General features: G+C 33.8%; 2 protein-coding genes and 1 pseudogene across 3 annotated transcripts; all 3 read left to right on the forward strand.

Annotated features, from left to right (window-relative positions):
• The first annotated feature begins 19,910 nt into the window (after window positions 1-19,910).
• Window positions 19,911-27,430, forward strand: LOC107611637 (putative terpene synthase 2). The gene is made up of 7 exons (XM_088497055.1): window positions 19,911-20,045; window positions 20,173-20,455; window positions 22,485-22,857; window positions 23,925-24,143; window positions 24,669-24,807; window positions 26,266-26,514; window positions 27,029-27,430. Exons 1-7 carry the CDS (start codon window positions 19,911-19,913, stop codon window positions 27,428-27,430), a joined length of 1,800 nt encoding a protein of 599 aa, XP_088353181.1.
• A 52-nt stretch (window positions 27,431-27,482) lies between these two features.
• LOC110267413 (uncharacterized) lies at window positions 27,483-32,745 on the forward strand. Its single transcript, XM_088495866.1, has 18 exons — window positions 27,483-27,669; window positions 28,394-28,669; window positions 28,783-29,285; window positions 29,358-29,581; window positions 29,689-29,766; window positions 29,854-29,919; window positions 29,998-30,066; window positions 30,142-30,216; window positions 30,290-30,343; window positions 30,500-30,586; window positions 30,817-30,882; window positions 30,965-31,060; window positions 31,184-31,249; window positions 31,334-31,817; window positions 31,905-31,991; window positions 32,106-32,171; window positions 32,326-32,460; window positions 32,596-32,745. Exons 1-18 carry the CDS (start codon window positions 27,483-27,485, stop codon window positions 32,743-32,745), a joined length of 2,769 nt encoding a protein of 922 aa, XP_088351992.1.
• Window positions 32,746-54,810: 22,065 nt separating this feature from the next.
• On the forward strand, window positions 54,811-60,688 carry LOC107613212 (putative terpene synthase 2; annotated as a pseudogene). The gene is made up of 6 exons (XR_015896988.1): window positions 54,811-54,963; window positions 55,051-55,333; window positions 55,418-55,790; window positions 58,358-58,575; window positions 59,130-59,268; window positions 60,140-60,688. The product of XR_015896988.1 is annotated as a putative terpene synthase 2 (transcript).
• Window positions 60,689-60,948: the final 260 nt, after the last annotated feature.

A 60,948-nucleotide genomic window follows, 5' to 3' on the forward strand; every position in this document is an offset into this window, starting at 1 on the left:
TCTAAAGTAGATGAAAAATGGCAGGACAGTAGGACCTGATAATATCTCGATTGAGGTTTGGAAGGGCCTTGGAGTAAAAGGCATCAATTAGTTAACCAAGCTTTTTAATGAGATTTTAAGGTCAAAGAAGATGCCTGATGAGTGGAGAAAGAGCACCTTGGTACCTATCTACAAGAATAAGCGGGATATACAAAGTTGCGAAAACTATAGAGGGATCAAGCTCATGAGTCATACCATGAAGTTATGGGAAAGGGTGATAGAACAGAGGTTGAGAAAAGAGACACAAGTAACAGAGAACCAATTTGGATTTATGCCAGGCAGATATACCACTGAAGCGATATACCTATTAAGAAGGATGATGGAGAGGTATTGTAGTAATGGTATTGTAGTAATAAAAGGGATCTACATATGGTGTTTATTGATTTGGAAAAAGTGTATGATAGGGTGCCAAGGGAGGTCTTATGGAAGTTTTTAGAAAAGAGGAGAGTAAGGATCGCATATATTCATGCAATTAAAGACATGTATGATGGGGCCACAACTAGTGTGAAGACTCAAGGTGGTGTGACAGAGGAATTTTCTATTGGTATAGGATTACACTAGGGATCATCCTTAAGTCCATACCTTTTCACATTAGTCTTGGAAGTACTCACAGAGCACATCCAAGAGCCTGTGCCATGGTGCATGCTTTTTGCCGATGATATCGTCCTTATGGGAGAGTTAAGGGAAGACCTAAATAAGAAGTTGGACTTATGGAGAAAAGCTCTAGAAGTATATGGTCTGCGCATAAGCCGTAGCAGAACGGAATATATGGAATGTAAGTTCAGTCTGAGAAGGGAAAACCCTAATATAGAGGTGAAGATTGGAGAAAACATCCTACAAAAAGTTAAAAGTTTTAAGTATCTTGGGTGCATCATACAGGATAATGGAGAGATTGAACGAGATGTAAATCATAGGATCCAAGCAAGTTGGTCAAAATGGCGGAGTGCATCTGGTTTTATATGCGACAAAAAAGTGCCTTTAAAACTTATAGGTAAATTTTATCGCACCGTTATAAGATCGGCTATGCTTTATGGTACGGAGTGTTGGGCGGCCAAAGGGGAGCACGAACATAAGCTGAGTGTGGCAGAGATGAAGATGTTGAGATGGATGAGTGGTCATACGCGATTGGATAAAATAAGGAACGAAGATATAAGGGAGAGAGTTGGAGTAACACCCATTGTGGAAAAGATGGTTGAGTCGTGTCTCAGGTTGTTTGGACATGTGGGAAGAAGACCGATAGAACACCCAGTCAGCAGGGTGGATGAGATGGAAGATGGACAAGGGGCGAAAGGCAGAGGAAGACCTAAGAAGACCATCCATGAGGTGGTCAAATGAGATCTACATGTAAACGATCTCTCTGTAGACATAATATATGACAGAATACAATGGCGTCGTTTGATTCATGTAGCCGACCTCACCTAATGGGACAAGGCTTTGTTGTTGTTGTTGTATTTTAACAATAATTAAGAAATGTAAAATAATAAAAAAAATTTGGACTATTTTAAATTGATTTTTATTGTCTTTCAAATATTTTGGTTTTACAGAAATATATAGTGCTGACTTTTATGTGCACAATGTATTTTTGAAAGTTCAATTTATATTATAATTGAATTTTACTGAATAATTTTTTTGAATTTTTTCCTTATTCCTTAATCATGTCAAAATTATTTTAAAAACTAAATCTCATTATATTAAACAGTTTGAACAAGAAAGAGAACATGTTGTTCCACTCTTAGAATGCTATAGGAGAGAATATGGTATATCCAAAGAAGAAGCCATTCAAAAATTGCAAAAGGGAGTTATAGATGCTTGGAAGGATATAAATGAGGAATGCCTCAAGCCAACCAAAGTTCCAATATTATTTCTAACGCATGTTGTCAACATGGCATGATTTATAGATGTGATGTACAAAGATAAAGATTGCTACACTCATGCTGAAGGAAAAAATGAAGAAATGCATTGAAGCTTTGCTTGTTGATCCGGTGCCAATCAATAATATGAGGAAGGATATGAAACCTTTTATATATGCCTAAACAAAATATAACAAAATTGTAAGATAATTTTCTTTTTTAATATAGAGTATTTATTTATTTTGGTTCTTAAAAATTAAAATTTCGGACTAGACACTTTAGTCTTTAACTAAAATTAATTAACTCGTTAGTCTTCAATATTTAATTCTGTAGGTCATATTAGTTTTTGGTCCACTTTGTTCCGTCAACTCCTAACAGAACTATCTTGCGTAGTTGTCGCATCAAATATTAAGTGTCACATGTACGAAAAAGACAAATTAGTCTCTGAAAAAGTTACAGTCAATTTGATCCTTCAAAATATTATTGTCAGATAAATTAGTCTCCAAAATTATTTATTATTAGATAAATCAATCTCAAAAAATATTCATTATTAGAATATCTACTTTTTGCTGATTAGAGATAAAATTTGACCCTTCAATAGCACAGTCACCTAAGTCATTTTTTACAATAGCTCCGAGAACTTTTTTCAGCTTTTCTTAGTCTCACTATTTACTACAGCATACACAATCACGTAGAAGTGATTAAGACAAAGTACAAGATTAAGAGGGAGAGTGAGGCTAATGCTGAAGAGGTTGGATAATATAATATTAATGGAGTTTCACCAAAAAGTGATGAAGGAACATAGGGAGCCGCCACTCAAATTGGGGCACAGGGAGTAGTAGTTGAGACCGAAACACAGGAAGAACTCATGACAGTTAGCTACTAGTAACATGGAGTATGTTGGGGCTAGAACTGGAGGACCTCAACCTCAAATTCCTATAACAATCAACAAAGCAGGAAATTCACAAAATGAATGGCTATGACTTATTTATTGCATCTGGAATAGTGTAAGAGACTGCTTCCAAATCAAAACTTATAATCCAAATCATACTTGTACAAGAGAGTTCTAATCTAGTCTAGTTTATTAGAATTGGGTAACAGTCCAGTGGGAGAAGAGGCTTGATATGAGCCCAAGTACCAATCATGACCCAATAGAGAAAACTATGGATGATGAATGGGTGATTGGACCGAGTGTCAAGTCTGCAACAGAAGAACAAAAGGGAAAGGAGGCAGCCAGTTTGGATGAAGGACTACGAAACGTGAAAGAATGCGTAGCAGGAAAATAATGCTTGAGACAATAGCAAAAGATAGTTATGTAACCACCTAGTGGATAGAGTCATATATAGTAGGAAATGAAGTCACAAAAAGCATGCAGAAATATCATATATCCTTGAGGAGTCTCCCTTACTCAAAAAGGGAATTATTATCTAATCTTCACCGTCCATATAATTCACACACATTTCTGTTAATTCTTTTTATTTGATGTTATTGCTTATTATTGTGATTCTCTGTGTTAATTGTTGATTCTAGAATTATTTTATTGGTTCATTGCCAAGGAGTACCAAGTGGAGCAACTAGTGCTTTCATTGAAAGGCCAACAACGGCGGAAGGAACTCGCCTAAATTGGTTGGAGGAACTCACTTTCTCTAATAAGAACAAAGTTGAGATGTTGAGTCAGAGGCTTGTTGAGGCTAATGAGCGCATTATGGAGACATAATACCAGCTTACCACCATCGAAAAAATTCTTCGCGACAATATGAAGTTAAAGACCAAGAGGTGATCAGATTCAGCCAAGGGAGGATTCAATGATTGGTTCTGGTTCAGGCTCACCAAGCCCTCGTGGGGACCGCACTGGCCACGCAAGTTGAAGGTGGCCAACTTACCTATGTTTGATGGACAGGGGGTAGAAGACTGGGTCTTTAGAGCTTATCAGTATCTTGAAACTTTTGACATTCCCATTGAGCAGAGAATCTGTGTACTTTCCTTCCATCTTGTCGGAGCCGCGTATGGATGGTACTGTTGGAGAGTCAACAATAACATCGCTTACACCTGGAGACCTTTCTTGACGCCCTAAATTCTTGTTTTGCTAAAAACGTCTTCTATGATCACCGCATCACCCTCAAGGAGCTGAAGAAAGAAGGATTTATGGAAGAATACCAATGTCAGTTTGAGGAGCTCAGCAACCAGCCAACCATTTGACTGCACTGAGTGAGGAGTGGATCATAGACCTCTTCATTACTAGACTTCAAGAGCATTTGAAGTATGAATTGTGATTGTCCCAACCCAGTTCATACATCCAAGTTGTATCCGTTGCTAAAATGAATGAACAGAAACATGCAGTGGCCCTGGGCCTATCCAAGAGCAATGCAACCCGGTACAACCCGTCAGCCGCTGCTTCAACTAGATTTACCCCCCAACAGGACCCTAAACTCAGTTAGCCCCAACCCAAGAACTGCAACACAAAATTCCACTCATGCCGCTTCTGCATCAATCATATCGTAAGCTTCTTCCCCTTCACCCAAGATGACCCCCACTCCATTCAAGAAACTTACCGCTGCTGATATCCGTGAGAGAAGAGAAAATGGGTTGTGCTACTATTGTGACAAAAAATATGCGCCAGGCCACCGTTGTAAAGCTACTTACTAACTCTTGCTGGGTGAAGGTGAACTTCGCGAGTCGTTACAAGAGAAGGCGGAGGGAAAGGTCGGTGATGCTGGTTCTGATTCCGAAGATGAAGGGAATAATGATGAGCGTTCAACTCCGAAACCCTCCGCGTTTGAGCTACTCATGGAAATAATTCTCTATTGATTTTGATTGATGGGGGCAGCACTCATAACTTTGTAAAGGGTTTGGTGGCTCGAAAGTTGAATGTTCCACTCACACCAACTTTGACCTTGCAAGTGATGGTGAGCAATGGGGATTCTATCTATTGCGGGGTGAAATGCACGAGGTTAGCTTTCTCAGTGCAGGGGTATGACTTTGCAGTGGATGCGTATGTCTTGGATTTGAAAGGAGCAGATGTGGTTCTAGGTGTATACTGGATGATGAGGCTTGGCACCATTCAGATAAATTACATGGAATTATTTATGAAGTTTAAGGTCTCTGGCAATTGGGTGATTTTCAAAGGTGAAATATTGTTAAAGGAAGCTAGCCTCAACTGTAGAGAACTAAGAAAATTACCAGAAAGCAAAGCTATTGCATCATTGTTCCACTTAGAGGTTGTAAAAGGTGCTTACGACTGATGATGATGAAGTTCAGCAGATACTCGAGAACTTCTCAGGGGTCTTTGACAAGCCAATACAGTTGCCACCACCAAGGATGGTGGATCACTATTTATTTATTGCCTGGGAATGTGCCGGTGAGTGTTAGACCGTATAGATATCCCCACTTTCAGAAAGTAGAGATGAAAAGACTTGTTGATGAGATGCCATAGGTGGGGGTCATCAGGGATAGCCAGAGTGCTATCTCAAGTCCGGTCTTGCTAGTGAAAAGAAGGACAGAGGCTGGAGATTCTGCGTTGACTACTTGGCTTTGAATGTTGTAACGCTAAAAGATAAATTTCCAATACCAACCATAGATGAAATATTGGATGAATTGCATGAGGCTATTTATATTTCTAAAATAGATATGAGGAGTGGCTAATATCAAATTAGAATGCAGGAGGAAGACATAGAGAAGACAACTTTACGAACACATATTGGTTACTATGAATTAGTCTTGATGTCATTTGGGCTCACAAATGCTCCCTCCATCTTCCAAACGATGGTGAATTGAATTTTTCAGCCTTACTTGATGGCTTTATTGCCATATTTTTTAATGATATCCTGGTATACAGCAGATCGAAGGAGGAGCACATGGCGCACTTGAGTCAAGCATTGCAATTTTTGCGTGATAATCAATTTTTTGCAAAAAGGTCAAGTGCTCATTCTTCCAACAACAAGTTGAGTACTTGGGGCATGTTATAATTAGGGCTGGAGTTCAGGTTTATCCCACAAAGATAGAATCAATTCTTGCGTTGCCGGTTCCCAAAACAATAAACAACTTCAGGGATTCTTCGGGTTAATCGGTTACTACCAAAAATTTGTGGCGAATTATGCTCAGTTGGCTTTTTCCTTGACCGAGTTGTTGAAGAAGAATGCTTTTAACTGGACATTGGAAGCACACCAAGCCCTTTTCCAATTAAAGAAACTTATGACCCACACATCGGTTCTTGCACTGCCAGATTTTCAAAGCCATTTGTGGTTGAGATGGACGTGTCCAGCACGGGTGTCGGAGCTGTTTTTTGTAAGAGAGTCATCCTGTGACTTATTTTAGTAAGAAGCTTGGGTTTCGGTTAGCACATGTCTTAGCTTATGTAAGGGAATTATATGCAGCCATGCAGGGACTCATGCAGTAGCCAAGTGGTGGCACTACCTTTTGGGATGAAAATTTTCTATTAAGATTGACTACCAAGGACTTCGGGAGCTCTTGACACAAGTGATCCTAACCTTAGAGCAGCAGCACTACCTTTCTAAGTTGCTTGGGTATAATTTTGACATTGAATTTTGACCAGGAAAATTCAACAAGGTGGCTGATGCCTTATCAAGACAAGATGAAGAGGGTGAGAAATTTCACTTCCAAGATTTCTTTGTTGTTCAGTCATCCATTATTTCAGCGATTCTCCAGGCTAATCAAGAAGTCGAAGAGTTGTTAACAATGTAAGAAAGGTTACGGAAAGGGGAGTTGATGCGTGAGCCTTTTATACCCTTTTTCTAGTTATTTTTCTATTGTTTTTAGTTAGATTTTATTTACTTTTACTCAATTTTAGTACAAAAATCACCTTTGGATGCTACTTTGAGTTTTTTTTTTTTGTGTTTTTTATAGTTTTAGGTGAAATTCGGAGCAGTTTAGAGGAGCCTGGAGCAAGAAAGGAAAATGCTAGCAGCACCCTCCCTGGGCGCTGAACGCCCACCTAGCCTTTGACGCCAGTAGGGGGCACAGGCCAGCAACGTTGTACTCCTCCCCTAGCGTCTCACGCCCATTCCTGAAGTTGAACGCCAGCAGCAGCCCGTTTCACATCTCTTTGGGCCTCCAAGTGGATTTAGCACTTAGTAGTTTTATTTTATTTCCTTTTTGTAATTTTTACTAAACAATATCTTTCTAGGTCTAGCATTTATTATTTTTAGATTAGTATTTAAAGGAAAAGATTAGCCCTAGTAAAGGGTTCGAACATTATCTTCTTCCTTTCGCACTTTTCAGAACCCGATTTTCTCTATAAGTTATGAGCAACTAAACCTCCTGGTTAAAGTTAGGAGCTCTATTTATTTCTATGGATTAGAACTATTATTCTTCTATTTTAATTAATATTTTGATTCAATTCTAAGGATTGTTTTTGTTCTTAATCTTATGAATTGGGTGGAACGAGAGTATGACCCTTTTCTACTTGAGTTCTTGTGATTCTCGAGAGAGTTATCTCGTTTGAACTACAGTTTGAAAATAAGTTCCTCCTAAATTGCTAATTACATGAACTAATTGGGATATGTGACATAAAATCCTGTTAGCTTTGGGTAATTAGGATTTTTGTGGCGTTAAACTAGTTTTCTGAACTTAACCCTCTAATCGGAATTGAGTGACCACGAGAGTGGCGTTGATTGATAAGGATTAGAGAAGATTAATTCATTAAGAGATTAGGGTTTAATCACATATGGTTTGCCATGGAATGAATCATACATTATTAAAATAGTTGTTAAGAATTTTTAATCCGGAAAGATAAACATCTCCGAAGACTTAACTATTTTCTCGTACTGTTTTACACTGTAAGAACCGCGAATTAATTAACCGATTAATTAACGTAAAATAATAATAACTTAATTGCCCGGAATAGGTTCAAAATTTTAGAATATTAATTAGAAAATATAAATATAATATTTGGATTCGGTAGATTTTTCTGAGTTGGAAAATGTAATTTTTTCATAAAAATTGCATAAAACCCCGTACCGGTAAATTAGCCAACAATACTAGCTTAAATCTATCTGGTATTGTGCGAGAATGATAAAAACAGTAGAAAACTTAGAAAACAAATTAAAGTTAAAAATCGGACACTAATTTAAAAGGTTTGGCCCTAAGTTGAGCCAAACGGACCAAAAACGCTAACGGGTTGGATCGGACCTAAGTTGGGCCCAAGCCCAACATATACATAGCCTTAAGTGAGGTCATTTCAGCCTCACCACACTTCATAATAACACAACACAGCAGCTGCAACCTAAGTGAGAAGAGAGGTGAGGGTTACAAGAAGCACTATTCACATTCATCTTCTTTCTCTTGTAACTTGAGCTACGGTGCTCCGATTCGCGTGCCGTCAGTGACTATGCGAAGCTCTTGCCGAGCCCATCACTTCTAGCTAGGTATTGTGGTAAGTTTCTTGCAAATCTCTGCCCAGTTTTCAGCCCTTAAGAATTTTGAAATTTAGGTTTTGTTTTGAGTGGATTTTTGTGATTTGGTTGTTTAGGTGCCAACCAATAGTGAGGAATTATTGGGTTTCACCCAAATTTGTGGTAGGTAAGGTAAGATTGCCTTAAACTCTCATGAAATTATGATTATTTATGAACCCTAGAATTTATGTTGTGTATATTAATTGTGCATAGCTTGGAATTTGTGATTATTGGAGCGTTGGTTCTTGAATTGGAGACTTTTGGTGATTGGAGGCTTGAGTTGGATTCAATTTGGTGATTTAGTTCATATTGAGAATTGGTCAAGGTATGGTTTCGGTTTTCTCTATGTAATATATAATATTTCTGGACACTTAGGCTAGTAAACTATAGGATAGGATTGAAATGGATTGATGATAATTGTGATGCATGATGATTTTAATGATTGTAATATTGTTGTTGATTATTAAGAAGGAAGTTGAATGATGATAATGTTGGGAAGTGATATTGGGTTTGTATGCTTGTGGATGTTAATGAATGATGAGGTTTGGTGATGTGGATGTAGGATGGTGGAATGATATTTTTGTGATGTATATTGTTGATGTTTAAATTTTACAAGTAGAATGTGGGTATGGAATGGATGATTTATGTGTTGCTAGGTTTTGGAATGATGAAAAGGTATATGAATATGAATTAAGTACATTAGGACTACTTTGAATGTGGAATAAGTGATGTTGGATTGAAAATTTGGTAAAATTGAGGTTTAGAGATTTTTGGTAAAAATAGATTTTTAGTGAACTTCGACAGATCATATCTTGAGCTACAATTTTTAAAATTGAATGTGTTTTATATCAAATTAAAGATACTTTAAAGAGATTTAAAACGGTATAGATTTTGTAGAAATCTAAATTTTGTAGAGAAAGATATGATCGTTAGAAGTTTGGGTCAGAAATCTGAATTCTGTGAAGTTGCAGAATTTGTGATTTCTGGTTTGTGTGCGCACGCACACTACTGTGCGCGTGCTCTGATAAGTGGCTATTTTTTTACTTGTGCATACGCACACCCTGTGTATTTTTTGAAAACGTGCGCACGCACACACAGTGAGATGCCTACTGTTGGGAGCGCTAACACGCTCTGTGTGCACACACAACCTCGTGCGCACACACACCCTGGGATTTGTAATCTGTTCAGGGCACTCGCACGTACTTGTGCGCGCGTTTATTATGAAAACTTTTACCTTTCGTGCGTACGCACAATTTCTGAAAATCCTTCTGGGCGTGCGTACGCACAACCCTATGCATATGCACACTACCTTATTTTTCAATAAAAACCTTGTTTTCAACTGTTTTACCTCCCCAGCAAGCTTGTAAACTTCCTTGACACTTATCTATGACTGTTTAGCTTGTTTTTAGGTGTCAAGACATAGAGAAGGCTCTAGGTGAAATTAATTAGGTATTTTCTTGTAAAAATGTTTAGAAAACGGAGGCTTAGGTTTCTGGAGTACTGAGGATGGATTAGTGGAGAGAGATGACGGAGTACTGTAATAACGATTGACATAGTGAGTTGTGGAAATTACAAATTGATTGTGGTTGGACTCGAAGTGGAATTATGGATTACTTATGTACTGAAATATATGATTTCTAAAACCACTTATGTAATATTTTTTTAAATTGAAATTGTTAAGACGCTATGTGCCTGGCAGGGACGGTTTGGTTGGATCCCGCCTGTCGAGGTTGCGGCGGCGGTATAAGGGCGGATGTTAGTCTCGCTTACGTTGAGATGTGAGGTCTATGGCAGAGTATTCCGCTCGCATCCTTTCGGAATCACAAGAGTGTGTGCGGGCACTATGTCCCTAGACCGTGGACCGGGGCACGATATCCCTAGGGGGTACCCATTTTATTCGTGACCGAAAGGCGACATCTCCATGGAGATGTGTCCGGTTGGCAGTTGAACCAACAATGTGATATCACAGCCAATAGGACAGGCATTCATCATGTGCATCTTCTATTTGTTTGCTTGCTTTGCCGACTTGAATTGCTTGCCTAATTGTATAACATGATTAATTGCTTTTTGAATTTCTTGATATACATGCTATACTTGTGTTTTACTTGCATTGTTACTACTTGTGTTTTCTACTGGGATTGAGGAGGTTCGGAAGGCAGTGGCAATGGGATCACATGGCGAATAGGCTGGTGAAGGCTGTGGGACAGCGATGAACTGATAGTTAGAAATCCCTTAAGTTAGTTTACCCCCTTTTTATAAAAGGTTTTAAAGTTATGGTTTTAATTTTAGTTATGTTTTAAGTTGAATCTTATGACTGATATGAAGCTCTAGGATTGCCTCTGGCGTCCCGGAGTCTTATATCTTACATTACTGGGCACTGTTACCATACTGAGAATCTCCGATTCTCATACCATATTTTGTTGTTGTTTTTCAGATGTAGGTCACAACCCACCTCGGTGAGTTGCTTGATGGTGACAGAGCGGAGGACCTTTATCGTGTTTTGGAGTCTTTTAATTTATTTTTATTGGTACTCTCACTTTTGTATTTTATTTGCCTTAGAGGCTTACTTTCTGAGAGACAATATGTATACGCTGTTTTAACTTTCAAAACTCTGTATGTCTGTATCTACTAGTCGGCTTAAACTCCACGGACTGCGGCTAGTTCTTTATGATTATTATACTCTTATATCTATATATGTTCTATTCTATTATACCTATGCCTTGTATCTTATGCTTTTAGCTTTGTGTGAACGTTTTGCGCTTTTGTAACTCTGTCTTTGAGCTTATTTCTTCATCGGGCTTCTAGAATTAGCATAAGCCTTAGATTTGTCGTAACCTTTGATTAACCTTTGCTTTACGGCATGAGGTGTGTGTGTGTGTGTGTGTGTGTGTGCATAAGCCTTAGATTTTTCGTAACCTTTGATTAACCTTTGCTTTACGGCATGAGGTAAGGCTTAGGATAATTAGGGTGTTACATACACTAAACCCTTATTTGCTTTCTTTATTTTCTTGTTCACTTGTTTATGCATTTACAACAATACAACTCTTTTTACTATTTGCCTGACTAAGTCCAACAGGACGACCATTGCTTGCTCAGTCCAAGAATCCTTGTGAGATCGATCCTCACTCACCTGAGGTATTACTTGGATGACCCGTGCACTTGCCGGTTAAGTTGTGCGAGTTCAAATTTCGTGCACCAGGAGTTGGCTACAGATTACAACTTTCATGATGGGTTACCCTTGTATTAAGGGAAAATCTGGGTACCCGAGTTTGCCAATTTGAGGGATCTTCTCCGCCAACACTTTTATTGTGCTGTAATTGCGGGTCACAGAGGTATCTTAAAGACTTTTTAAGGGTTGGGAGAGTTGTTTTTCTGGCCAGGTATGCGTCAAGACATTATATGCTTCATTGATCATTGTGTGGAATGCCAGAGCACCAAATATGTCACTGCTAACCCTCAAGGATTGCTCCAACCACTTCCCATACCTGCACGACCTTGGGATGATTTGAGTATGGACTTCATAACCAAATTGCCGAACTCATCCGGCTTCACTGCACTGCTCGTAGTGGTTGATTATTTTACAAAGATAGTTCGCATAGCTCCCTTGAAAACCAGTTTCATAGCGAAAGTGATAGCTCAGAAGTTCATCAACACAGTGGTCTGATTTCATGGCTTTTTCCACTACCATAGTTTCTGATTGCGACCCACTCTTTTTGAGCCGTTTTTGGAAAAATCTATTTCATAATTGTGGTACTAAGCTATTGTACAGTACAACATACCATCCACAAACGGATGGACAGACGGAGGTTGTTAATAGGACTCTGGAACAATATTTGCCACTATTCACACATTCCTATCCAAATAAGTGGTTTGCATACCTCACTTGGGTTGAATATTGTTATAATAATTCTTTCCACTCCACTATTGAAATATCTCCACATGAGGCTTTGTATGGGGTTGTTGCCCCCACCATTTTGGAATATATAGGCCGCACATCTCCTATTCAAGATGTTGATGATTTGATGTGTGCGTGGAAAGCTTTGGATATGGAGCTTGGGTATAAGCTACAGAGGATTCAGGAATGCATGAAAAGAAGGGCTGACTCTCACTGTCGTGAAAAGGTTTTTGAGGTGGGAGATTGCCAGATTGGGTTCTTCTGAAACTTCAGCTATATAGGCAGGGTTCTACACTTGCTCATGGTAATTTGAAGCTAAGCAAGAGGTATTATGGTCCTTTTAAGGTGCTATAGAAGGTTGGAGCAATCGCATATAAGATCGAATTGCCGGAAGAAAGTGCCATTCACCCAGTTTTTCATGTGTCCCTGCTGAAAGAGTTTAAGGGTGCACCTATCCCTGGTATTACCATTCATGACCTTCCGCTGACACTCCCATTCAAACCACTGCTTGCTGCGATTATTGATAGTTACATCCTACAGCTAGATGATAATACCAAAGAAGTGCAGGTCTTAGTGAAGTGGCAGGGTACTCCCCGAGAAGAGGCAACTTGGGTTAGCTGGGATGAGCTTTGAAGGCTGTATTCTAATGAAGACCTTGAGGACAAGCTCATTGTTATGGGGGAGTGATTGATACAAGACCAAGTACCAATCCTAGCCCAATGGAGAAAACTATGGATGATGAAGAGGTGATTGGGTCGAGTAATTCAAGTCCGCAGCAGAAGAACAAAACAGAAAGGAGGCATCTAGTTTGGATGAAGGACTACGAAGCATGAAGGAATGCGTAGCGATGGAATAATGCTTAAGACAACAGCAAAAGTTAGTTATGTAACCACCTAGTAGAGAGAGTCATATATAGCAGGAAATGGAGCCACAAAAGGCATGTAGAAAATATCATGTATCATTGAGGAGTCTCCCTTACTCAAAAAGAAAATTATTGTCTTATCTAGTTATCTCCACCGTCCATATAATTCACACATATTTCTGTTAATTCTTCTTATTTGATGTTATTGCTTATTACTGTGATTCTCTGTGTTAATTGTTAATTCTAGAATTATTTTATTGGTTCATTGCCAAGGAGTACCAAGTGGAGTACCAATGCTACTTATTCAGCCCCACTTGACACATGGAGAGGTATTTGATTACATAAAGATTGAATTTAATCTAATCTATAATGACGAAATGATTTACAAAACTCTTAAACTAGCAAGGGAAAGATATATTCGTAATGAGAAGGCCTATAATTTTTTTGATAATATTTTTGGGATTGATTTGTTCTATAATGAATAATTTTGGAGACTAATTTATCTGATAATTAGTATTTTAAGAACCAAATTGACTGTAATTTGTCGAAGGATCAATTTGCCTCTTTTGTACACGTGACACTTAACATTTGATGCAGTAACTTAACGTGACGCGTAGGACAACTTCGTTAAAAATTGATAGGACAAAGTGGGTCAGAGACCAATACGAATTATGAAATTAAATATTGAGAACTAACAAGCTAATTAATTTTAGTTAGAAACTAAAGAATTTGATTTGAAATTTTTTAGAGACCAAAATAGATATATACTCTTTAATATATTACCCTTTGAATTATTTAGTTTTTACACTTAGATATTGTAATAATAAAATGTGCAAACCTTTGCTACTTATGAAATGCTAAAATATTTTTTTTTATAGACAACGGGCATAAAGCCCAGAAAAAAGAAAAATTAGACAGAAATTATTCTAGAAAATGCAATAATTCCAATGAAGTCTTCATGAAAATTTAAAGAAATACAAGAGAATAGAAAAGAAAAATGACATTATTCTAGCTAAAGTTCATTTTCTTGTCATGCCAATCTATCTGAACAAGCATTGGCTTCTTGGAACTCATAATGAATGTTCCAATTACTTAGCCTACTGTAACATTCTTTAATAGCCAAAACTAACGCTCTTGTAGAGTGTAAGTTGACAGTTTCTTGTAGGCATAGACTTACTGTTAGTTTAGATTTCACTTGCATACAAACATTCATGTACCCAAGATTTAGAGCCAAGTCCAAACCCAATAGAATATCCCAGAACTCTGCTAAAGTCACTGTATAACTACCTAGATTCGCACTATAACAAGCCAAAAACTTACCTTCATGGTCTCTTAAAAGACCTCGCAATCCGCATGACCTTTCTTTATAACAGAGTCATCAGAATTCAGCTTAATGAAGGGAAGGTTTGGAGGGATCCAACGGATTTGTTTTTTTTAGAAAAGCAACCGACCCTTTTCTTTACTCAAGCTATTTCTTCATGTGCTGAGTTATACTCTTTGGTTATGTGCACATCCAAATCATGGATCTTATCTTTGTCTACTGCATTGTTCCTCTTAAAAATATGCTTGTTACGACGAAAGAGAGTATAGGGTACAAATAAACAACAATGGCCAAGAAAAACCTTGGTAATAGGATTGAGTTGATAAGTTCTTTAACAACCAGAGAAAGAGAAGTTGACTAAAGAATGTACTAGAACTCAATGAAACGTCAATGTTCTTCCACGTATTTTTGTGGCTATGCAGTCGCGAAGTACATGGAGCAAAGACTTTGAAGAGGAACTACAAACCGGGCAAGTATCCTCTTAGGTCATGTGCCTGCAAGCTCGAACCTCATTTGTCAAAAGGGCTTCATTAGCAACTAGCCAAAGAAAGGTGCGCAGTCTTTGGGGAGGTTCAGCTTTCTAAATTCTCAAAAATAAATTAACCTTAGAGTCCTCTTGGGCATTTAAATAGAAGGAGCACACTGACTTAATACTAAATTTACCATTAGAATTAAGAAGCCACGTTACCTGATCGTCTCCTAAGTTTGCTTCTTCAAGGATGAGAAAACAGGGACTCAATCCTCTCCTAAAACTGCCTCAATTTGACCCAAATCCCAATTGTCGTTCATCGCAGAATCACTAACAATGTCGTTCATCATATCCTCCAATATATCTGGTTGAGCAAAGTCTTTAAATTTATTCACGCTCGGGATCTAATGATCTTTCCAAATCCGAGGACTATCACTATCATCGGTCCGTCATACCAAATTCCTTTCAAATTTGGGCCATACTTGAACGATATCCTTCCAAGCATTTGAACAAGATTGAAACTTCTTGATGATAGAGACGGTTTTTCTCAGCAAAAAGTACTTCTTTCTGAAAAAAAACATTATTTACTACTCTAGCCGGTCTGAACATTAAGCCGCCAAACTTTTTTGGCAAACATAGTTTTTCCCAACTAACCAAATGGACTTTGCTACCAGCTCTGCTACCGCCCCACACGAAATTATGCAGACTTGATCAATCTTGTCACACACACTAAGTGGCAGCCTCATTGTTTGCATGAGATAGGGATAGTTGCCAAGGCTGATTAAGCCAAAGTGACCTTGTCCGCAAGAGAGAGGTTTTAGGCTTTCCAAGTGCTAAGTCGAGATGCCATTCTATCAAGAATGAACTGAAAATCTTTTTTTTTTTTTTGTACGATCATGCAGTAAGGGGACTCCCAAATATTTGTCCAAATTGAACATCAGCCTTATCCCCAAAGCTCTATTCAATTCCAACTTCTTCGCTAAACATACATTGTCAGAGAAGAAGATACTTGATTTCTCATAACATACCTTCTGACCTAAACTTTGGCAAAATAAATTTAAAATACCTTTCACTATCTCAACTTGATCCAGGAATATTTTTTCAAACAATAATTTATCATATGCAAAGTAAATGTGAGATAATTCTAGACTACCTCTATTAAGAATAATTGATTTCTAAAATTTATAATTTACTGACATCGAGATAGTTTGAGATAATCTCTCCATACATAATACAAATAGGTAGGAAACATAAAATTGTTATGTCTGGTACCTCAAGAGGCAAAAACCGATGAGTTAGACGCCTTAAGATTTTAATTTTAGCATATACAAAACGTGAAGCTAAGAATAAACACATACAGATTTCAAGGGCGAGTGAGTGGGAGCCATGGGCCCCAAAAAATTTGAAACTTAGTATATATTATACGTGTCCCGAATTTAATAATTGACTTATTGGTAAATTTTTATGGAGCATTTATTTTGTTCAATGAACCTTATCTTCATTATTTCTTCTATTTTTTAACTTTTCTTCTAACCATTTTATTCAACGATTTTTTTATTGTTTCTTTTATTTTTTATTTTTTCCCCTTAATTCTTTCATGCATCTATTATCATATGAAAAAGGCTTTAATTTTTATAATAAATCCTAATTGAATAATAAAAAAATATATACATAAAAGTTAAATGATTTTAATATTTATTTATTTTTACATGATATATTAAAATAATAACATATTAAATAAATATATTTTTAGACAAAAATAAAAAATATATGGTTTAATTAATTATTAATTAAAATAAAATATTTATATATTATAAAATTTTTTAATATTAAATTATTGTAAGTCATAAATTAAACCAGCTGAACTGAAATTTACAATTTTCTATTCATTACATAAGATACTTTAATTAAATTACACATAATTTTCGATTCTTTTAGTAGTCTCCTAAATATTATTTTTATTGTAGATCATAATATAACTTCATTGTTTTTGTTAAATCTAACCGTAAGCTATTAAAATAATATTTAAAAATTTAGACTGCTAATAAAAATAATCTTTAAAGATATAAACAATAAATTAATTTAAAAATGTGATAAAAATAACTAATAAATACTATATTTTTATAAACAACAAAATTTTTTGTATTTAACAAACAACTTATCCATTTATTTAAATTTTTATAACAATATTTGAATAATTATTTAAAAGTATACGCAAAATTGGGACAAAATTTGATCTCTATTTTTTCCAATAAAAATTTAGTCATTTACAATACAATAATTTTTCAAAAAAATTCACTTGATATAAAACTACTAATTTTAAGGATAAAAAAATTTATTTTTCTAATAATACTTAAAAAAAATTACATCAAAATCTAATATCTAAATTTTATATATATATATATATATATATATATATATATATATGAATATATAGTTATTTTTATCGCGTTTTTAAAAGTTTATTTATCGTTTGTATTCTTTTAGGTTATTTTTTTCAGCCATGCAAATTTTGGATACTATTTTAAAAGTTAATCCTAAATCTAAAGTTGGCAACATTAACTACTAAAAATGCACCTAAATACTTTTGTCGCTGACAAAATGTACTCGAATTTTTTTATCGACAAAAATGTTCTCAAATAATTTAAAAACTCGACAAAAATGCTCAAAAAAAATATTTTTTTAAGTAGAAAATGACTTTTATATTTGACAAATTGTATATACATTTAATCTAAAATTTTATAGGAATATTTAGGTAACTATTTAAAAAATATACACAAAATCCTAGATAAAAAATTTATTTGAATTTTTTTTAAAAAGTATTATTGATTGTTAACAAAAAGTCACAAAAATATACTTAACGAAAAAATTACTAAATTTTAAAGATAAAAATATGTAATTTTTTAATCATATTTACAAATAACCGCATCAAAATTCAATTTCTAAAATATTTTTAGAAATATATATTTAATATTAGATATTTTTAACACGTTTTTAAATTATTTAAAGATATTTTTGTTAATAATAAAATTCAAATGTATTTTTAGTAATTTATCCTTTAATTTTTTACCAATAGAATTTTTTGGATGAAATGATGGTGGAAAAAAGAAGAAAACATCGTTAGGTTATAAATATAAATCCGAGATGAACATTAAATGATAGACACGTTAGTGCTATAGAAAATTCCTTATACGAAACAACAAGTGGTACTCAAAATTAAATGGGAGGCATGTCTTGAATATTGAAGTAAAAAACATGTGTGTGAATTATGATAAAATCTCCACAGAGTAAATATTAATATTGGTGTTTGAAATTATTCGTGCTTTAAACTGTTTTTAAAGTTTTAGTTTAGTAGTTAATTTAGTCAATTTAATTTCTAAAATTAACATCTGTTATTTAAATTAATTTTTTTAATATTTTTCATTAAAGATGTGCTGACATGACGTACTAACGTAAATCATAACTGATATCATATGTTAGTATGAGATGAAATATTCTTTTTATTTAGTTTTCTTTAAAATAGAACATTTTAACTAAAGAAATATTAAAAAAAAATAATTGTAATTTATTATCATTAATGAATTCTATTTCTTTTCAAAATTTTATAATTTCTATTTATTTGATTTTTCAATTAATAAATTAAAATTAATTTATGCACTACAAAAAATTATCAGAATAGCGACCGAAAAAATTAGTTGCTAATAGCGACTGATTTAGCGATTGATATAGAATTTTTAGGAGCAAAAAAATTTTTGTCGCTAAATCGGTCGCAAAATTACATTCAGTGACCAATTTAGTTACCAATTTTAGATTTTCAAACCAGACATCAGCGACCGATTTAACGACTGATTTTATCAACGACTGATTCTCTCAGTGACCAATTTAGCAACAAAAAAAGTGGTCGCTATTTAGCGACCGATTTTATTAGCAACCGATTTAGCCACCAATATCGTTTAGTACTAGTTTGGTGGCAATGGTAGAAAATTGGTCGCTACCAACCGAAATTGGTCGCTATTTTTAAATTAATGACCAAAGTTTTAGCGACTATCAGAATCAGTCGCTATTCCAATAATTTTTTATAGTAATGTAAGTTAATATATATTTTTTGTACATATACCAACAAAATTATAACAACTTCTACTTTAATTATTGTTTCCAACGACCATATATCATATATTTCGTTTTCTATTAAAAATGCTCATTACATTTTTTAAAACCTATGTAGTTATAATTTGGACTTGGTTGAGTTTTTAAAAAATATTTTTTTTGAGGTATTCTTTTAAAAAAATAAAAATAATTTTATATTTAAATATTTTATATAAATAGATCATTTTATCTATTAATTATGTTTAAGTACAATAATATTAAAATATATTTTTATTTATTTATTATGTAAAAAATTTATTTTTTAAGTATAAAGATCTTTTTAAAAAAGATGTAAATTATAGCTTATAAAAAAAATATTTTTTAGTATTTTTATTTTTATCATTAAAAATTTATCAAACATACTAAAAAATAAAATAAAATAAAATAATTTTTTAACAATTTAATTACACCTAAACAAACTCTTTATATAAAAGGCATATTAATTTATTTTATCTATTATAAATTATAATTAGAGAAATACTAAAAGACTATCAGAATTTTTTATTTTTAGTCATTACTTAGCTATCAACTCAATTCTTTTAGTATAGTTCTTTTAGTCTAGTAATTTATTTTTTGATTTCTTACGGTATCTCCCAGTTCGACAGGCCAAAGACTAATTTGCCACGGTACTGAACTCCATTTAAGAATTTACCATTAACCAATAAATTATTACATGCGCAAGATGAGATTTTTTTAGTCTAATAATTCAATAATATACTTTATTCCATATTTTTAAATATTAATAACTAATTAATAGATAAAAATAATAAATTTTGATTACCCTTTATCATTCCTCTTATAATTTTATACCCTGTATGGCACGGAATTTTAAAACTTGTTCCATCGCTATATATATTAAGGGTATCTATTATAGAAGCCATAACATAGAATAATCCAATCCTCATAAAAAAATCAAGGATGTCTAATACTAACAGTTCAGTACTTGATTGCTTCAAACCTGATGCAAAATTCAACACGCGTGATCGGAACACTGCAAATTATCATCCTAGTATTTGGAAGGATCATTTCCTTCAATATGCTTCACAATCCATGGTATGTATCTCTCTGTATTGTTGCTTATACATGCATGCAAATGCAATAATAATCAATAGCCTTTTTTATACAAGTGATGATATAATTTCCTGCACTTAGGTATATCTTTTATATGGATATAATGCAGGAATTTGACCATGAAACGAAGGCACAAATTGAAAATCTGAAGAAAGAAGTTGTAAAAATGCTTATTGATGCCTCAAAGCCCATTGAAGAAATAGTTAACTTGATTGATTTAATATGTCATTTGGGGATTCAATATCACTTTGAAAGCGAGATTGATGAAGTGCTGCAACAAATTCACAAGAATTATACAAAAAATGGAGAAATAATAATTGTTGATGATAACCTTCGCTTACTTGCTTTGCTTTTTAGGTTATTAAGGCAACAAGGATATCACGTTTCACCAAGTATTTACCTTATTCCTATTCTTTTTAGCTTACTTTTATATTTTGGCTTCAAATCATCTTAGTTTAATTTTTATATAATATAATACATAAAGATTATTTTCATTTCAGTCATTATTAAAGTTTGAGAAAATTTTACTCTCCTCCTCTACGAGATGCTAAAATGATACTCTCCTCCCCTCTATTTTATAAATATACATTCCTCTCCCTTCAAACTTTTAAAAAACATCATCTTTAATCCATTTTAAATTTTTTGTGTTAACTAATATTAACTTTATCCATTTTTTAAGAAAAAATAAATTATTTTTTGAAAAAATACTCATTAGCAAAAATTTTATTTTTTATTATTAAATTTTGCTGACCAAAATACCCTTTAATAATTTTTTTATTGATTAAATTGTATTTTTACTAAAATATTTTTAAAAAAATTAATAAATTAAATTATTTTTTTAAGATACCTATCCTTCAATAATTTTTTTAATTATTAAATTATGATTTTACCAAAATTTTTATTAACAATTTTTTTATATTTACTATTAATTTTTCGATATCAATATATATTATTTTAACATTAAATAAAAAAATCTTACCACTATTAATATGTATAACAATTAATATATATTGATATTGAAAAATAATCTTACTAAAATTTTTTATTTAATGTTAAAATAATATATAGATATCGAAAAATTAATAGTAAAATATAAAAAAATTGTTAACGAAAATTTTGGTAAAATTATAATTTAATAATTAAAAAATTATTGAAGAATATTTTAGAAAAAAATAATATAATTATTAAATTTTTTTAAAAATACAGTTTAATCAATAACATAATAATTTATTAAAGGATATTTTGGTAAGCAAATTTAATGATAAAAAATAAAATTTTTGCTAATGCGTATTTTTTCTTAAAAAATGGATAAAGTTAACATTAGTTAACACAAAAATTTTAAAATAGATTAAAGATAAGGTTTTTTTTTTTTTTTTACTAAAGATATGAGACTCGAACCCGCAACCTCTTAATTGAGTATGGGGAGACTATGCCATTTGAGCTATTACTCATTGGCAAAGATGCGGTTTTTTAAAAGTTAGAAGAGAGGAGAATGTATATTTATAAAATAGAGGAGAGGGAAGTATCATTTTAACAACTCACAGGAGAGGGGAGTGGAAGTCTTAAAATTTTTGCTTTTTGATTTTGTCTCTGTCTTTTCTTTTCTTTTTTTTTTTTTTTTTGGTTATTTATACTTATATTAAAACATTAGCTTTCTTTCATTATAAATATTTTCTAGATGTTCTGTAATGTGTACGTATACATATTTTTATTTAATACTTTATTTATTTTTTCTGATTCAATTTAAATGTTCAATTCTACTAACGACGAAGGAACTAATGAAAAAAAGTCATCTTCAACTAATAAATTAAATAATTATTGGATCACAAGAAAATAAATCCACCCACTCATATTTTTTTAAATTACTTTTTCATCCTTTTTTACTCAATATTTCTTCTTTCTACCAAAACTACAATTTTACCAACTAGCATTAGCCAGACAATTAACTTTAATTTTAAACCTTAAATTTTAAATTTTAAACCTTAATTTCTAAATGTTATATATATATATATATATATATATATATATATATATATATATATATATATATATATATATAAATTAAATTTATTTGATTTTCTTTCACTTTTAATTTTTTTTATTATTTTTAGTTTTACAGTTTTCTTCTTTATGTTCATTTTTTCTGATTATTAGTTGATTTTCAAATTATTCGACTAAATTAATGTTGACTCTCTAAATTTCTTTTTGGAAAAGTGTAGGGGCAGCAACTTTGTTAAATTCTGGCCAACATGTAACCAGCAAAGAAAAGTGAGCCATTAGATGAAATCTCAAACCAATCTCACACCATTAAAACTATCATTAATGGCTATTTGATGGCTACAAATCACAAAAGTTGCTGGCCCTAGCATTCCTTGTTTTGTAACAATTTGATTGTTGTATCTTGTATGGAACAATATCTAGATGTGTTCAACAAATACAAGGATGAGAATGAAAACTTTAGTGAAAAACTTGCGAAGGATGTGGAAGGATTGCTAGGGTTATATGAAGCATGTCATCTCAGAATTCATGGAGAAGAAATATTAGATGAAGCTTATGCATTCACTTCCACTCAACTTAAATCCATTGCAACCCAATTGAAGCCTTCACTTGCAGCACAAGTCAAGTATAGTTTAGGTCAACCTTCCCACCAAGGTTTGACAAGATTGGAGGCACGCCGTTTTATTTCAATATATGAAGAAGATCCAACCCATAATCCCACTCTCCTCGTTCTTGCAAAATTAGATTTTAATTTCCTACAAACCTTGCATCGAAAAGAAGTTGGCAACATTTGCAAGTAAGCTCTTTAATTTAACCACAAAACCATCCTACTTTGTTAAATAAGATTTCAAATTCCTATCAAAATAGTCATCTTATTGGTTAAATGTTTATACTCTTCTACAAAAGTTTAAAAATCAAAATGTTTGGTTTAGATATATATTGAGTGTTAGTATTAACACCATATATGAAGAGAGCAAGATTGAGGAACTCGATAAGTAAAGGCTATTCTTTGCTGAAAAAGTCTAGTGCCAGCAACTTTTGTGTTTTTTGGCCAGCACTTAACCATTAAAATAAAAGTGAGTGATTTTCCACTATTAAATGTAATTTCACACCATTAAAAACACTATTAATGGCCAATTGATGGTTACAAAACACCAAAATTACTGGTCCCTAGCATTCCTCTTCTTTGGTACTCTGTTTAACTGTAAAATAGTTTTAAGCAGTTGTAATTAGTAGGTGTTATATAATGAATGTTTTCTATTGTTAAGTGTTGTTGGACTTTCTATAGCATTCCTCTTCTATTGGGTACTCATAGTTAGTTTATTTTATTTTTGTTAAATGTTTATAGTATAAATTAACTGTTGATATATTTCATAAAAATATTTAGGAGACAATAGAAAATAAATTCGAAGTTTTCTCATTTTGTATTTCTTAACTGTTAGAATATATTAAAATTAATTAACATTGATTAGAATTATTTAGCATATTCGAAGTTATCTAAATATTACGTCTTTATTATTTCAATTCTCTTAGCACCTATTAATATCTTTTATATTGTATTATTTTATACAACTTGAATATATACAAATCTTTTTTTACTTCTCTTTCTTATCTTTCTAACATTAACTATCACTTTTTTTTTTACATTCTTTAATTACTGCCAAAGTAATTAAGTAATATTTGATATAATAATGGTGTTATTATAGATGTTATATGTATAAAATTATAAATGTTAAGTTAAATAAAATAATTTTGAGTTGTTATCTCTCTAGCATTATCGAAGTTAAACTTATTTATTTAACTAACCACACCATAATTATTATATATAGCATTGCTATTGTGTTTTTGTCCTTTAATTTTTAGGTGGTGGAAGGAGCTTAATGTTGCTGTAAAACTACTATATGCTCGAGATAGAATTGTAGAATGTTGTAACTGGATTTTGGCGGTTTATTTTGAGCCTCAATATTCTCAAGCTAGGAAAATACTGATAAAATTAATTGCTCTTATATCAATTATTGATGATACATATGATGCCTATGGAACTATAGATGAATTAAAACTTTTCACGGAGGCAATTGAAAGGTTGGTTAAAAATTATAAATAGATGGGTAAAGTATTATTTTTGTCTCTGAAGTTTGATAAAAGATTTAAATTTTTATGCATTATTGTTAGATTGGTTTTAAATTTTTTGAAAATTTAGCTATCAAGGATATATTTAATGCAAATTGAAAACTTTTGGGATAAAACTGAATCAAAATAAAATTTAGAGATATTTTTAACATTTTTACCAAATTTTAAAAATAAAAAATATACTTTATCCTAAATAGATACTAATTTTTTTATGCTAAGTAGCTGATATTTTGAGTCCAACTAATTGATGGTGGTACAAAACTCAAATATTGGAAGAGAAAATAAAATTGAAGGAATTGAATGGAAAGTTCATAGAATGTTCAAAATTTGAGTTTTTAATGAAAATATCATGTCTTTATTAATTTTAAAATTTGAAAGTTAATTTGGAATTAATGGTCACAAAATTTGTGGATATTGATGGTGAACTATCAAACTGTTCTAACTTCCAAAGTTTTTGCATGGTGGGATACATTACAGGTGGGATATTAGCTCCTTGGATGATCTTCCTGAATACATGAAATTAATTTATGAGTCTCTCCTCAAAATTTTTGAAGAAGTAGAACGAGAACTTGAAAAACAAGGAAGAGCATATTGCATTAAATATTCCATAAAAGAAGTAAGACCCCTTTTTTTAACCTCTTAAAAATATATTATATTTGTTTTGTGGACTGTATCTAGCCAACTCTGTAAAATAACAGGAATGAATGGATCCTTTCAATTATTAAAAAAAATTAAAAATGTAAAGTGTCATCTTTAACTTTTTATTATTTTTTTCATATTTATTTTTGATCTCACTTATAAAATTAATGGTAGAATATCACATTTTACTCTATCAATTGTTAAAAAAAATGAGAAAATTTTTTTCCCAATAAAAATAACAAGTATTATTCATTTTAAATTTGATAACATTTGCAAGATTTATGAGATACATATCATACTACCGATCAAATTTATTCCATTGACATGCATCTCTTAGAGCCAAATTCCAGTCAGATCTAAAAATCTTTTGAAGAAGAGGCCAAAAATTAAATATTTATATAATTAAATATTATATTATATAATTGATAATATTATTTTTTATTATTATTATTTTTAATAAAAAATTATTAATAAGTGTTATATTAAAATAAAAATTCTACTAAAAATAATAATTTTATGTTTGATATCATTTATAATAACTAAAATTTTAATTTTTATCCTTTATTATTATAAAGAATATAACATGAATAATATAGATTAGTTATTCTGATATTTTTTATATATACATTTAAAATAAATTAATGAATAAAATATGTTATTATTTTAATATCATAAAAAAAATAAATATATTTAAAAGTTAAGAAAAAAATTTAAAAAATAGAAGGAACAATTAAAGAAAAAGAATTCATCAAAATAAATTACTAATGAAAAAATAAAGAATAAAATTAAAGGAACAATTAAAAAAGATTTATTGATCAAAATAGTTAGCCTAAAAATATAATATATTATTAATATTTAAAATGTAATAATTAGAATTTGAGCCCAAGTCATAAGACAACAAAAATATTCTAATTAATCATTAAACTAATAACTCAATTTTAAAATTAAATGTATTATCATATAATTATAGAAATTTTAAAATTTTTTAGAAACTATGACCCTAACTCCAATTAATAATCCTTTGACATTAAAAAATCCAAAATTCAAGAATTGAAATTCAATCCTTTAATTTTTTTTATTTTTATTTTTTATACATTAGTAATATATAATAAAACTTGAAACTGAAATTTCATATGGCCTGACAAATTGAAATATTAAATTGACACATTTCACACTCCAATTGTACATTATTCTAAATACTTCCCGAATTTCTTTAGTTCATTTAGTTTCATCCTTTCTAAAAATAATTAAATTCATAATAAAATTAGATTGATTGAATGGTTAATTTATTTGTCTGCATAAATAAATATTAAAATAAGTTTAAATTTTATCTTAATTAAATGGTTAATTCACTTATTCTAAATTTATTGAGTTAGAAAATACTGTAAAAAATTAACAATAATGATTTGGTTATATAATACGTGTGGAATGGCAGCTTCAGAAGACAATCCAGGCCTATATGACTGAGGCCAAATGGTTGAATAACAAGTATATACCAACAATAGCAGAACACTTACAGATATCAACATTATCATCTACTTATTCATTTCTCGTGACAAGTTCTTACATTGGCATGGAAGATATCGCCATAGAAGACATCTTCAAATGGGTAACAAGTAAACCCAAAATTGTTAGAGCTTCCACAATTATTTGCAGGTTCATGGATGACATTGTCTCTAATGAGGTATATTTATGTGCAATATACAAACACAACATAAAAGTTTAACTATCATATTAGGTATATATATATAATAATTAGTTATTCGTATATATAAAATATATATTAAAATATAAAATATACATTAAAAATAAATTTAAAAAATATATATTTATACTAAAAATAATAATAGAAAGACAGTAATTTAAAATTATTTTATTTAATTTAACATCTAAAATTTTATATATGCATTTATAATTACATACTTATTATATTTAAAATTATCCATTTATTTTAACCATAATTAAAAATATAAAATAATAAAAAAAAACTTTGAACTATTTTAAATTGATTTTTATTGTCTTTCAAATATTTTTTGTTATACAAATAAATATATAGTGCTGACTTTTGTGTGCATATTGTATTTTTGAAAGTTCAATTTATATTATAATTGAATTTTAATGTATAATTTTTTTCTGAATTTTTTCCTTATTATTTAGTCATGTGAAAGTTATTTTAAAAACTAAATCTCATTGAATAGTTTGAACAAGAAAGAGAACATGTTACCTCAATAATAGAATGCTATATGAGAGATTATGGTGTATCTAAAGAAGAAGCCATTCAAGAATTGCAAAAGGGAGTCACAGATGCTTGGAAGGATATAAATGAGGAATGCCTCAAGCCAACCAAAGTTCCAATGTTATTTCTAACGCGTGTTGTGAACATGGCACGATTTATTGATGTGATGTACAAAGATGAAGATTGCTACACTCATGCTGAAGGAAAAATGAAGGAATGCATTCAAGCTTTAATTGTTGATTCGGTGCCAATCAATAATATGAGAAAGAAGGATATGAAACCTTTTATATATGCCGGGCCTGCTACACATACAAGTATCCAAGCATCTAAGTTGGCCCAGCCCAAATCGAAGACACGCGCATAAGGAAGCATAACATGGCGCGTCAAAATCACGCGCTCAACACAAACGGTTACGTATGGCAGACTCTTCCACTTCCTCCACTTCTTCCACTTCTCAAAACGCTTCGAAACCAAGGAAACGCTCCCATTTTCGAGCAAAAATCAAAGTTCAAAATATACAAATCGTTGTTCGAAACCTCCATCAAAACAACATCAAACTCTCCGTGAAGAATCTGAAGAGAAAACGAAGCAAATACACTCAACGTAAGTTCATCAAGATTACTGTATATTTTAGTTTTCTTCTACGTCGTTCTTCTAGGGTTTACTGTGCTATTATTCTCGCTTCTTTGTCACACTGTTCTAAGTTCTACGTCATTCTTCTAAGTTCTACGTCGTTCTACATTCTTGTTCTAAGTTCTCTTGCTACTGTTGTTGATTTTTGGGGCTTTATTCCGTAGATTGGGGGTTGAATACTGTTTGAACTTGTAATGTGACTTGATATTGATGCATGTTTGAGTGATATCTCACTGATATATATGAATGTATCTGAATAATATCTATCTCACTGTTATCAATGGGTGTATCTGATTCTTACATATGGGTGTATCTTACTCTTATCAATGGGTGTATCTGACTCATATATGCGTGTATCTTACTGATATCTGAATTAATTTGATATTGAAGCATGTTTGAGTGATAACTGACTGATATATATGGATTTATATGAATAATATCTATGGGTGTATCTCCCTGTTAACAATGAGTGTATCGGATTCTTACATATGGGTGTATCTTACTGTTATTAGACCTTGTAATGTTGCTTGATATTGAAACATGTTTGACTGATATCTGACTGATATATATGAATGTATCTGAATAATTTCAATGGGTGTATCTCACTGTTATCAATGGGTGTATCTGATTCTTACATATGGGTGTATCTTACTGTTACTAATGGGAGTATATTTGTGTGTATTTTTTGTTTCAGACAAAATGGCAGCAAGAAACCAAACGAAAGACCTTAAGTGTGCCACACATCTCCTGAGTGATAAGTTCAGAAACATGGCTGAGGAGAAGAAGGCAATTGTCAGGGATCTCGGATTTGGTGGGTTGATGCACGTCCCACCTCTAAGGGTGGATCACCAACTCTTAAGGGAACTGGCAAACAACTTCAAACTTGGGGAGAACAGACTGAAGACAGGATATGGTTCTTTCCAAATAACACCAAAGACAATAGGTGATGCGCTTGGCATCAATGCAACAGGTAACTAGCTCAAAATTATAGGTGTATATTAAGCTCATGCTTGGGTGTATTTAAGGTTGATGCTTGGGTGTTTTTGAACCGATTTTGATACTTTGTTGTTTTCTTTTTTGTAGGAAATCTGTTTCCTGAGAAAGTTGAGTATAAGCAACTTTATAAGCAACTTTCTGATGATGACAAAATAATTTATAGAAGATTCCAGGGTAAGACCCTCAAAAGTCTTACCGATGAAATGATGGAAATCGGCGTTGGCAGCGAAGAGGAACGCCTGATGTTCAAGAGGATATTCATCCTCTACATACAGATGGCGTTCCTTTTGCCAACGACGATAAACAAAATATCGCCCGTGCACCTCGCCCCAATTTTTAAGATGGACGGCATATCGGAGAGAAACTGGGGGGCGCATGTTTTGACCTTCTTGATCAAAGGCATCACAGACTACCAGGATAAGAAGAAGAAGGCAATTGATGGCTGCCTCTTTGCCCTCATGATAATATACTTTCATCTTTCTGAAAACAAAGGCAAGAAGAGGGCCGAAAGACCACCAAAGCCTTGGATTGCCAACTGGACTAAGGAGAAGTTGGTGGAAAGAATGACTGCAGAAAAAGAAGAAATTTTGGTAAGTAAACATAATATGTTGCTTGTATTTTATTTACCTGAATGCTGCTAGCTAAAATATCTCATGTTTCAGGGGATTGTGAAGATGGCGGAGACAAGAGCAAGAGAAAAAATGAAAGAAAAAGAAAAAAAAGAAAAAAAACAAGAAATAAAAAAAACAAAAAAAAGGAAGGCGAGTCCAACATCGTCTTCGGAGACAGAAACAGCTACTGACAGTGACACTTCTACCTCTGAGTCTGAGACTCAACAAGACTCGGAGGATTCAGCAAGAAAACACCCCATCAAAAAGGGGAAAAAGTAAGTACCATACTTGGGGGTAATTTCTTTTTCGAGTTGGGTGTATCTTGTTGATCACGTTGGGTGTATTTTTAGTATGTTCTAAATAATCACTGTTTGCCTTCCAGAATGGACTCCAGAAAAAGAAAGCAGAGGCAAGAGGAGCCAGATTCTGATTCAGAATCTGAATATGAACAAAGTGATGAGTAATGTCCTGAAATTATTACTCCTTTCTTTTGGCTTCATTATAAAGATTTCGTGTATTAACTGAAGTGTCTGTTATTAACTTATAGGAGTGAAGAATCATCACCTGCAGAGAAGGAGAAGGAGAAGAAAAAAACAAAAACAACACCAAAAAAGTAAGCACTTCTTTGCATAATATTCTGTGATAAAATTAATTTTTTATTTCTGATTGGTACTCTTTTTTTTCCACCCAGAACACAACCAAAAAAGAAAAAAGTTCTCGTGGAGGATTCACCTCCTAAAGAAGACCAATACTTTGACGGGTACAGTACCTCGTAAGCTATATTACCGTCTATCATCGTAATTATTTTTGTTAACATCTTCTTTTATGAATGTAGTGAGACATATGAAATATCAAGTGACGAACTGGATGAATGGCTAGGCCAAAACGTTGATAAATCTGCTGCAGAGGGGTATGTCTTGATGGCCTGTCTATTTCATATTTTGTTGTGTTTTGTATGCTAATAATTGTTTCTTGTTTCGCAGGGAGAACCAACCTGACCTGCGATCGACAGAAAGTTGCTATGTGTCGTCTGAAACGTAAGAAGCTTTATTATTTAATAAAATCTTGTTATCATGATTTGGGTGTGTCTTGTGGAACCATTTGGGTGTATTGCGTGGATCAAGTTGGGTGTATGTTGTCTAATAAGTTGGAATATTAACTTTGTTGTGTTGCTTGGATCAAATCTGTCTTAGAATACCGGCTGTGAACTTGGGAACTGATGCTCCTTCCTCTCAAGGAAACACAGAACAGAGTAGTGTAAACCAGCCGTCACAGAGCATGTAATTTCTCTTTCAAATAACCGTTACTTTTGTTCTTCTATTACCCTTCTACTTCTAATTCTGTATATATTTTTTTTTAGAAAAAAAATCCCTTTATTATTTTATTCAAGAAAAAAAAGGCAGGAAAAAAAAGCAAAAACTGCAAGTATGTAAGTTCTCAAAAAAACAAAGCCTGTCTTCTTTTTGAATTGTTCGGGTGTATTTCTTGAATTTCTTTGGGTGTATTTTAGGTTGAGTCCGTCTGATTCGAATATGATGGTTGTGAGGGAACAGACACCGTCCGAAGCGCTTGCAATGTGAGTTTTACAATAATATTCAACCTTATAACCTTATTATTTTCAAAGGCGTTGTTAACCTTTCATTTTTCTTCTTGTTTAGAGTCCCAATTCAGGTTTTTGTGCCGGCATCCCAAACAACCACTGAGACAGATTTTGAACCAACCCCTATGCTACAGATTGAAGGGACTACAGAAACGTAAGAAATAGTATTGAGTGTATATTTGTTTGGAGTTTGGGTGTATATTAGCTAACAGTTTGGGTGTATATTGTTCCTGATTAGTTTCTTTTACGCCGTGATTAATTTTTTGTAACTGTGCAGCACTCCTGAAACCCCCAAACAACTTCAAGAGACCACACCCACGGTTCCCCCAGCTCCAACTAAAGTGTAAGTTCATCAGACTAAAATCAATCTTTGCTTATCATCTGTATATTCTTATTCTTATTCTTATTCTTATACATGATGACGCAGTCATCCAGACGCAGAAGACGCTGCTGCCCTGTTGATGATGGCACGGACAGCTTCCTATGTTCCGAAAACAGATCCAGGGGTGCCATCATTCAGCCTTGGATTGACTGATTCAAGCCAGGAGGGGGCGTCAACGCAGGAGACAGAAAGGGAAAAATCTCCAGAAGCTGCGAATTTGATAGAACAATTGGACAGTTTGGTCCAAAGAATAGCAAGCAGCGCAACGAAGGGAAAAAACACAAGTCCACAAATTCAGAGGGAGACTGGGGGAGAAAGTTCTGCAAAGTTTGAAACTCCTCGGGGATTATATCAGATTACGGATGATATGAAACAAAAGTGCTACATCTGGGGGACAAGACTGAAGGAAGATGCAGATGGCAATACTAACGAGTATGAGGAAATGTGCACTCTGATTGGCCAAGGAAAATACATTTTGATGAGAATGCACCTTGCTTCCCTCCAGGCAAAAAGTGATATAGAATCTCAGGTAATATTATAATAAGATTCATGTTTTTACACCAAAGTCAATTACAATGCTTATTAATGTAAAATTGATTTCGGCATATATTTCTAGATTGTATCTGCCATCTGCCTCATCCTCAACAACAAAAATGAAAAGAGATTTCAAGAACAAATATACTGTCTCCCCCCCGATATTGTGGTAAGTCTTACTTCTACGAACTTCGGGTGTATTTTCTGTATTGATTTGGGTGTATTTGTCACGTTCCATTGGGTGTAAGTTTAGTATTTCATTTCTCGTTTCCCATTCTTGCAGTGCATGGCACTTTCGGATCACCCAAATGGGGAATTCGTATCACCAAAAACGGAAAAGGAATTCAGGGTGGAAGCCTACCCGAGTTTCATTCCCTTCATAGATAGAAAAAAATTGACTTCGCACCCATATGTAAGTTTTTGTTTGCTAAATTTGTTAGTACGCTTATTTACTTATTTGCAAAATAAAATAACACACTGTTCCATGTGTGGCAATCCTTCAGATTTTTGCCCCTGTCTGCTACGCCGGGCATTGGTGGTTATGGCTGATAAATACAAGAAAGCGTAAATGTCAAATACTTGACCCGCTACACAAAATAGCTCCCACTGATGAGAGAAAGGCCATTAATAAATTCACTGTAAGTTGCCTCTGTCTTCTTTACTTTAATAGATAGGTCTATTTCGTTAGTTGTGATGGGTGTATATTGTCCATTCAGTTGGATGTATCTTGTCCATTCATTCGGGTGTATTACTGATTTGTTTTCGTATTTAAGGGATACGTATTTTCAAGATTGATAACATATGCCGGCGGGAAACCTCTTCAGAAAGGGGAGAGGGAGAAGGAAATTAAATCACCATATGTTAAAATATCAGGCCAAAAAGCAAGGTATAAATTTGTGAGTCTGATCATTAAACTTTTGTAAATGAGATTTGTAATTTATTTTCTTCGTTTTCAGCTATGACTGCGCTGTGTACGTTATGAAGTGGATGGAGATAATTGAGCCGGAAAACATCAAAAAGGGGAAGTATCAATGGGATAATTGGCCACAGGTAACTGTCTTTAGAACCATATAACTCTGTATTACTTTACTGAATTAATATTGTTGTTTAAACAGAATATACTTTTTTATTGTAGGAGGAGGTGGACCACTATAGAGTGGAGTACGCATCCCGGATACTATTCAGTGAGATGAATACACAGAGAGATCAGGCAATTAGAGAGAGTAGTGCTATAAGGCTGTCGAAGCCATCCTCTATATTATTAAGTCCGTTTTGTCAGATTAATTCTGCTGATATAGAAACTGGGTAATCCAACTGCTTGGTAGTTTGTAAATTGAACAAATGATGTAAATATTTTCCATTTATCTACAACTTCTATTCCATGTATATTTTTTCCCATAGTTAAACTATCTGTGCTGGTAAACTATCTGTGATGTATTCAAAAGCTGTATTGCAGGTGGTAAAATATGAAGGAAAAAACACAAATTATAAACTGCTACACCCAACGCAAGTCTAATAATACACCCAAGGTTGTATTAAATATACACCCAAACTGTCTGCGCTGTATTCAAAATGTATGAATTACATGTACTAAAATATGAAGAAAAACATCAAATATAAACCCATAACCTGAGAATTTTTACAGCTTTTGTTTTATATATATCTATATATGTGTCTATATCTAAATTGTGAATTAACGAAAATACACCCGAAATAACGGTGCTTTTACACCCATATTCTGTAAAACTATACACCCAACGAGTTATCCCCTGCTGCTGGTACCCTGAACTGATAACTCATAACGTGTCCTTGATATTGGCTGCAATTTGAATGCGCCGCTGATGCAGCATCAAACAGGTTTATCTGAAATATAACACACACACATTACCTAAACTATTAACGAGAAAAATAAACTCATCGCCACAAATTTAAAGAACATTACTTTTACCTCGCTTAAAACTTTTGTCTTCTTCTTCTTTGTGGCATTTGCGATCTGTTTCTCCAGCTTTGAACCTAGCCTGTTTTTTGGACGTCCTCTTGTTCGAATCCTTAGCGGGCTTTGAAGCTCGTTAACGGATTCCAAGTTGGCGTCTTCGTGGGATAAAGAAGATGTCCCCTTCCTTTTGGCTTTTAATGCTTCCATCTCGGCCATGACGTTATCGTACGCGCGGTGCAGAATTGCAGTCAGCTCCTCCGATTCGGAGGCAAATTCGCATATATTTTGCGAACGAAAAACCAATTGGTCGAACCTCTTGCTTCTTGGCTCCATTAGTGGCTCGTCGTGGCTGCTCTTGATGTGTGTGTGTCGCCTCTTTACCTTCTTGCTCCATCGTTCCAGTATGTATCTCGGTGACACTTGGCTTACTTGTTCGAAGCTTAACACGCTTAGTGCGTGACGGCACAGTATCCCTCTCGACTCGAATAATAAGCAATGGCATTTTACCTCGGCTGCAACCGAGTCGTAAGTAACCACGAACTTGTTGAATATTGAGCTGGAAACTTGTTCTCCGACTTCGTATACTGAATAGCCTAGAGCGGAATTCTTTAGTCTGGTGATGCAATTCGCCTTTCCTCTGAATTGCGCTTGGACTTCCCTAAACTTTGCGTGAGTGTACGCATCTTGAAACTGAGCTTCAATGCAGGATTTGGTTGCACACGGTATGACCGTATGAAAATCTGCAGCATCTGATTCTCTCTCTGCTTGCTCCCTGCTTCCGAGGCAATTATCGTATTGTTTGACGAACTGAATAAGCGAGCTGTTCCGGGTGATATACTTGTTAAAAAATGAATGCATGCTCTCGCTCCTTTGTGTGCTTCTCATCCCTGCCCAGAAATGGTGATCCAGATAGATAGGAACCCATATGTGACGGTCTTCGTACAGATCTACATAATACACCCAAAGACAGTCTATAAATACACCCGAGAAAACATGCAACTTACACCTCTGATGCAGATTTTAAAAAGACATTACCTGAAAGCCACTTGTTGTCCCCAAGACCAAAATTCAGCAGAAAATCGTTCCAATTCCTATCGAATGAGTCTTTGCTTTGAGAGTTCCAAACAACTTGGCTCATTTCTTGTTCGATATCGGCATGTCCCTTGTATCCGTTTAATTTGCTTGGAATCTTCTTCATGATGTGCCAAATGCACCAGCGGTGAACTGTTGTTGGCATACAGGCCTCTAAAGCCCTTTTCATGGATGCGCACTGATCGGTGAGAAACCCTTTCGGAGCGTTTCCTCCCATGCAACGAAGCCAGCTTTGAAATAACCATTTGAATGATTCAATTTCTTCGTTCTTCATCAAAGAGCATCCGAGAAGTGTTGATTGACCGTGGTGATTCACCCCGACAAAAGAACCACAGACCAAATTATACCTGAAACAAATTACCATGGTCCAGAATGCAAAATCATTAGCTACACCCTAACAAATGCTTCGCATACACCCAATGAAACACCCAATATACACCTCTACTGCGGATTCTTAAAAATAAATTAATTTGGCATCATAAACAGGGACAGTTTGTTACCTGTTTGTATTGTAGGTGGTGTCGAATGAAATGACGTCTCCGAAATACTCAAAGGCGGCTCTGCTTCTTGCATCGGCCCAAAAAGCCAGCTTAATCGATTGATCCTCTTCGAGTTGGAGCTCAAAAAAGAAATTCGGATTCTTCTCTTTCATTCTTAACAAATATTTCCCGAATTCCTTTGCATCTTCTTGTTCGGAAACATTCCGCACTTCCCTGGTAATGTAATTCCTCACGTCCTTTTCGATAAAATTTAACTCGCGGTGACCCCCGGCAGCCGCAACAAATGATTGGTAAGTTTTGCTTGGTCTGATACCGGCCTCCTCGTTATTCTCTATCGTACGACGAATGGACATGCTTAGTTCCCTGTGCTGTTTGAGCATCTCTGCTTTGCTTGGACAGCAGGGGTGTGAATGATCCAGCACAACCTTTGAAATGATCTAAGCACCGACATCCTTCAATGTGTGTATATAAATTCTTGCAGGACAGTTTAGACCGGCTGTCGGATTGGTCTTCTCGGTTGGAGATATTTTAGATTTCCATTTTCCCTCTCTGCTACATGTAATCAGTTGGTTCTTAATCTCGTTTCCCTTCCTATTTGTGCACCAAACTCTTGTAGAGAAACCTGCAGCCTTGGCGTAGTTCCTGTAAAATTTTCCAGCATCTTCAAGGGTGGTAAAGGTCATTCCGACCTTTGGAACAAGCTCGTCATCAACAACTGAGAGAGGCTGCAAAATACAGCGTGTCAGAACTGTAAATACACCCATAGATATGATTTAAATACACCCAATCATGTCTAATACGATACACCCTAACCGCAACAACTCAACTACAGAATGACTTTTAAAGCCATAAACTGTAAATACAGAGCATGCAGATATAATACAGTTCTAAAAACACACCTAATCATGTCTGTTATAATACAGCTGAACAACAACAAGTAAATTAAAATAACAAAAAACCAGTAAAGTGTAGATACACCCACACTTCTACCTAAATTACACCCAAACAAGAATTGATCTACACCCGAGCGTCTGCTACAAATTCCAGGTAATTAATCACAACTAATACATTGAATCGACAGATTCAGGTAAACGTGTTACTTTCACAGTCAATGTTCAGCAATTTTTCAACTACACAATGCTATACAAATTACTGAAAGAAATTTCATACTAATCTTATGTAAATCAAACCTCAGGGACTTCGTTAGATTCTGACTCATAATCCACTTCGCCTGCATTCAGATGACAATCTGAGGTTGAATGATCCATTATCTTCAAAACGAGATCAAACTTTGATTTCGAAAAACAACAAATCAAAAATAGAAAACGAAGCTCCAGTTGCAGAGAGAGACAAAGGTAACCTAAACGAAGAAGATGCTAGTGAGAAAAGGAGAAGAAAAGGAGAAGAAAAGGAGAAGAAGGAGGGTAAACGCGGGAGAAGAAGAAGAACGAAATCTCAAAATAACGAAAACGAAAAGGGAAAGAAATATTTTAAATCTGGTAGTTAGATATACGCGCGATGTTATATAGCGCGTGTAATCAACGTACCTAAAGCAGCGCGTATTTTGATCTTATTGTTTAATAAACTTGTAATGCATACAAGCCATTAGGGCTTGTATGCAGAGCTTTTCCGTATATATGCCTAAACAAAATCTAATAAAATTGTAAGAGAATTTTCTTATTTAATATAAAGTATTTATTTATATATTTTGGTTTTTAAAGAATTTCGAATTAGACACTTTAATTTTCAACTAAAATTAATTAACTCGCTAGTCTTCAATATTTAACTCTGTAGATCATATTAGTTTTTGGTCCACTTTGTTCCATCAACCCATAATAACAGAACTATCTTGCATAGTTATCGTGTGCAGACGTTATCACGTTAAGTGTCACATATACAAAAAAGACAAATTAATCTCTAGACAAATTATAGTTAATTTGGTCCTTCAAAATATTATTGTTAGACAAATTAGTCTCCAAAATTATTTATTATAAGATAAATCAATCTCAAAAAATATTCATTATTAGAAAAATTATACTATCACAAATATAAAAAAGATTTTAAACTAGAATATCTATTTTTTGCTGATGAGAGATAAAGTTCCACTCTTCAATAGCACAGTCACCTAAGTCATCTTACAATAGCTCTAGAAACCTCTTTCATTTCTTTTTGGTCTCACTATTTACTACAACATAGACAATCACATAGAAATGATTAAGACAAAGTATAAAGTTAAGAGAGAGAGTGAGACTAATGCTAAAGAGATTGGACAAGATAATATTAATGAAGTTTCACCAAAAAGTGATGAAGGAACATAGGGAGCCATCACTAAAACTGGAGCATAGGGAGTAGTAGTTGAGACCGTCATATCAGTTAGCTACTAGTAACATGAAACATGTTGGGGCTAGAACTGGAGGACCTCAACCTCAAATTCCAATAACAACTAACAAAACAGGAAATCCACAAAATGAATGTTTGTGGCTTATTTATTGTATCTGGAATAGTGCAAGAGACTGCTTTTAGATCAAAACTAATAATCCAAATCACATTTGTACAAGGGAGTTCTGATCTAGTCTGGTTTATCAGAATTGGCTTGATACGAGCTCAAGTACCAATCCTAACCCAATGGAAAAAATTATAGATGATGAAGGGGTGATTGGGCCAAGTAATTCAAGACCGCAGGAGAAGAACAAAAGGAGAAGGAGGCAATCAGTTTGGACGAAGGACTACGAAGTAGAGGTGTTCAAATCCAAATCGATCTAAATTAAACCGCTCATTCAATTCAATCCAAATTGAAAACCGATTAAAATCGCACTAATTTGGATTCAATTGGATTCTATTTTTTACAAACCGCTGGATCGGATCGGATTTCGGATATACTTTTCATAACCGATCTAATCCAATCCAAACCGCGCAATGTACTATAATGTTATTATTTTATTATTATATTTACAATTATACTTATAACATGTTCAATTTGTTATATATTTTTAGATTATTTATGTATTATTATTATTTAATAAATATTTTATGTTCAAAATGTGATTTATTTATTTATTTAACTAACCTATAATTTTATTTCTATTCTTATGTTATTGTTGATTTTTAAGATGCTGTTGAGACTTGTTATGTCATTATTGGTTGATTTAGACTTGTTATATATGTTTAATTTTTTTTAATTTACCAAACCGCAAATCCAATAAAATCCAAGCCGCTTGAAATTGGATCGGATCGGATCAGATTTTTTTAAAAAAGTCATCCAATCCAAACTGCACCGCAAGTAAAATTAGTGTTCGAATCGGATAAATTTTTTACTCAAAATCAATCCAAACCGCACGTGAACACCCTTACTACGAAGCTTAAAGGAATGCATAGCAGGAGAATAATGCTTGAGACAATAGCAAAAGCTAGTTATGTAACCACCTAGTGGAGTGAGTCGTATATAGCAGGAAATGGAGTCACAAAAGGCATGCAGAAAATATCATACATCTTGAGGAGTCTCCCTTACTTAAAAAGAAAATTATTGTCTTATCTTCACCGTCCATATAATTCACACATATTTCTGTTAATTCTTCTTATTTGATGTTGTTGCTGTTGACTAGATCAAATCAAAATCAGATTCCTAATTCCTTTCATGAATTTTTTATATAAATAGAATTAATTATAAATCTTTTCCTTTTTTGGTTTAGCTTAATTTTAGGAATTTTATGATTATAAATCTTTCTTTTATTTTAGACTAGTATTTTTTCCTTTCTTTCCTATTTTATAATTATTTCTATCTCTATAATTCCCCTATAAAGAGGCTGATTTCCTGTACATTTGATAATATAATATATTCAAACACTTCAACTTGGTATCAGAGCAGGATCTCTGCACTGTGCCTCTGATTTATAGCTATGGTTGACAGTTTCTCAGTCATTAATCCTGAACAGAAGGAGAATACCACTCCTACTCCATCAGATTTAAAATCTGAGCAACGGGTACTAGTTAGTGGTGACTCCCATTCAGTTCAGATCACCACATTTTGACTCAATGGGTCAAACTACCTTAGGTGGTCTCAATCAGCTCAGATGTATATCCGTGGAAGAGGGAAGATTGGATATCTCACCGGTGAGCGAAGCCAGCCTAACATCACTGACTCACAATATAATGTGTGGGATACCGAAAATTCTACGGTGATGACATAGCTGGTGAACTCAATGGAGGATATCAGTAGTAACTACATATACTATATCACTGCCAAAGAATTGTGGGATAGTGTCAAGGAGATGTACTCTGATCTTGGGAATAAATTCCAGATTTATGAACTTACTCTAAAAACTAGAGAAATTCAACAAGGGAGTGACAATGTCACCAAATATTTCCACACATTGAAGCGGGTGTGGCAGGATCTTGACCACTTCAATAACTACAAGTAGAATTCATCCGCTAATGCCAAACACCACCAACAAACAGTGAAAGAAAGGAGGATATTCCAGTTTCTTGCAGGCCTCAACGTGGAGCTAGATGAAATTCGTAGTAGAATTATTGGAAGAGCAATCCTACCCTCAATTGGAGAAGTATTTGCTGAAGTTAGAAGAGAGAAAACTCGTAGAGCTGTGATGATGGGAAAAGGCAAGACTGAACAGACTTCTTTGGAGTCTAATGCACTCTTAGTGGCACCTACTGCACTTAAAAGTTCATCAAATCAGAAGCACCCCTCCCATTTTTGGTGTGACCACTGCAATAAACCTCGTCACACTCGAGAAATCTGCTGGAAGATTCATGAAAAACCAGCACATCTTAAAGGCAGCAAACCTGGTCCCAAAATACATTCTACCCCAATTGCTCATGAGGCTGAAAAATCATCATTGAGTAAGGAACAGGTTGAGCAGCTCATAAAGCTGTTAAATTCCAGTTCTGTGTCTAGTACTTATAGTGGTTCTTTGATTCAAACAGGTAATTTTAGTATTCCTATGTCCCTTAATTGCACCTCAAATTTGAATGCATCATGGATTGTTGATTCAGGTGCATCTGACCATATGACCAGCCTCTCCCTTTTATTTAAAAGTTATTCTCCTTACTTTGAAAATGAGAAAATTAGAGTTGCTAATGGTAGTCTTTTATCTATTGCTGGAAAAGGTACTATTAAACTGTCCAAAAATATTGACCTAAGAAATGTCCTACATGTACCAAAGCTTTCTTGTAATCTCCTCTCTATTAGTAAAATCTGCAAAGATTTCAATTGTGCTGTGACATTCTTTGACACTCATGATATTTTTCAGGACCGGACCTCGGGGAAGATGATTGGCAGTGCTAAGATGATGGATGGGCTTTATCATTTTGAGGATATTTCGGAGGATAAAATAGCTAAAGGATTTAGTGGTATAAGTTCTATGCCTATAAAGGACCAAATAATGCTCTGGCACAATAGACTAGGACAACCTAATTTTCCATATCTCAAACATTTGTTTCCAAGTTTGTTTAAGAATATTGATTCTTCCTTACTTAAATGTGAAAGTTGTATTCGTTCAAAGAGTCATAGAGCTCCTTATTACTCTCAACCTTATCATGCATCTTGTAAGAACCCGCGTTTTCACGTAAAATCGTTTTAATAAAATAATTTTAGTGCCCAGAATAGATTCAAAATTTAAAAGTTTTAATTTGAAAATATAAATGTGAAATTTGATTTCAGTAAAATTTTCTGAGTTGAAAAATGTACCTTTTCGAAAAGATTTTTGTAAAAATGCGTACTGGCGCTTAAGCTGGCAGTACGGGCTCTAGATTGTCCAGTACCACATATTTTAGAAAATAATAGTTTGAAAATCGATTTATTATTTTGAAAGGAGAAAAATAATTTAGAATCGAAAATCGGACACTAATCTTAAAGGTTTTAGTCCAAAGTAGGCCAAACGGACCAAAAATGCTAACGAGTTGGACCGGAGCCAAATTGGGTCCAAGGTCCAACATATATAAGCTCATTTAATGAGCATTTCAGCCAATTTTCTCCCATTTTGATGAGAGAGCCGCGGTTTTGAAGAGAGGAGAGGAGGAAGAGAGTGCACTATTCACCTCTACCTTCCGAAAGCCATAACTTTTGATCCGGAGCTTTGATTGACGAGCCATTTGTGGCCACGCGAAGCTCTTGTCGAGCTCTACGTTTCTATCTAAGCAAACCTGGTAAAAAACTGCGTCTTACTTTCCAGTTTCATGCCCAAGATTTTTGCATTTTTGAGGTTATGGTTTTGAGTAGATTTTGTGGTTTTGGTTGTTTAGGTGATCTTTAGTAGCGGGTAATTGATGGATTTTATCCCTAATCTCATTGAATAGGATAAAGAACCTATTTATCCTTGTGGTTTGGTATAGTATGAGCTTTAGTTGTTGATGTATGGTTATGTTGTATGTATGAAGCTTGTTTTTGGAGTTGGTGGTGGCTTTTGGTGTGACTTTGATGGTTTGGAGCTTGGTGGAAGCTTGATTGGAATCAAGTTTGGTGTTTGAGCATATTGGGAATCAACTAAGGTATGGTTTCGGTTTTCTTTATGTAATATGTAATGTTTATGGACACTTAGGCTAGTTGACCCTTAGGATAGGATTGAATGCTTTGGGTGTATGCTTAATTGTATGTGATTTTGATGTTTGGAGATAACTTGTATGATGATGATGGTGATATGGAGTTTTGGTATGAGGAGTATATGAGTTTGATGGTGATTGTTGGTATTTAATGATGATGAAGTTTGATGATAAATGTGTGATTTAATTGTAATTGATGAGGGATTGATGATTATTGAAATTGATGAGGAATTGTAGTGATTGTTGATATTATTGATGATTGATATTGATTATGAATGTTATGATGGTTTTGGGTGTTGGTGATGATTTTGATTATTGGTTATTGTGGTTCATGATGGAAGTAAGTGAGTGAAGTGGTTGAAAATTGAATGGATTGGATGATAATAATGGAATAAAGGAATTGGTGCTTGTATTGATTAATGTTGATAATTTGAATGGTGGTATTAAGAAAAAGGGATGTAATGTTAGGTTAATTTTAGATTTGGATGAGGTGAGTATTAAATGATTTAGATTGATTGAGTGGTTGAAGTAGTGTTTGGTATAAATTTTGGATGGTTTTTGGTATGGATGAAATGTGATTGATTGGTATTGGATTGAGGTTTGGTTGAAATTGAGGTTGTGATTTTTGGGTAAAAATGAATTTTTGGTGAACTTTGTTTGATCATAACTTTTGCCTCGGTTTTCAAAATTTGTTGAATTTGGTTTATATTTGAAGATTATTGAAAACCCTTCGATATGATTTAAAGTTTGAAAAATTTGGGATTTTGTAGAGGAAGTTATGATCATTCAAAGTTGGTGTTGGAAATCTGAAATTTTGCAAAGTTGCAGAATTTCAGGATTTCTGATATGTGCGCACGCACAATCTGCAAAAATGTTATTCTGTTCATATGCACAGATCTGTGCATACGCACATGCAGGGGAAAGGCTCTAGTAGTAGCGCTAGCATAGGTTGTGTGCGCACACATCAATGAAGAATTACGACCTGTGTGGACGCACAGCCCTGTGCGCACGCACAAGTCGGGAAGGGACGTCTGTTAGGGGCGCTCGCACAGCTTGTGCGGGTGAACAGACTTTATAAATTTTAGTACTTGTGCATACGCACACTCCTGTACGTATGCACACTTTCAAAATCTTCCTGGGCATGCGCACGCACACCTCTGTGCGGATGCACACGCCCTGTTTCTCAAATTTTATTTTGCTTTCAACTATTTCACCTTCCCAACAAGGTTGTAAGCTTCTATAATACCATTTTAAGACTCTTGGGCTTATTTTAGAGCATTGAAAAAGTTTGGTTTTCTTTTGAAAAGTTAGCAAACGGAGGTTTAGGTTTCTGGTGTATTGCGGATGAGTTAGTTGAGAGAGAAGGAAGAGTGGTGCATATGGTGATTGTTGACAATGACTTGGGAAATTGATGAACTAATGAGCTCAGAATGGAAGTGATGAATTAATGATGGTTATGATGAGTTGAAGACTCAAAGAGGAATGATGATCTTGTTGAATAATGAGAGTGTGCCAGGCACTATATCCTTGGGTTAAGTATGATAGTGTGCAGGGTATTATGTCCCTGGGATTGAATTATGATTGATAATCTTTTCTGCTGCAAGAGTGTGCCAGGTACTATATCCTTGGATTATGCATGCAAGTGTTCCCGGCACTATATCTGTGGGTGAATAGCGTGTGCCCGGCATTATATCCGTGGATCAATAGAGTTTACCCGACACTATATTCGTGGGTGCGGCAGAAAAGCGACATCTGAAAGGATGTTTTGGGTTGGCATTTATGAACCGATAAGTAATATCATGAGCCAATAGGATAGACATTTATCATGTGCATTTTCTATCTTTTTGTATGCTTTGCCGACTTGTAATTGTATGCCTAAATGAATAACATGCCTATTTGCTTACTTGAAGTACTTGCTCTATGTGCTTCTACTTGTATTCTACTTGCTTGCATTTATATTGTGATTGTCTGGTGCTGAGGAGGTTAGGTAGGTGGTGGCGATGGGATCGCACGGAGGTTAGGTTGGCGATGGCTGTGGGATACAGCGGTGTGAACAGTACTAGTTAGAATTCCCCTAGGTTTAGACAACACTGGTTTATGGTTTAAGTTCTTTTATTTATTTTGTTCTAAGCTTGATTATCCGTATGTGATGTGGAGTTCTAGGATTGCCTTCGGCATCACGGAGCCTTACATCTTACATCATTGGGCACTGTTACCATAATGAGAACCTCTGGTTCTCATTCCATACTTTGTTGTTGTTTTTTAGATGCAGGTCGTAATCTACTTCGGTGAGATTACGGATATGGTGACAGAGCGGAGTATGGTTCCTCCTTGGTTTAATTTATTTTACTTTGTTATAATTACTCTCTCATCTTTTTGTGTTTTATCTTTATGGCCTTAGAGGCTTACTTGAGAGATAGATTGTATAAGCTGTTTTAATTCTAAAACTCTGTATATCTCTATTTGTAACTAGTCGACTTAAACTCCGCAAGCTGCGGCTAGTTCTCTATGATTATTATACTCTTATATTTATATAACTCTTATTCTCTTACACCTATACCTTGTCTCTTATGCATTAGCTTTGTGTGAACGCCTCACGCTTCTGTAATTCTGTAATTTGATTATTAATCCTTCATCAGGCTTCTAAAATATATTATTCCCTTATATATGTGTGTGTGTGTGTGTGTGTGTGTGTGTGTGTGTGTGTGTGTGTGTGTGTGTCTAAGCCTTAGAACTGTCGTAACCTCTAATTAACCTTTGCTTTACGGCTAGAGGTAAAGCTTAGGGTAATTGGGGTGTTACATTTAGTGGTATCAGAGCGGTTCGTCCTCGTGAGCCTGAGGGATGGACCGATTGTGCTTCATTGCATACTCTGGGTCATTTTTCTTTCATGCTATTTAGGTTATCTACTTGATATCTCATAGCATGCTTGCTTGTGAGTGCCTTTTTGGGATAATTGAAGCACTAGACCTTTGATATTGAGACTGATCACCTTGATATCGAATGTTTAGTATAGACAGAAATCCTAATGGGTACTCGTGGACGAGGTCGTACACGTTCATGAAAAGAGAGTAGGAATGAACGACCGGCCGATAACCATGCTGAGTTCATGGCGGCAATGGCGAATTTTGCAAACGTCATGGGGGCTACCGCTACTGCGACTCTGCAAGCTGTACAGAGGTTAGGCCAACCGGCCGGAAACGGAAACAAAAATGGTGAAGGAAACGTGAATGAAAATGCGGGAGGAAACAGAGATAACACGGGAGGTGCTCCGATGACCTTGACGACCTTTCTCAAGGTTCATCCTCCGAGTTTTCGAGGTTCAACTAATCCCACGGAAGCGGGTAACTGGTTCCAAGCTATGGAACGCGCACTGCAAGCGTAGCATGTCCCGCATAACCAATACGTAGAGTTTGCTGCTTACCAACTTCGGGAAGAGGCCTAGCATTGGTGGCAGGCAGAATGCCGCTTGCTACAGCTCCAGAATGCAGATGTTCCTTGGGATGTATTTCAAACGGCCTTCCACAAGAAGTACTTCCCTGAGTCTGCAAGGGAAGCCAAGGAGATGGAACTGATGCCGCTGAAGCATGGTTCTTTGCCTGTGGCAGATTATACCAGCAAATTTGAGAAACTTTGTAGGTTCTCTAGGGCGTGTCAGGGTGCCCCGAAAACCTATGAAAGTTGGAAGTGGATCACGTATCAAAGGGGCTTGAAGTACAACATCATGACTGTTGTGGCTCTTATGAAGATTCGTATTTTCTCTGATTTGGTGAACAAGGCAAGAGTGATTGAAGAATACACGAATATGGTAGCCTCATCAAAGGAGACTTCTGGAGGAAATACTAGTAGAGAGCGTGACGATCATCTTGGACCAAGAGGACAGAATTTTAAAAGAAATGAACACACTCATCAACATCTGTGAGGTCAAGGGGATTTCAGAAAGAACAACAACGCTCAGTTCCACATTGCAAAGGAAGATGGTCAATGCTACACTTGCGGATTACCAGGGCACCTTGCTAAGGACTGCCATAGAGGGAGGAATCGAGGTGTGAGTAAGAGTCAGCAACCAGGCCGTGTGTTTTCTTTGGAGGCACGTGAGGCGACGAGGTCGGATCCTCTGATGAGAAGTAAGTGTATGCTTTGAGTCTTATATTGCCTGGACCTGAGGTTAGTTTGGTTCTATCTTTTGTAAAGATGTCGTTAGAATTTCAAGAGCTTAGAGTTTTGTTGGAAGTAAACCATGGGAAAAGGAGGATTTTAGCGGCGGTAGCCGAGGATTTCGGACTTGTGATGACGAACGATCCGAGTTGGCATGCTGGAATGGTTACTAGGTATGACTAGAAGTCTTGGCGGTTTCCTGTGTGGGCAATGGTCGCGGTTCAGCACGAGTAGCAACAGGAATACCGACTAACCTCCTTGCGATTTTTAACTATGATTTTTACCGTTTTAAGATTTAGAGTGATTTTCAAATCTGGTTTGGAGCTTTGGTTTAACTGATTTGGTTTTGAAATTAGGATTTGAACTTTTGATCAAATAATACGATTTTAAAAGAAAAGTGAGTCCTAAGATTTTGTTGGCTTGTGATTTTGGTTGTAAATCTAACTTATCAAAATAGATTCAAATTTAAAGATTTTGATTTAAGGGTTTCAATGAATTTGGGAAAATCGTGCCTTAAAATGATTGATTTACAAATAAAAAGTTTTTGACTCTTTTGATAAGATTTTAACAATGGACTCATTTAGATTGAAGTTCTTTTAAAGATTTTGACAAATACTACAAAATCGGTATTTGGTTTAAGGAAAATTTTCGGATTCTTAATGACGATAATCAGAGTGACGCAACGGAAGTTGTACGCTAAGTTGTCGACGTGTGAGTTCTGGAATGAGGAAGTGAATTTCTTAGGTCACATGGTGAGCAAATGAGGAATAACCATAGATCCTTATAAGATGAAGTCAATGATGGAATGGAAAAGATCGACAACGGTAGCGGAAGTCAGAAGTTTCTTGGGTTTAGCCAGATATCACCGGAGATTCTTTGAAGGGTTTTCCTAAATTGCACTACCGATGACTAAGTTGACAAGAAAGGAAGTGTCTTTGTTTGGATGTCGGAGTGTGCAGAGAGTTTTCAAATTTTGAAGCAGAAGTTAACTTTAGCACCTGTTTTAATCTTGTTGGAACCGCATGAACCATTCAAAGTATAATATGATGCTTCTCTGAAGGGTTTAAGCTGCGTGTTGATGCAACACCAGAGTATGGTGGCTTACGCATCGTGTCAGTTGGGATCGCATGAGGGGAACTATTCAACTCATGATCTGGAATTAGCGGCGATTGTGTTTGCACTGGAGATTTGGAGGCACCACCTATGTGGAGTGAGGTTTAGCATCTTTTCTGATCATAAGAGTCTCAAGTATGTCTTTGATCAGAAAGAGCTTAAAAATGCGTTGGAGAAGACGGATGGAGTTGCTAAAGGATTATGATTTTGAACAGAGTTATTACCCTGGAAAGGCAAAGGTGGTCGCAGGTGCATTGGATCGGAAATCTTTAACAATTGCTTGGGTGAGAATCAAGAAAGAGGAGCTAGTGGATAAGTTTGTGGATTTTAAGCTGGACATTGGTGAGGTTACCGGAAGAACTTGTTTGAACCAGTTGCAGATTTCAAGCACGATTAAGACGGAGATTCAGAAGGCTCAGCAAGATGAGCTGAAGCTTCAGAAATTGTTGCAACTAGTTGGTGATAAGAGGCATGAAGAATTCGCTAAGGAGGGTGAAAGATTGAGGAGAGATAAGGGGAGAGTTTGCACACAGGATGTCGGAAGTTTGAGACAAGACTTGTTGTCGGGGGCTCACTACAGTGGATTTTTTGTTCATCCCGGAAGCACGAAGATGTATGTAACTTAAAGAAGATGTTCTGGTGGCCTGGGATGAAAGGTGATGTAGCTATAGCAGCATCCAAGTGTTTGATGTGTCAGAAGGCGAAGATAGAGCATCAGAAGCCGTCAGGAATGATACAGCCTCTTGAGATTCCTTAGTGGAAGTAGGCTATGATGTGGTTTGGGTGATCGTGGTTCGCTTAACCAAACCCGCTCATTTTCTGCCTATCCGAGTGAACTATTCTATGGAGGAGTTGGCGAGAGAGAACGTAGACACAGTAGGACTCTGTGATGGGGATATATCGCATAACTCGGATTTTCAAGGGCGAAAATCTTTTAAGGAGGGGAGGATGTAAGAACTCGCGTTTTCACGTAAAACCGTTTTAATAAAATAATATTAGTGTCCGGAATAGATTCAAAATTTAGAAGTTTTAATTTGAAAATATAAATGTAAAATTTGATTTCAGTAAAATTTTCTGAGTTGGAAAATGTACCTTTTTGAAAAGATTTTTGTAAAAATGCGTACTGGTGCTTAAGCTGGTAGTATCGGCTCTAGACTGTCCAGTACCACATATTTTGGAAAATAATAGTTTGAAAATTGATTTATTGTTTTGAAAGGAAAAAAAATAATTTAGAATCGAAAACTAGACACTAATCTTAAAGGTTTTGGCCCAAAATGGGCCAAACGGACAAAAAACGCTAACGGGTTAGACCGTGCCCAAACCGGGCCCAAGGTCCAACATATATAAGCTCATTTAATGAGCATTTCAGCCCATTCTCTCCCATTTTGATGAGAGCCGCGGTTTTGAAGAGAGGAGAGGAGGAAGAGAGTGCACTATTCACCTCCACCTTCCAGAAGCCATAACTTTTGATCCGGAGCTCCGATTAACGAGCTGTTTACGGTCACGTGAATCTCTTGTCAAGCTCTACGTTTCTATTTAAGCAAACCTGGTAAGAAACCGCGTCTCACTTTCCAGTTTTATGCCCTAGATTTCTGCGTTTTTGAGGTTATGGTTTTGAGTAGATTTTGTGGTTTTGGTTGTTTAGGTGATCTCTAGTAGCGGATAATTGATGGATTTTACTCCTAATCTCATTGGATAAGGTAAGGAACCTCTTTATCCTTGTGGTTTGGTATAGTATGAGCTTTAGTTGTTGATGTATGGTTATGTTGTATGTATGAAGCTTATTTTTGGAGTTGGTGGTGGCTTTTGGTGTGACTTTGATGGTTTGGAGGTTGGTGGAAGCTTGATTGGAATCAATTTTGGTGTCTGAGCATATTGAAAATCGACCAAGGTATGGTTTCGGTTTGCTTTATGTAATATGTAATGTTTTTGGACACTTAGGCTAGTTGACCCTTAAGATAGGATTGAATGCTTTGGGTGTATGCTTAATTGTATGTGATCTTGATGTTTGGGGATAACTTGTATGATGGTGATGGTGATATGGAGTTTTGGTATGAGGAGTATATGAGTTTGATGGTGATTATTGGTATTTAATGATGATGAAGTTTGATGATAAATGTGTGATTTAATTGTAATTGATGAGGGATTGATGATTATTGAAATTGATGAGGAATTGTAGTTATTGTTGATATTATTGATGATTGATATTGATTATGAATGTTATGATGGTTTTGGGTGTTGGTGATGATTTTGATTATTGGTTATTGTAGTTCATGATGGAAGTAAGTGAGTGAAGTGGTTGAAAATTGAATGGATTGGATGATAATAATGGAATAAAGGAATTGGTGCTTGTATTGATTAATGTTGAGAATTTGAATGGTGGTATTAAGAAAAAGGGATGTGATGTTAGGTTGAATTTTAGATTTGGATGAGGTGAGTATTAAATGATTTAGATTGATTGAGTGGTTGAAGTAGTGTTTGGTATGAATTTTAGGTTATTTTTGGTATGGTTGAAATGTGATTGATTGGTATTGGATTGAGGTTTGGTTAAAATTGAGGTTATGTGGTTTTTGGGTAAAAATGAATTTTTGGTGAACTTTGTCTTATCATAACTTTTGCCTCGATTTTCAAAATTTGTTGAATTTGGTTTATATTTGAAGATTATTGAAAACCCTACAATATGATTTAAAGTTTGCAAAATTTGGGATTTTGTAGAGGAAGTTATGATCATTCAAAGTTGCTATTGAAAATCTGAAATTCTGCAAAGTTGCAAAATTTCAGGATTTCTGATATGTGCGCACGCACAGCCTTGTGTTGTTAGAATTGAATTTTTTGTAAATAATTATTATTATTTTTACTAGATTATGTTGTTTTTTTTTTTGGAAATTTTTTTAGTTTTTTATAATTATAATTATTATTGTTAAGAAGTTAATTATTATTATTGTTAGAAAATTAAACTTAGGAATGTAAATGATTATTTTTATTTTTACCTGATTATGTTATTTTCTTTATTTTTTCTAGTTTTTTATAATTATAATTATTATTGTTAGGAAGTTAATTATTATTATTGTTGTTAGAAATTGAATTTAGGAATTTAAACTGAGTAATGATTGTCACCAAAAAAAAAAAAAAACTGAGTAATGATTATTTTTTTTAAATTTAGAATTATATGTAAAAATAGTAGGAAGTTAATTAAATTTTATAATTAATTTTAGAGATTATGGTTTTAGATATTATCACATTTTTTTTTATGTTACCGTGAATTAATAGACAACTAAGCTAGAATTGTTAATTAAATAGGAGCGTTGTTAGTTTAATAAGAATTGGAATTATATATTAGATGTTATTGTTAATAGTCAGTTATGAATAATTTTTAGGATTAGTAAGTTAATTTAGAAGTTAAAATGATTTGTTTTAATTAGTTTTGGTAAGATAATTTATGATAGTAGTGTGGTTTCAATCAATATGTTGTTGAGTTACTGTAAAAAAAATTTTATTAATGAGACTTAATAAATTAGTGGGTTAGTACATGTTTACTACTATATGTTGTAATTAGGAAACAGATTAACGAGTTGACTAATAATAATTTGTTATATTTTTGTGGAGTTTAAGGATGTTGACATGTGATCATCCAGTCCCTCCGGATCGATACAATGAAAGGGTGGAGGGGCACTTACGACAAATTGGTTTTTATCATGCATCTCAAATTGGGGTAGTCCAATGTCAGAAAGCACTGGTGAATGCTCTAATCGAAAGGTGGCACCTAGACACACATACCTTTCACCTTCCGATCAGTGAATGTGTTGTGACGCTTGAAGATGTGGCAATAATTTTCGGTCTTCCAACAGACGGTCTTCCAGTCACAGGGATGACAATGAGTAGTTTTGAAGCCTTGGAGGCGGAGTGTTTACACCAGTTTGGAGTGGCACCCAGTAAGTCGGCATGTAGAGGAAGCTGCATAAAACTGACCTGGATGCGGGATCTAAAAGAAAACTTACAGTTGACTGATGAAAATAGTATACAGAGGTACGTGAAGTGCCACATTATGTTGTTGATTGGAACGATCTTGTTTGGGGACAAGTCTGGCGCAGGTGTGCATTGGAAGTATCTACCACTGCTTCGTGATTTTGGGAGTATTGGACAGTACAGTTGGGGATCGGCATGCCTAGCACACTTATACAGGGCGTTATATATAGTAGGGCATCTCGTTATGACTGTAAGGAGATTGATGGTCCGCTAACACTTCTGCTTGGTTGGGCTTGGATCCGCCTACCATATCTAGCGCCGCTTCCTAGGGAACCCCGCAGTTTTTCGCTTGCAAATAGGTAATATTATCTTACAGTCAACCCGTATCTTATTATTTAGAATCCAACTGTGTTAATAAAATAAGTCATATTAGGTGGCGTAACTGGGAGCGTGGAGACCGTCGCTATAGATATCTTACGCTTGCTCACTTTAGGCCTTGGATGATCTTCAGGAAGGCCAGGTGTGTTTTCATTGAAGAATAATTTTTTTCGGGTTTAGCCATAGTGTTAATTTTATTGTAATTGTTATAGTTCTTGTCATTGTGATTGTGAAGTGGATTGAAATCATGAGTTTACTTTATCTTTTTCAGTTTGTATGGGTTGCTTATGCTGTCAATCGCGTGGATCCGAACATAATTTTTTCAGACATCTACATGCACTCGGTCTGTTGGAGTGCTACGGTGCCGTTGGTCAGTTTTGAATGCATTGAGTGGCCTGCAACCGATAGGTATAGGCGACAGTTCGGTTTTGTTCAGGGAGTTCCTCATCAGGAACGGAATCTAGACAAGGCACACGGAGAAGTCCTCACTGGTCCTAAGAATCTTAATTGGGCCACGGCCACGACTCATTCATTTTGGGTGATGCAGTGGACAAATAGGTATAATCACATTCTAACTGAGCTTCCCGTGCCTTCACAGCATCCCTTGGATACTTACAAGTACTGGTACCGGGCAAAATTTGGGGACCGGTTGAATTTGTCCAGCCTTGTTGTTCAAGAGAATGATGAGGGTAATCAGGATATGGATGTTGACAATCAAGAGCAGGAGCCACAGTCACCTCCACCATCCCCTCCACTTCCGAATCCACTTCCACAAGAACAACCTATGTCCTCAAGTCAATATATACCTCAAACACAATTTACCCAATCGTACCCAATACATCAGCAACATTGGGGTATGCCACAGTTTGACACAGGAGAAGGAGGTTCTTTTAGTCAGTTGCTTGGATTCATGGCTGCAGATGCAGGACAATCATATAGGCAATACTTCGTACGATGCTTTCCAACTTTCGTATATTTTTTTCACTGCCTTTTACTTAGCCAACCATGCTTTCCGATAACTGATGGTGTAGTTGAACTTCGCTTGCACTTCTGCAATAACTAATTTTACCTTTAACAAGGGGTCAGCCTCGACAAACGGCTTGATGGCTTCTGCAATTGTGATCGAATCCAGCTTAGAATGATCTTGAGAAATGGTGGCTCTGGTACAGGTGTGACTACCATTATACCTCCTTATAACCCAACAGTACTTCCTGCTGATCATGCTAACCCTGACAAGCCAATCACATCGTGACCCATATTGTGTGCACTTGGCATAAAATGTCAACGGCTCCGACTCATACACCCGGTAGTCTACACTTCTTCGGATGGTATACTCTTTCATTGCCTTAATAACAGCTTCCCTAGAACTGAATTCCATCCTAACGGCAAATTCACCATCTGTGACAATAGGAGTTTCTGCGGCGAAGGCAGCCGAACAGAAAATACTTAATAAACGAATATTTAATAATCGAAACTAAAAGTAAATCAATACGCATAGCATCAATTACAATATACATAGACTGTACATCTGGTCATTCTCTTATTCTAAACAAAATAATAACATAAACACATAATTAAATACTGATTAATGACTACTAATTTTTATAAACTAAATCACTAACTAGCTAACAACATCATTACCTTAAACTTAACTAAATAAACCGATAAACAAATGCTAGTTGAGTAAATTGTCACACTTCACTTAACTATTTGGTCTATCGATCAATCTAAATTATTACAAGCTTCTAATCCTATTTATAAATATACGCAACCACGTACCTGCACTCATATATTCCAGAAACTCTGGAACATGCATGCATCCAAATCCAAAACTCGCATGAAAGATGGCTCCTCAAACGGCTCTTCGTTTGCGAGTGCATTTGCTACGTCCGTCACATTTGGAGCCATGAGACCATCACCTTCATCTTCATCACCGTCTAGACCAACAACTTCGTAATTGCTTTCGAACTCTTCTTCACTGTCACTATTGTAATCTTCGCATAGAATATTCCGGTCGGCCTCAGATTGTTCGAACTCAACGTACAACTCAATGAACGGGATTTGAGCATGACTTTCAATATACATCGAAAACATCTCTTGCAAACTAGCTTCGTCCGTTACATATTTGACTTGAAATTGGACAAATCCACCAAACACCGGTATGGAATATCTGTATAAAATACAAGATATTTTCCTTGACATCTCAAAATCTAGCTTCTCACATATCACACCTATGAGGTCTTCAAATGAGATTGGGAAGGAAATAACAACATCTAACGGATTTTCACAAATGAATTTTACTCCTTCAGATGTTTGTAACAAAATTTGACCAAAATAATACACTTTCAAAAGAACTCTATCATCCATTTCTCTCACTCCACTAAATAACAATAAAAATAACACTATCAGATTTTTTGGCCTACATACCAAAATAAAGAGAAACAGAAATGGAGAAAACCAGAAGAAAAGGCGAGCAAGATGAAGAAATGACCAAATCTAAGACTCTTCGACGAGAACACATGCTTTTATATATACAAGAACCCTAAATCAGATCCAACGATTAGGGAGATCTGATTCAAATTAAATTTAAAAAATTTAACTCGGACCCTGCAACTTCATTTTAGTGTTTATATAAAATTTCATATATATATATATATATACAAAATCCATGGTTCGATTTGCATGCTGTGAAATTCAAATTCCAGCAATTGCCAAATCGGAGAAATCGGACCCTCCGAGTTGTTGGCATATGTTTTAAAGGCAAAGAACTCGGACCATGCGAGTTCTGCCCCTGCAAATGACATAAAGTTATCCCACCCTTTGTGTAGCACGCTCTAGTTCCATATCGAAGCACATCACGCTGCTTAGTTCCATAACGAAAATATTGAGCCATAATAAATCTAGAGACATTAAATTAATGTATTTTATATCTTTTTTAACAAAAATAACTTAAAAACACTAACAAAAAATATATTTTATTTTTTATTTTTTATTATATTTATTAAATTTTATAATTATATTTTTTATTGTTATATTTTTTTCTCAATTTTTATATAAAAAAATAAAAATAAATTAAACTTTCATAATTTATTCTAATTTATCACAAAATAAAATATAAAAACACTAAATTTTATATTTTAATCTATTATGTTTTATCTTATAGTGTCATATTTTATTTTATTCTAATAACCAAACGTGTGTCGGTGGGTATATATCCTTTTTCTCTCTGTACCACAGATTTTTCCTATATATGATGAGTAGGCATGATAGAAATTATAACATAGAATCCAATATTGATAAAGAAATAAAGGATGTGTAGTACTAACACTTCAGTACTTGATTGCTTCAAACCTGATGCAAAATTCAACATGCGTCATCGAAACACTGCAAATTATCATCCTAGTATTTGGAAGGATTATTTCCTTCAATATGCTTCACAATCCATGGTATATATCTCTCTATATTGTTGCTTATACATGCATGCAAATGCAATAACAATCAACTGATATATTTTTTATATGGATGTAATGCAGGAATTTGATGATGAAACGAAGGCACAAATTGAAAATCTGAAGAAAGAAGTTGTCAAAATGCTTATTGATGCCTCAAAGCCCATTGAAGAAATAGTTGACTTGATTGATTTAATATGTCGTTTGGGCATTCATTATCACTTTGAAAGCGAGATTGATGAAGTGCTGCAACAAATTCACAAGAATTATACAAAAAATGGAGAAATAATAATTGTTGATGATAACCTTCGCTTACTTGCTTTGCTTTTTAGGTTATTAAGGCAACAAGGATATCACGTTTCACCGGGTATATACCTTATTCTATATTTTTTCGGTTAATTTTATATTTTGGCTTAAAATAACCTTAGTTTAATTTTTGTACAATATCTAGATGTGTTCAACAAATACAAGGATGAGAATGGAAAGTTTAGTGAAAAACTTGTGAAGGATGTGGAGGGATTGCTAGAATTGTATGAAGCATGTCATCTCAGAATTCATGGAGAAGAGATATTAGATGAAGCTTATGCATTCACTTCCACTCAACTTGAATCCATTGCGACCCAATTGAAGCCTTCACTTGCAGCACAAGTCAATTATAGTTTAAGGCAATCTTTACACCGAGGTTTGCCGAGATTGGAGGCACGCCGTTTTATTTCAATATATGAAGAAGATCCAACCCATAATCACACTCTCCTCACTCTTGCAAAATTAGATTTTAATTTCCTACAAAACTTGCATCGGAAAGAAGTTGGCAACATTTGCAAGTAAGCTCTTTAATTTTCACCACAAAATCATCATCGGTTAAATAAGTTTCAAATCCATAATTTTGGGTAATGTTTATATTGTTCCACAAAAGTTTAAAATGTTTAGTTTCCATATATATTGAGAGTTAGACTGTCAGTTTTTTTTTTTTTTTTTAATGTTTATGTTATAGTAGGTTAATTGCTGATATATTTTATGAAAAATATTAGAGGATTATAAAAATTTATTATTTTTTGTCATTAATATTTAAAAGAATAAATTAAAATATGTTGTTAAATTATTAAAATAAAAAATTTAAATTAATAACTAAAAATAATAGTAAAAAATAATAAATTTTTATAGTCTGTAATCTTTTTTATATTTTATTAGTTATGTTAGTTGTGTTTTAATTTTTGTACTAATATATATTTCACGTCAAACTAATGAAAATAAACAAAACAAAGGAAAACAAAAAATTATTACAAGATAAAAATAAGAAAAAATTATTGAAATAAATCCAAACAAAAAAAAATTATATATTTTGTAAAATGATTTTTTTTTTTCAATAGTTTTGTATTATTATTGCTAGACCTGTAAATAGGGTCAGGAGGGACCTCATCGCCTAGTGGATTGCTGGCTATGAAGCACAGACACTTCGCTGAATTGTCGTGTCTGCGTGTTCGTCTGACACGCGTGTCTGCTGTGTCCAATCGTGTCTTAATAAAAAATAAAAAATTCTTCTTCGGACACACTTGGACCATAGTTGTAAAAACCGGACCGGACTGGCCGGTTCGACCGGAAAACCGGTGAATTCTTCTTCGGACACACTTGGACCATAGTTGTAAAAATCGGACCGGACTGACCGGTTCGACCGAAAAACCGATGAACCAGACTCTATATCGGTCCAGTCCAGTGTTTGAACCGCACAAGAAATTAAACCGGTCAAACTCGGTATGAACCGGTACGAACCGGTGAGGTGGTCTGACCGAACCGCTTGAAAGAAAATATTTCCAAAATGTTTGAAGTAAGGTTCAAACCCCTACCCTCAAGGAAACCAAAGGGCTCTACAACCACTAGACCACTATGTTTTCTATTAAAATTTATGCAAATTATAATACATATAGATATCTTCTATCAAATAGTTTACTTTTATTTAATTTATTTTAATTTTAATTATAAACTCACTTATTTTTTTATAATTATATAATAGCTATTAATATTATTTTTTAATAAATACTTGTAGTATATAATAGTATAAAAGATATAAACTAATTAATAAATTATTAAAATTTAAAAATAATAGTTATTTTAATATAAAAACAAAATAAAAATATTTATGATAGAGTAAAAATAATAAAATATTTATTGTTCATGTTCCATATTGTTTTAAAATAACTTGATATTTTAAAATGTTAGTAAAAATATGTATTTTAAATTTTAATTTTAAACTTTTAACTATTTTTTATTTTTTATTTACATAGGACCGAGTCAACCGGTTCAACCAGTAACCCAACGGTTGAACTAGTGACCCAGTGAACCAGTGACCCAGTGACCTGACCGGTTCGATCACCGGTTCGGTTCTGACAACTATGACTTGGACACACCTAAATACCATCACGTGTCAAGCGTGTCCACTCTTATTCTTAACATATATTTTTGAAATAAATTTAGATATAGTATATATTATTATTTATTAAAATAAAAAGATATTTTAAATACTTGATATAATTAAAATAAGACATTAAAAATTATTAAAAAATTAATTTATATTTTAATATTAATAAAATATTAAAATATCATTACGATTTATCTAAAAAAATACTTTATATTTTATATGAATGCGTGTCCCCGTGTCTTATAAGATTTTAAAATGTGCGTGTTGGCGTGTCCTGTGTCGTGTCATGTCCCGTGTCCGTGTCAGTGTCCGTGCATCATAGATTGCTGGACTTATCACTCACCTAATTAACCATATCTTTTATTATAAAAAATTAGGAGTGAGACTCGAATTTGAAACCTGTAGATAAGAATAATAATGAGACTATAATATTTAAGCTATAGTTCGTTGACACCTGTTTAATAAGCATACCTTGTGCAAGTTGCATCAATAAGATAAATATGAGAAAACAATAAAATTAAAACAGTCAACAATAAATTAATACATATTTTAGATAACAAAAATCTCATGTACACAAAATAATTAGCTAACAAATTAGTTATTATATTTTTATATATAAATATATATATTATTATATAATTATTTTTAATATATATTTTATATTTTAACATATATTTTATCTATATATTTAATTTTTAATATAAACATAACATAATTAATTTGATAATTATATTTTGAATTTTAAATTCATAATGCATGAATTTTGGAGGTGATTTTTTTGCTAATTATTAAATAAATAATTTTTATTCTCTCTTAAGTAGTCTACTTAACCGAATTAATCACATCAATCACTAAATTTATTTATTTAACTAAACACACCATATTATAATTTATAACCTTGTTATTATATTGTTTTCCGAGAATGCTTCTTGTTCTTATTGTCATTGTTATTGTGTTTTTGTTCTTTAATTTTAGGTGGTGGAAGAAGCTTGATGTTCCTGCAAATTTTCCATATGCTCGAGATAGAATTGTGGAATGTTGTAACTGGGTTCTAGCGGTTTATTTTGAGCCTCAATATTTTCAAGCTAGAAAAATATTGACAAAATTGTTAGCTTTTACGTCAATTATTGATGATACATACGATGCTTATGGAACTATAGATGAATTAAAATTTTCACTGAGGCAATTGAAAGGTTAGTAAGAAATTATAAATAGATAATAGTTTTTGTTATGCTAGGTAGCCAACCTAATATTTTATACTTTAACTTTAAATAAAATTAATTATATTATCAAATTTTCTATTTTCACTAGATTCTCTTTTTTTTTTTTTTTTTGAGTTTTTTCTCTCTCTCAGAACTCCTAATTTTTGTTATTTTTATCTCTTTCATTTATTAACAAAATTAATTAATTTCATTAGTTTATTATCAATTTAAATCGATTTTGGATTTTCTTCTTTTTATTAATTTCAAAATTCTTAAAAAATCTATTGAGATTGCAACTCAATCAATTTCAGTTTCCAACTATTTGTACATTTTTCCAAAATTTTTCTAATTTTTTCTTTTAAAGAGTTAAAGTAAAAAACCATCCAACATACTCAACAACCAAAACCTTTATTTCTTCATATCTGAAATTCTTAAGGAAAATATCATGCCTTTTTTAATTTTAAGATTTGAATTTAATTTAGAATTAATGGTTAGGAGATTTGTGATATTATTGGTACCAAACTTTCTAAGTTGTTTCATTCCAGGTGGGATATTGGCTGTTTGAATGATCTTCCAAAATACATGAAATTAATTTATGAGTCTCTCTTCAATATTTTTGAAGAAGCAGAAAGAGAACTTGAAAAGCAAGGAAGAACACATTGCATTAAATATGTCATAAAAGAAGTAAGACTCTCTTTTGACCTTTCCACAATATGTTATTTTTTTTTTATTTTGGTTGTTTACGATATCTTTCGCATAAGGAGAGATTCGAATCTACAACACTTGTTTAAGTCAATAAACTATTCCAAATTAATTTTGACAATATATTACTTGTTTTGTTGTTAAACTTATTCAATTTGAAAACAGAGTGCATCCAACATGTAAATTAATGACATGTGGTCATTTTTTAAATTTGATAGCATCATGTTTTGCTAAATTTATGAAATAGATACTATACGGCCGATCAAGTTTATTTCGTTTGAGGTCTTTTATAGCCAAACTCGAATTAATAATCATTTGAAATTAGATGCAACATTGAATTCAAGAATTGAAATTCGGTTATTTAATTTTTTTTGGATACATTGATAATATATATACTAAGATTTGAACCTAAAACTTCATATAGCTCTTATATGATACAAATCACACAATTATAAATTGACACATTTCACACTCTAATGGTAAATTAGTCTAAATACTTCATGAAGTTCTTTTGTTCCTGTGGTTGGCGTGTATATAAAAATAATTGAATTTATCACATTACAACTATTCCGAAACTTATCTAAAAACTACGGTCATTTGAGTTTGAATGTGAAGTCCAGATGTTTTTAGGTGAAAGAATCTATGTCTTCGTCTAAGTTTCTGGTGAAGAGATGTGAAGTGATAATGTAAGGGACTCTGATAATTAAGTTAGCAAATATTTTAGACCATTTTTTAGTAAATTAAAGTTGAAAAATACTTGAGACGGAAGAGATATTTATATAAACATATAGGGATTACTCCTATATTTTAATATATGGGCTTATTTTGTTATATAATATGTGTTGAATGGCAGTTTCAAAAGACAATCCAGGCCTACATGACTGAGGTCAAATGGTTGAATAACAAGTATATACCAACAATGACAGAATACATCAAAACATCATCAATAACATCCGGTTATCCAATGCTAATAACAGCTTCTTACATTGGCATGAAAGATATGGCCACAGAAGACATCTTCAAATGGGTAACAAGTAAACCCAAAATTGTTACAGCTTCCACAATTATTTTCAGGTTCATGGATGACATTGTCTCTAATGAGGTATATTTATGTGCAATATACAAACTCAACACAAAAGTTTAACTACCATACTAAATATATACAAAAATTAGCCACTATTTAATTTAGAGAAAATTTCACTTCCTTCTCTGCGAGATGTTAAAATGACACTCCCCTCCTCTCTATTTTATAAATGTACATTCTCCTCCCTTCTAACTTTTAAAAAACCTCATCTCTAATCAATTTTAAACTTTTCGTGTTAACTAATGCTAACTTTATCCATTTTTTAAGGAAAAAAATATTTTTTAAAAAAATACCCATTATCAAAAATTTTATTTTTTATCATTAAATTTTACTTACTAAAATATCTTTTAATAAATTATTTTTTTATTGATTAAATTGTATTTTTAAAAAATTTAATAATTATATTATTTTTTTCTAAAATACCCTTCGATAATTTTTTTAATTATTAAATTATAATTTTACCAAAATTTTTATTAACAATTTTTTTATATTTTATTATTAATTTTTCGATATCTATATATATTATTTTAACATTAAATAAAAAATTTTAGTAAGATTATTTTTTACTATCAATATAT

Source organism: Arachis ipaensis, chromosome B8 (assembly GCF_059453495.1).
Source record: "Arachis ipaensis isolate K30076 ecotype BB chromosome B8, ASM5945349v1, whole genome shotgun sequence".
NCBI lineage: Eukaryota > Viridiplantae > Streptophyta > Magnoliopsida > Fabales > Fabaceae > Arachis > Arachis ipaensis.

Excerpts from the sequence above, each read along its gene's own strand:
- LOC107611637 (XM_088497055.1), top strand. The coding sequence starts at position 19,911 with ATGTCTAATACTAACAGTTCAGTACTTGATTGCTTCAAACCTGATGCA. Across the intron at positions 24,808-26,265 it reads TTAAATATTCCATAAAAGAA|CTTCAGAAGACAATCCAGGC; the intron begins GTAAGACCCCTT and ends GTGGAATGGCAG. Across the intron at positions 26,515-27,028 it reads ATGACATTGTCTCTAATGAG|TTTGAACAAGAAAGAGAACA; the intron begins GTATATTTATGT and ends CTCATTGAATAG.
- LOC110267413 (XM_088495866.1), top strand. The coding sequence starts at position 27,483 with ATGGCAGACTCTTCCACTTCCTCCACTTCTTCCACTTCTCAAAACGCT. Across the intron at positions 30,217-30,289 it reads GATAAATCTGCTGCAGAGGG|GGAGAACCAACCTGACCTGC; the intron begins GTATGTCTTGAT and ends CTTGTTTCGCAG. Across the intron at positions 30,587-30,816 it reads AACCAGCCGTCACAGAGCAT|GTTGAGTCCGTCTGATTCGA; the intron begins GTAATTTCTCTT and ends GGTGTATTTTAG.